This window comes from Pseudophryne corroboree, chromosome 7 (assembly GCF_028390025.1).
Source record: "Pseudophryne corroboree isolate aPseCor3 chromosome 7, aPseCor3.hap2, whole genome shotgun sequence".
Classification (NCBI taxonomy): domain Eukaryota; kingdom Metazoa; phylum Chordata; class Amphibia; order Anura; family Myobatrachidae; genus Pseudophryne; species Pseudophryne corroboree.
Genome location: NC_086450.1, coordinates 416408020 through 416480108, shown reverse-complemented (window position 1 = coordinate 416480108; position 72089 = coordinate 416408020). Strand labels below are relative to the sequence as shown.

The 72089-nt window shown below is 49.2% G+C and overlaps 1 protein-coding gene across 1 annotated transcript; it reads right to left on the bottom strand.

Moving 5' to 3' along the window:
• Window positions 1-16408: 16408 nt before the first annotated feature.
• Window positions 16409-58000, bottom strand: PLK1 (polo like kinase 1). Its single transcript, XM_063934757.1, has 10 exons — window positions 57447-58000; window positions 56244-56412; window positions 32579-32723; window positions 32356-32449; window positions 31889-32108; window positions 31642-31806; window positions 24035-24112; window positions 23796-23950; window positions 23281-23463; window positions 16409-16975 (listed from the first exon to the last, which is right to left on the bottom strand). The coding sequence occupies exons 1-10, from the start codon at window positions 57813-57815 to the stop codon at window positions 16769-16771; spliced, it is 1785 nt and encodes a 594-aa protein (XP_063790827.1). The 5' UTR covers window positions 57816-58000; the 3' UTR covers window positions 16409-16768.
• Between the last annotated feature and the right edge of the window lie 14089 nt (window positions 58001-72089).

The following is a 72089-nucleotide window of genomic DNA, read 5'->3' as shown; positions in this document are numbered from 1 at the left end:
ATTATACCAAAGCTCCCAAACAGGCGGGAGAGTGCGGATGACTCTGCAGCACCGAATGAGAGAACTCCAGGTCCTCTTTAGCCAGAGTATCAAATTTGTAAAATTTTACAAACGTGTTCTCCCCTGACCACGTAGCTGCTCGGCAAAGTTGTAATGCCGAGACTCCTCGGGCAGCCGCCCAGGATGAGCCCACTTTCCTTGTGGAATGGGCCTTTACAGATTTAGGCTGTGGCAGGCCTGCCACAGAATGTGCAAGTTGGATTGTACTACATATCCAACGTGCAATCGTCTGTTTAGACGCAGGAGCACCCAACTTGTTGGGTGCATACAATGTAAACAACGAGTCAGATTTTCTGACTCCAGCTGTCCTTGAAATATATATTTTTAATGCTCTGACAACGTCCAGTAACTTGGAGTCCTCCAAGTCGCTAGTAGCCGCAGGCACCACAATAGGCTGGTTCAAGTGAAATGCCGAAACCACCTTAGGGAGAAATTGAGGACGTGTCCTCAATTCTGCCCTGTCCGAATGGAATATCAGATATGGGCTTTTGTATGACAAAGCTGCCAACTCCGAAACTCTCCTGGCTGAAGCCAGGGCCAACAGCATGGTTACCTTCCATGTAAGGTATTTTAAATCTACCGATTTTAAAGGCTCAAACCAATGAGATTTGAGAAAATTTAGAACCACGTTCAAATCCCACGGTGCCACTGGAGGCACTATTGGGGGTTGTATATGTAGTACACCTTTGACAAAAGTTTGTACTTCAGGCACTGACGCCAATTCCTTCTGGAAGAAAATTGATAAGGCCGAAATTTGAACTTTAATGGACCCCAATTTGAGGCCCATAGACAATCCTGCTTGCAGGAAATGTAAGAATCGACCCAATTGAAATTCTTCCGTTGGAGCCTTCTTGGCCTCACACCACGCAACATATTTTCTCCAAATGCGGTGATAATGTTGTGCGGTCACTTCTTTCCTGGCTTTAATTAAAGTAGGAATAACTTCCTCAGGAATGCCCTTCTCTTTTAGAATCCGGCGTTCAACCGCCATGCCGTCAAACGCAGCCGCGGTAAGTCTTGGAACATACAAGGTCCCTGCTGAAGCAGATCCCTTCTTAGAGGTAGAGGCCACGGATCCTCCGTGAGCATCTCTTGAAGTTCCGGATACCAAGTTCTTCTTGGCCAGTCCGGAGCTACCAGTATTGTTCTTACTCCTCTTTTCCGTATAATTCTCAGTACCTTTGGTATGAGAGGCAGAGGAGGGAACACATACACTGACTGGTACACCCACGGTGTTACCAGAGCGTCCACAGCTATTGCCTGAGGGTCTCTTGACCTGGCGCAATACCTGTCCAATTTTTTGTTGAGGCGAGACGCCATCATGTCCACCTTTGGTTTTTCCCAACGGTTCACAATCATGTGGAAAACTTCTGGATGAAGTCCCCACTCTCCCGGGTGAAGGTCGTGTCTGCTGAGGAAATCTGCTTCCCAGTTGTCCACTCCCGGGATGAACACTGCTGACAGTGCTACGACATGATTCTCCGCCCAGCGCAGAATCCTTGCAGCTTCTGCCATTGCACTCCTGCTTCTCGTGCCGCCTTGTCGGTTTACGTGGGCGACTGCCGTGATGTTGTCGGACTGGATCAACACCGGCTGACCCTGAAGCAGCGATTTTGCCAGGCTTAGAGCATTGTAGATCGCTCTTAGCTCCAGTATATTTATGTGAAGAGACGTCTCCAGGTTTGACCACACGCCCTGGAAGTTTCTTCCCTTTGTGACTGCTCCCCAACCTCGTAGGCTGGCATCCGTAGTCACCAGGACCCAGTCCTGTATGCCGAATCTGCGGCCCACTAACAGATGGGCAGTCTGCAACCACCACAGGAGAGACAACCTTGTTCTCGGTGACAGTGTTATCCGCTGATGCATGTGCAGATGCGATCCGGACCATTTGTCCAGCAGATCCCACTGAAATGTTCGTGCATGGAATCTGCCGAATGGAATCGCTTCGTACGAAGCCACCATCTTTCCCAGGACTCTTGTGCATTGATGTACTGACACAGTTCCTGGTTTTAGGAGGTTCTTGACAAGTTCGGATAACTCCCTTGCTTTCTCTTCCGGGAGAAATACCTTTTTCTGAACCGTGTCCAGAATCATGCCCAGGAACAGCAGATGTGTTGTCGGGGTCAATTGAGATTTTGGAAGATTTAGAATCCACCCGTGTTGCTGAAGCACTACTTGTGTTAGCGCTACACCGACTTCCAGCTGTTCTCTGGACTTTGCCCTTATCAGGAGATCGTCCAAGTAAGGGATAATTAATACGCCTTTTCTTCGTAGAAGAACCATCATTTCGGTCATTACCTTGGTAAAGACCCGAGGGGCCGTGGACAACCCAAACGGCAGCGTTTGAAACTGATAATGACAGTCTTGTATCACGAACCTGAGATACCCTTGGTGTGAGGGGTAAATCGGGACATGTAGATAAGCATCTTTTATGTCCAAGGACACCATGAAGTCTCCTTCTTCCAGATTCGCTATCACTGCTCTGAGTGACTCCATCTTGAACTTGAATTTCTTTATGTACAGGTTCAAGGATTTCAGATTTAGAATAGGCCTTACCGAACCGTCCGGTTTCGGTACCACAAATAGTGTGGAATAATACCCCTTTCCCTGTTGTAGGAGGGGTACCTTGACTATCACCTGCTGAGAATACAGCTTGTGAATGGCTTCCAAAACCGACGTCCTTTCTGAGGGAGACGTTGGTAAAGCAGACTTTAGGAACCGGCGAGGGGGAGACCTTTCGAACTCCAGCATGTAACCCTGAGATACTATCTGCAGGACCCACGGGTCCACTTGTGAGTGAACCCATTGATTGCTGAAAATCTTGAGTCGACCCCCCACCGTTCCTGAGTCCGCTTGTAAAGCCCCAGCGTCATGCTGATGGCTTTGTAGAAGCCGGGGCGGGCTTCTGTTCCTGGGCAGGGGCTGCTTGCTGCCCTTTCTTACCCTTTCCTCTGCCTCGCAGCAGATAAGACTGTCCTTTTGGTCGCTTTTTATAGGAGCGAAAGGACTGCGGCTGAAAAGACGGTGTCTTTTTCTGTTGGGAGGGGGTCTGAGGTAAAAAAGTGGATTTGGCGGCAGTTGCCGTGGCCACCAGGTCCGAAAGACCGACCCCAAACAATTCCTCTCCTTTATATGGCAATACTTCCATATGCCTCTTGGAATCCGCATCACCTGACCACTGTCGCGTCCATAAACTTCTTCTGGCAGATATGGACATCGCGCTTACTCTTGATGCTAGAGTACAAACATCCCTCTGAGCATCTCGCATATAAAGGAAAGCATCCTTTAATTGCTCTAGAGTCAATAAAATACTGTCCCTATCCAGGGTATCAATATTTTCAGTCAGAGAATCCAACCACACTACCCCAGCACTGCACATCCAGGCTGAGGCTATTGCCGGTCGCAGTATAACACCAGTATGTGTGTATATACTCTTCAGTGTAGTTTCCAGCCTCCTATCTGCTGGATCCTTGAGGGCGGCCGTATCAGGAGACGGCAACGCCACTTGCTTTGATAAACGTGTGAGCGCCTTATCCACCCTAGGGGTTGTTTCCCAGCGCGCCCTAACCTCTGGTGGGAAAGGGTATAATGCCAATAACTTCTTGGAAATTAGCAGTTTTCTATCGGGGTTAACCCACGCTTCATCACACACGTCATTCAATTCCTCTGATTCTGGAAAAAATACAGGTAGTTTTTTCACCCCCCACATAATACCCCTTTTTGAGGTACCAGCAGTATCAGAGATCTGCAAAGCCTCCTTCATTGCCGTGATCATATAACGTGTGGCCCTATTGGAAAATACGTTTGTTTCTTCACCGTCGACACTAGATTCATCTGTGTCGGTACCCGTGTCGACTGACTGAGGTAAAGGACGTTTTACAGCCCCTGACGGTGTCTGAGACGCCTGAACCGGTACTAACTGGTTTGCCGGGCGTCTTATTTCGTCAACTGACTTTTGTAATGTGCTGACATTATCACGTAATTCCATAACTAAAGCCATCCATTCCGGTGTCGACTCCCTAGGGGGTGACATTACCATCATCGGCAATTGCTCTGCCTCCACACCAACATCGTCCTCATACATGTCGACACACACGTACCGACACACAGCAGCCACACAGGGAATGCTCTAATCGAAGACAGGACCCCCTAGCCCTTTGGGGAGACAGAGGGAGAGTTTGCCAGCACACACCAAAAACGCTATAAATGTATATAAACAACCCTAGAAGGTGTTGTTTACTATATATGCGCTCTTAATATATAAATATCGCCAATTTATGCCCCCCTTCTCTTTGTTACCCTGTTTCTGTAGTGCAGTGCAGGGGAGAGACCTGGGAGCCTTCCTCACCAGCGGAGCTGAGCAGGAAAATGGCGCTGAGTGCTGAGGAGAATAAGCTCCGCCCCTTTTTCGGCGGGCTTTTCCCCGGTTTTTAAGAAACTGGCCTGGGTTAAAATACATACATATAGCCTTAATGGCTATATGTGATGTATTTATTTTGCCACTAAAGGTAATTATATTGCTGCCCAGGGCGCCCCCAGCAGCGCCCTGCACCCTCCGTGACTGAGTCAGTGAGCCGTGTGACAACAATGGCGCACAGCTGCCGTGCTGTGCGCTACCTTCAAGAAGACTGAGGAGTCTTCTGCCGCCTGCTTTCCGGACCTCCGTTCTGCCGTCTCTTCAGCGTCTGTAAGGGGGATCGGCGGCGCGGCTCCGGGACGAACCCCAGGCTGACCTGTGTTCCGACTCCCTCTGGAGCTAAGTGTCCAGTAGCCTAAGACTCCAATCCATCCTGCACGCAGGTGAGTTGGAAATCTCTCCCCTAAGTCCCTCGATGCAGTGATCCTGTTGCCAGCAGGAATCACTGAGATTGAAACCTAAAAAAAACTTTTCTAAACAGCTCTTTAGGAGAGCCACCTAGATTGCACCCTCTCGGACGGGCACAAAAACCTAACTGAGGCTTGGAGGAGGGTCATAGGGGGAGGAGCCAGTACGCACCATGTGACCTAAAAGCTTTTTTAGATGTGCCCTGTCTCCTGCGGAGCCCGCTATTCCCCATGGTCCTGACGGAGTCCCAGCATCCACTAGGACGTTAGAGAAATAAGAATTTACTTACCGATAATTCTATTTCTCGTAGTCCGTAGTGGATGCTGGGAACTCCGTAAGGACCATGGGGAATAGCGGCTCCGCAGGAGTCTGGGCACATCTAAAGAAAGCTTTAGGATCACCTGGTGTGCACTGGCTCCTCCCCCCATGACCCTCCTCCAAGCCTCAGTTAGGATACTGTGCCCGGACGAGCGTACACAATAAGGAAGGATTTTGAATCCCGGGTAAGACTCATACCAGCCACACCAATCACACCGTACAACTTGTGATCTTAACCCAGTTAACAGCATGATAATAGAGGAGCCTCTAGAAAAGATGGCTCACTACAGCAATAACCCGAATTTTTTGGTAACAATAATTATGTACCAGTATTGCAGACAATCCGCACTTGGGATGGGCGCCCAGCATCCACTACAGACTACGAGAAATAGAATTATCGGTAAGTAAATTCTTATTTTCTCTGACGTCCTAGTGGATGCTGGGAACTCCGTAAGGACCATGGGGATTATACCAAAGCTCCCAAAACGGGCGGGAGAGTGCGGATGACTCTGCAGCACCCAATGAGAGAACTCCCGGTCCTCCTCAGCCAGGGTATCAAATTTGTAGAATTTTACAAACGTATTTGCTCCTGACCAAGTAACTGCTCGGCAAAGTTGTAAAGCCGAGACCCCTTGGCAGCTGCCCAAGATGAGCCCACCTTCCTTGTGGAGTGGGCATTTACAGATTTTTGGCTGTGGCAGGCATGCCACAGAATGTGCAAGCTGAATTGTACTACAAATCCAACGAGCAATAGTCTGCTTAGAAGCAGGAGCACCCAGTTAGTTGGGTGCATACAGGATAAACAGCAAGTCAGATTTCCCGACTCCAGCCGTCCTGGAAACATATTTTCCGGGTCCTGACAACGTCTAGCAACTTGGAGTCCCCCAAGTCCCTAGTAGCCGCAGGCACCACAATAGGTTTGGTTCAGGTGAACGCTGAAACCACCTTAGGGAGAAACTGAGGACGAGTCCTCAATTCCGCCCTGTCCGAATGGAAACTCAGATAAGGGCTTTTACAGGATAAAGCCACCAATTGTGACACGCGCCTGGCCCAGGCCATAGCCAACAGCATGACCACTTTTTCTGTGAGATATTTTAACTCCACAGATTTAAGTGGGTCAAACCAATGTGACTTTTGGAACCCAAAAAACCACCTTGAGATCCCAAAGTGCCACTGAAGGCACAAAAGGAGTCTGTATATGCAGTACCCCTTTAACAAACGTCTGAACTTCAGGGACTGAAGCTAGTTCTTTTTTGGAAGAAAATCGACAGAGCCGAAATTTGAACCTTAATGGACCCCAATTTCAGGCCCATAGATACTCCTGTTTGCAGGAAATGTAGGAATCGACCCAGTTGAATTTCCTCCGTCAAGCCTTACTGGCCTCGCACCACGCAACATATTTTCGCCAAATGCGGTGATAATGTTTTTCGGTTACATCCTTCCCGGCCTTGATCAGGATAGGGATGACTTCATCCGGAATGCCTTTTTTCTTCAGGATCCGGCGTTCAACCGCCATGCCGTCAACGCAGCCGCGGCAAGTCTTGGAACAGACAAGGTCCCCGCTGAAGCAGGTCCCTTCTTAGAGGTAGAGGCCACGGATCCTCCGTGAGCATCTCTTGAAGTTCCGGTTACCAAGTCCTTCTTGGCCAATCCGGAGCCACTAATATAGTGCTTACTCCTCTCCATCTTATCAATCTCAGTACCTTGGGTATGAGAGGCAGAGGAGGGAACCCATACACTGATTAGTACACCCACGGTGTTACCAGAGCATCTACAGCTATTGCCTGAGGGTCCCTTGACCGGGCGCAATACCTGTCAAGTTTTTCCCAATGGTTTATAATCATGTGGAAGACTTCTGGGTGAAGTCCCTACTCTCCCAGGTGGAGGTCGTGCTGAGGAAATCTGCTTCCCAGTTGTCCACTCCCGGAATGAAAACTGCTGACAGTGCTATCACATGGTTTTTCGCCCAGCGAAGAATCCTTGCAGCTTCTGCCATTGCTCTCCTGCTTCTTGTGGCACCCTGTCTGTTTACGTGGGTGACTGCCGTAATGTTGTCCGACTGGAACAACACCGGCTGACCTTGAAGCAGAGGTCTTGCTAAGCTTAGAGCATTGTAAATGGCCCTTAGCTTCAGGATATTTATGTGAAGTGATGTCTCCAGGCTTGACCATAAGCCCTGGATATTCCTTCCCTGTGTGACTGCTCCCCAGCCTCACAGGCTGGCATCCGTGGTCACCAGGATCCAGTCCTGAATGCTGAATCTGCGGCCCTCTAGAAGATGAGCACTCTGCAACCACCACAGGAGGTATACCCTTGTCCCTGGTGACAGGGTTATCCGCTGATGCATCTGAAGATGCGACCCGGACCATTTGTCCAGTAGGTTCCACTGGAAAGTCTTGCGTGGAATCTGCCTAATGGGATTGCTTCGTAGGAAGCCACCATTTTTACCCAGAACCCTTGTGCATTGATGCACTGAGACTTGGTTTGGTTTTAGGAGGTTCCTGACTAGCTCGGATAACTCCCTGGCTTTTTCCTCCGGGAGAAACACCTTCTTTCTGGACTGTGTCCAGGATCATCCCTAGGAACAGAAGACAAGTCGTCGGAACCAGCTGCGAATCTGGAATATTGAGAATCCAATCGTGCTGCCGCAACACTACCTGAGATAGTGCTACACCGATCTCCAACTGTTCCCTGGATCTTACCCTTATCAGGGAATCGTCCAAGTAAAGGATAACTAAAAATTCCCTTCCTTTGAAGGAATATCATTTCTGTCATTACTTCAGTAAAGACCCGGGGTGCCGTGGACCCTCCCTACGGCAGCGTCTGAACTGATAGTGACAGTTCTGTACCATAACCTGAGATACCCTTGGTGAGAAGGGTAAATTTTGACATGAAGGTAAGCATCCCTGATGTCCCGAGACATCATGTAGTCCCCTTCTTCCAGGTTTGCAATCACTGCTCTGAGTGACTCAATTTTGAATTTGAACCTCTGTATGTAAGTGTTCAAAGATTTTAGATTTTAAAAATCGGTCTCACCGAGCCGTCTGGCTTCGGTACCACAATAGTGTGGAATAATACCCCGTTCCCTGTTGCAGGAGGGGTACCCTAATTATCACCTGCTGGGAATACAGCTTGTGAATGGCTTCCAAAACTGCCTCCCTGTCAGCGGGAGACGTCGGTAAAACAGACTTTTTGGAAACGGCGAGGGGAATACGTCTCGAATTCCAATTTTGTACCCCTGAGATAACACCTGAAGGATCCCGGGGTCTACTTGCGAGTGAGCCCACTGCGCACTGAAATTCACTGAGAACGGGCCCCCACCGTGCCTGAACTTGTAAAGCCCTAGCATCATACTGGAGGGCTTGGCAGAGGCGGAAAAGAGTTTCTGTTCCTGGGAACTGGCTGATCTCTGCAGCCATTTTCCTCTCCCTCTGTCACGAGCAGAAAAGAGGAACCCTTTTGTCCGCTTGCCAACCAGGACTGCGCCTGATAATACGGCGTCTTATTTTGAGAGGCGACCTAGGGTACATCCCCTTTTTTTAAGGCAATACTTCCAAATGCCGTTTGGAATCCCTGACCACTTTACTGGTAGAATACAACGCACTTATACTTGATGCCAGTCGGCAAATATTCCGCTGTGCATCATGCATATATAGAAATGCATCTTTTAATTGCTCTATAGGCAATAATATACTGTCCTTATCTAGGATATCAATATTTCCAGTCAGGGAATCCGACCACGCCAACCCAGCACTGCACATCCAGGCTGAGGCGATTGCTGGTCGCAGTATAACACTAGTATGTGTGTAAATACATTTTAGGATACCCTCCTGCTTTTTATCAGCAGGATCCTTAAGGGCGGCCATCTCAAGAGAGGGTAGAGCCCTTGTTCTTACAAGCGTGTGAGCGCCTTATCCCCTGTAGGGGGTATTTCCCAACGCACCCTAACCTCTGGCGGGAAAAGGTATACTGCCAATAACTTTTTAGAATTATCAATTGTTATCGGGGGGAAACCCACGCATCATCACACACCTCATTTTATTTTTCAGATTTAGGAAAACTACAGGAAGTTTTTCCTCACCAAACATAATACCCCTTTTTTTTGGTGGTATTCATATTATCAGAAAAGTGTAAACATTTTCCATTGCATCAATCATGCAATGAGTGGCCCTATTGGAAATCACGGTTGTCTCTTCACCGTCGACACAGGAGTCAGTATCCGTGTCGGCGTCTGTATCTGAGGTAACGGGCGCTTTAGAGCCCCTGTATGAGACGTCTGGACATGCACAAGCTGAGTAGCCGGCTGTCTCATGTCAACCACTGTCTTTTATACAAAGCTGACACTGTCACGCAATTTCAACAGTACATCCACTCAGGTGTCGACCCCCTAGGGGGTGACAACACTATTACAGACACACTACTCCGTCTCCACATCATTTTTCTCCTCATACATGTCGACACAAACGTACCGACACAACACACACAGGGAATGCTCTGATAGAGGACAGGACCCACTAGCCCTTTGGGGAGACAGAGGGAGAGTTTGTCAGCACACACCAGAGCGCTAGCTAGAATATATATATATATATATATATATATATATATATATATAGATATCCTTATATAAGTGTTTTTCCCTTTATAGCTGCTGTATTGTTTATACTGCGCCTAATTTGTGCCCCCCTCTTTTTTAACCCCTTTCTGTAGTGTAGTGACTGCAGGGGAGAGCCAGGGAGCTTCCCTCCAACTGAGCTGTGAGGGAAAATGGCGCCAGTGTGCTGAGGAGATAAGGACGCCGAGAAAGGGGCGGAGCCTATCATCCGTTTTTCTGTATGTTTTGGCAGGGGTTAAATGCATCCATATAGCCCAGGAGTTATATGTGATGCATTTATTTTAGCCATATAAGGTTTTTATCGATTTATTGCGTCTCAGGGCGCTGCCCCCCCAGCGCCCTGCACCCTCAGTGACCGGAGTGTGAAGTGTGCTGAGAGCAATGGCGCACAGCTGCGGTGCTGTGCGCTACCTTATCTGAAGACAGGATCGTCTTCTGCCGCCGATTTCACCGGACCTCTTCGCTCTTCTGACTCTGTAAGGGGGCCGGCGGCGCGGCTCCGGGACCCATCCAGGCTGAACCTGTGATCGTCCCTCTGGAGCTAATGTCCAGTAGCCTAAGAAACCCGATCCACTCTGCACGCAGGTGAGTCCGTTTCTTCTCCCCTTAGTCCCACGATGCAGTGAGCCTGTTGCCAGCAGGTCTCACTGAAAATAATAAACCTAAACTAAAACTTTCACAAAGAGCTCAGGAGAGCCCCTAGTGTGCACCCTTCTCGTCGGGCACAGAAATCTAACTGAGGCTTGGAGGAGGGTCATAGGGGGAGGAGCCAGTGCACACCAGGTGATCCTAAAGCTTTCTTTAGATGTGCCCAGACTCCTGCGGAGCTGCTATTCCCCATGGTCCTCACGGAGTTCCCAGCATCCACTAGGACGTCAGAGAAAAAGGTGATTTTTGTTACTTACCGTAAAATCTCTTTCTCTGATTCCATCTGGGGGACGCTGCGCCATTACTTGTGGGTTAGAGGTGTGTGGTTGTGGAGTTTGGCACAGAACTATTAAAACCTGACTCCTCCCCCCTCTAACCCCTCCCATCTCCTTCCTGCCTAGCCAGTACCTCAGTTAACGTTTAGCCAAGCCAAAGGAGATAGATCAAAGAAAATTAACTGGTTAAACCAGACAAACATCTGGGAGGGATCGCAGCGTCCCCCAGATGGAATCAGAGAAAGAGATTTTACGGTAAGTAACAAAAATCACCTTTTCTCTTTCATCCATCTGGGGGACGCTGCGCCATTACTTGTGGGATTTCCCAAAGCAAGCTAATAAGAGGAGGGAGACGGGGACGGCATAGCCGTCTTTAATATACGACGCCCAACAGCGGCAGTCTCCAAACCAAAAGTATGAAAACGGTGAAAGTATGTGTGAAAGTATGAATTGACGACCAGGTTGCCGCCCTGCACAGTTGCTCAACAGATGCACCACCGCGAACAGCCCCAAGAGGCTCCAACAGCTCTAGTAGAATGAGCCCTAATTGAGTCAGGAACCGAAACATTAGCAGACACGTAAGCCTGTCTTACGGCCGAAGTTATCCAACGGGCCACAGTATTTTTGGAGGCCGGCCAACCTCGTTTCGGAGCATCAATCAAAACCAGCAAGTTATCCGTACGCCGGAATGACTCGGTGCGAGACAAATAGACACGTAAAGCTCGAACCACATCCAGGAGAGCTAAATGAGAGTCCTCCCCAGGAGAAGATGTCGGAGTAAAGGCCGGAAGGACAATGTCCTGATTTAAATGGAATTTTGAAACAACCTTTGGAAGGAAAGAAGGCTTAGTCCGTAGAACCACCCGGTTCTCATGAAACAATAACAAGGGGGGTCTGCAAGAAAGAGCCGCCAACTCAGATACTCGTCTAGCTGAGGCAATAGCCAACAGAAAAACAACTTTGTGTCAGATAACGGAGTTCAACCGATTCTAAGGGTTCAAATGGAGAGGTCTGAAGAGTCGTAAGGACCAAGTTTAAATCCCAGGGAGGAACCGGAGGGACAAAAGGTGGTTGAATCCGAAGTACTCCCTGCAGGAATGTTTGAACCTCTGGAATATTTGCTAGTTTCTTCTGAAAAAGAACCGATAAAGCTGAAACCTGACCTTTTAGTGAAGAAAGCTTTAGGCCCTTGTCGAGACCCTCCTGAAGGAAAGAGAGTAGGCGAGGTAGCCTAAACAAATGCGGAGTTAGTCTCCGTTTTTCGCACCCTGCAATGTAAATACGCCATATCCTATGGTAAATGCCAGAGGTCACCGGTTTCCTTGCTCGAATCATCATCTGAACAACCGATCGAGAAAGACCTTTTGCCTTCAAAATCTTGGATTCAAGAGCCAAGCCGTCAAAGCCATCCTATGTAAATCTGGGTGGCGACAAGGTCCTTGAATAAGAAGATCTGGTCGCAGAGGTAGGCGAAAGGAGTCTGACGACCATACTTGCGCAGTAGAGTGTACCACTGTCGACGCGGCCAATCTGGAGCCACTAGAATCACTGCGAGACCCTGTCACCGAATGCGTTGAAGTAGACGCGGGATCAGTGGAATTGGCGGAAACACATATCCCAGTTGAAACTGCCATGGAGCAGTTAGAGCATCGATCAGGAATGCCTGTGGATCCTGAGTCCTTGCGCCGTAGTGAGGAAGTTCTGCGTTGAGGCGGGACGCCATCAGGTCTATGTCTGGCATTCCCCATCGGTCCACTAGAGAGAGGAACACCTCCTGATGAAGTTCCCATTCTCCCAGATGAATCGTGTGATGACTCAAAAAGTCTGCTTCCCTCCTGGAATGTGGATCGCGGAGATCACCGGAACCCAACGTTCCGCCCACGCGAGGATCTGAGCGACTTCTCTCATTGCGGACCAGCTGCGAGTTCCTCCCTGTTTGTTGATGTAAGCCACTGCGGTGGCATTGTCGGACTGCACACGAACTGGTTGACCCTGTACCATGGTTTGAATGTGAAGGAGTGCATACCGAATCGCCCTTAGTTCCAGAATGTTGATTTGCAATTTTGACTCCTGATTGCTCCAGCGTCCCTGGAAGTGAGGAGTCTGGAACACTGCCCCCCAACCACTGAGGTTTGCATCCATGGTGACCATGATCCAAGACCAGATAGTGAAAGGTGTACCCTTTTTCAAATTCCGACTGTGAAGCCACCATTGAAGAGACTGACGAGTCTTTACCGACAAGCGGATCAACTGTAATTCGAGACGCGGTTCCGTCCGAGTCCAACAGTTGAGAATCTGAGTCTGGAGAGGTCGGGCATGAAATCTGGCATATGGAACTGCCTCGAAAGAGGATACCATCTTGCCCAACACCTGCATACATCTGAGGACCGACACTACTGGTAAGTGTAACAGGGTTCGGATTCTGGACTGTAGTCCCTGAATCTTGTCCGCCGGAAGAAACACCTTCTGGCTGTTGGTGTCGAATAGAAGTCCTAGAAAAATCATTGTCTGAGAAGGAAGTAGAGATGACTTTGGAAAGTTGATTATCCACCCGAACGATTGTAGCGTCTCCATCGTGAGATGCAGGTTCTGAGTGAGAATCTCCGCTGATGGTGCCTTGACCAACAGGTCGTCCAAATATGGAGTGATGTTGACCCCTTGACAACGGAGAACTGCGACTACATGACCTATGACCTTTGTAAAAAACCCAGGGAGCCGTAGAGACCAAAGGGAAGAGCCTGAAACTGAAAGTGCTCCGGGCCCACTGCAAATCTCAGTAGAGATTGATGTCCTACCCAAATCGGGACATGTAAGTAAGCGTCTTTTATGTTCTTGAATTTTTGGGTTGAGGGATACGGGTTGAGAGCCTTCAGATTCAGAATGGTTCGAAACGAACCATCCGGCTTGTCTACGAGAAAAAGACCTGAGTAAAAACCCCGACCCCTCTGATGAGAGGGAACCGGAATGATTACTCCATTTTGTAAGAGGGTTGTTATTGCCTGAAGGAGAGCTTGACGTCTGGAGGGATCGTCTGGGAGAGGTGTTATAAATAGTCGGGTTGGGACTGTTTCTTCGAAATCCAACATATATCCTCTGGATATGACTCCCATTATCCACCGATCCGGTTTCGATAGGAGCCACACATCCTTGAACTGAAGTAACCGGGCCCCAACCTTCTTTGATCCCTCCAGGAGACCTGAGGCGTCATGGCTCAGGTTTGTCGGCAGGCTTACTGGCCGGCCTGCGAATAGCCTGGGATCCTCTTCCTCTGAAAGACCCCCGTCTTGGAAATCTGTAGGAAGCACGAAAGGATTGGAAACTACCTCTGCCCTGTGTACGAAAGGACCGAAACCTTGTAGGTTTTGGTTTGTGAGGTGTAGATGGAAGGAAAGGGCTCTTTCCTCCAGTAGTGTCTGAAATAATCTTCTTTAACTCTGATCCAAAAAGAAACTCACCTTCAAAAGGCACTGCCGTCAAGGTTTGCTTTGAGTCAGAATCAGCATTCCAAACTCTAAGCCACAAGGAGCGTCTTGCGGATACTGTCAAGGCTGAAACCCGAGACTGTAGCGCAACTGAATCCAACCAGGCCTCACCCACATAAGTGAGGGCCTCCGAAATCTGCTCTGCTAATTGGATGGCTTCTGACGGATCGTCCGACTGCATTCCCGATACCACCTGTGCAAGCCATTCATCCACGGCCTTAAGTACCCAGGCACTCGCCAGTACTGGACGGAGGGAAACACCTGATAAAGAAAACATAGATTTTAGTAATGCTTCTATCTTCCTATCGGTAGTGTCTTTTAAGGTCACAGACTGTACCGACGGAATCACCGTAGCTTTTGCCAGATGTGAAATAGGAGCGTCTACCTTTGGGTCCGTCTCCCAAAATTTTGTATCTTCCTCCGTAAAGGGATATAGAAACTTTAACTTTTTTGGGCGCCTGAAAACGAGAATCCGGCTTAAGCCAGGGTTCTTTTAAAATATCTGCAAAGTGAGAATAAGAAGGGAAGGCAGTAACCTGTCTCTTCTGTCGTTTGAAGAAGGGGGAAGGAGTCTCCTCCACCGCCGCGTTCTGAATATTAAGAGTCTGACGAATGGCTTCTATTAGCAATCTAACTTCCCAAGCCGAAACTTCATCCCATTCAGGATCTACCTCCCCCTCCTCCAAAGGAGATGACAGAGTGTCCGCCTCCTTACCTGGAAACGCTATAGCTGGTAACGGCTGCGATCGCTTAGTAGCAGTCGAACTGCTGGCCGCATTTACAAACTTATTTAAAGGACTGAGTTAAATCAGTGATACTCCTGCCCATATTCTGGGCCCTCAAGGGCTCCACCTGAGTCCGAGCAGATTCAGTCTCTCTAGACTGACGCAAATCTGAAATTGCACCAGAACATGCTGTACATAGGGTACCCGCGTCAGTACTACATTTTGCTAGCTTTGAGCCACACTGAGAGCAGGAAAATTAAACCACTGAGGCCGTTTTTCCCTTTGAAGGTTTGTCCGGTTTACTAGTCATTTTCTCTATTCTGAATGTACTAAAGAAAGTAGCATACAATTGTGACTAGTGACCTTTCAATAAGGAATTTATAGCTTGAAGAGATCTCTGGGACTGTAACCCATGATTGTAATCTCCCCCTATGAATAGCCCCTCTATACTTGCGGTTTTGTAATTAAAGTCTCCCCCTGAGAGGCTCTCCTGTACTGCACAGCGTCCCCTCCGGAAGATGGCGTCAGGCAAAGTGACGCGCGCGCGGGCAGAGCAGGGCGGGAAGCCGTCCCTGCACTCCTGTTACTACGCGATCAACCGGAAGTTCGGGCTGCCGCGCGTTGCTAAGTATAGCGACTTACGCGGCGGCTTCTCCGGGATCCCCGTCCGTCCCCACAGCCCCTCAGACACTACTGCGGGTGTAGGGATACAGGTCTCCGGCATAGCTCCCGCTGGCGGGCTTGCGCCGGGGGAGAGGGGGTCGGGGGGGGTGAAATATTAATAATCAATAAAATAAATCAAATAAATAAATATTAAATAAAATAATAATAATAATAATAAAATAATAATAAAAGCAGTTAGGGACAGCCCAATACTGTCAGTGACAGATTGTGGCTGTCCAGTACCTTTTTGATCTGTCGTTTTAGTGAATAAAAAGGCCCCAGTGACCAAGGTATGGTGGCCCTTTCTGACAGCATCCTTGTTCCATTTATACCTGTCACCTGTAGACAGGGACTAGGTATAGAAAAAGAAAGGAAAAAGAAAAAAAAAAAAAATCTAAGGAGAAAGAAAAACTGTGTCTGTACTCCACAGGCACAAAACTAAAACTGAGGTACTGGCTAGGCAGGAAGGAGATGGGAGGGGTTAGAGGGGGGAGGAGTCAGGTTTTAATAGTTCTGTGCCAAACTCCACAACCACACACCTCTAACCCACAAGTAATGGCGCAGCGTCCCCCAGATGGATGAAAGAGAAATACAATTTACCCTCCCTGCTTCTGAGTGGCTGTGCAGTTACTAGTGCATGCAAGGACTGTTCAGCCCTTACATACTGTGACAAGCTTTGAATCAGTTTGCTCAGGTTGCCAACAGAAACCCAAGTCCTTCAGATGGCTATAATGCAGAAGTTAGGTCTTTCCCCTGTAACAATCTCTCCCCATCAAGAATACAGACGTCTGGAATAGTCATACATATACAAAGAACTTTAATCTGATATTAATATACAAAAGTTATAAAGTTTCATATTTTACATTAAAACCTGACAACATGGATAAGTGACAAAAGGACAGGACGCTCAGGATGTCTCATGAGGATACCACCCAACAGCCAGTTACTTAGAAGGCATCTACAGCAGTAATCACTGCTAGATAAAAGTGGAAGAACTGTACAGTCTTGAACATTAGACAACGTTTAGATTTCAATTCTCAGCTCCGGAATAAAAACAGTGTGCCGCGGCCATGATCGTACACCCTCCCACTTGGATACAAGAGTTCTGTACCATGGGAGCCAGAAACAGGGGAGACCGCATCCAAGTTTTGGTAGTCTAGCTACACAGCAGCCTTTACATGTATGGCACCAGACTTAGAGTTCTGCAGTTTCTCCACCATTGTGCGGGCATATCGCAGGCGGCTCGCCAACTCCTTGCAGCAGCCAAATTCCTCTATCAGACTCAGCTTGTAAGTGTGGAATTCCCGTTTCTCATCGATATAGGACACAGCAGCCATAAGAGGACACAGAATGATCTTTGTGTGATCCTGGAAAATAGAGGCACAGGTTAAGTGTAGCCAATGGACAGGTCTAATGCCTACTGCAAGGAGTCATTAAGTTTACCATGTTGGATGGCGTTCTCAGCACCTCACTTGTATCATAACAGTCCAGGTTTTAGGGATATCCATGCTCAGATGCTACTAAGTCATTTGTGCTTTACCACTGCATTAATCTGTATAACAGTGGTTTTCTAGCCTCTGCACTCAAGGCACAACAGTCCAGGTTTTGGCAACTTTATGCTTGATCACAGAAGATTAAATCAATGCGTTAAGTCACCTGTGCACAAGTATAGCTATTCTTGAAATCTGGACTGTTAGTGTGCTAGGAGGACTGAGGTTGGAAACCACTGCTTCAGAGTCTGAACACTTTGCCTATTTAAATAAGTCATCTATGTCTGGGAGCCTCACAGCCACTTCATGCTGAAGGTCTGGGCATCAGACACTAGCCTTCAGCACCAGACTTTCATAGTCCTGTAACTGCCCATTACGTTTTATTAAGGGAGGTGGGGGCCTGCTTTTTCGTAAGTCACAGGAAGGAAAAATAAGATTTTACTTACCGGTAAATCTATTTCTTGTAGTCTGTAGAGGATGCTGGGGACTCCGTAAGGACCATGGGGAAGAGACGGGCTCCGCAGGCAACATGGGCACCTCAAGAAAGAATTTAGTTCCTGGTGTGCACTGGCTCCTCCCTCTGCCCCTCCTCCAGACCTCAGTTAGAGAACTGTGCCCAGAGGAGATGGACAGTACGAGGAAAGGATTTTTGTTAATCCAAGGGCAAGATTCATACCAGCCACACCGTATAACTTGTGATAACAATCCAGTAAACAGTATGACAACATAGCATCAGTTCACGCCCGATGCAACAATAACGTAACACTTATTGAAGCAATAACTAAATACAAGTATTGCAGAAGAAGTCCGCACTTGGGACGGGCGCCCAGCATCCTCTACGGACTACGAGAAATAGATTTACCGGTAAGTAAAATCTTATTTTCTCTAACGTCCTAGAGGATGCTGGGGACTCCGTAAGGACCATGGGGATTATACCAAAGCTCCCAAACGGGACTCTGCAGCACCGATTGAGCAAACATGAGGTCCTCCTCAGCCAGGGTATCAAACGTATAGAATTTTGCAAAGGTGTTTGTAACAGACCAAGTAGCAGCTCGACAGCTGTAGTGCCGAGACCCCTCGGGCAGCCGCCCAAGAAGAGCCCACTTTCCTAGTGGAATGGGCCTTGATAGATTTAGGCAACAGCAATCCTGCCGTAGAATGCACCTGCTGAATCGTGATACAGATCCAGCGAGCAAGAGTCTGCTTTGAAGCAGGGCCGCCAAGCTTGTTGGCTGCATACAGAACAAACCGTGCTTCTGTTTTTTGGACTCTAGCCATCCTGGCTACATAAATTTTCAAAGCCCTGACCACATCAAGGGACTCGGAATCCTTTAAGTCCCGTGTAGCCAGGCACCACAATAGGTTGGTTCATATGAAAGGATGAAACCACTTTTGGCAGGAATTGAGGGTGTCCTCAATTCCGCTCTATCCATATGGAAAACCAGATAGGGGCTTTTATGTGATAAAGCTGCTAATTCCGACACTCGCCTAGCCGAAGCCAGGGCTAACATAACCACCTGCCAAGTGAGATATTTCAACTCCACCGTTTTCAGTGGTTCAAACTAGTGTGACTTTAGGAAGTCCAAGACCACATTAAGGTCAAGGCGCCACCGGAGGCACAAACGGAGGCTGAATATGCAGCACTCCCTTAACAAAAGTCTGAACTTCTGGGAGAGAAGCCAATTTTTTGAAAGAAAATGGATAGGGCTGAAATCTGGACCTTAATGGAGCCTAATTTAAGGCCCAAATCCACTCCAGTTTGTAGGAAGTGAAGGAAACAGCCCAGATGGAATTCTTCCATAGGAGCATTCCTGGGCTCACACCAAGAAACATATCTTCGCCATATACGGTGATAATGTTTTGCAGTTACTTCCTTCCTAGCCTTTATCAGCGTAGGGATAACCTCAACCGGAATACCTTTTCCCGCTAGGATCTGGCGTTCAACTGCCATGCTGTCAAACGCAGCAGCGGTAAGTCTTGGAACAGACAGGGTCCCTGTTGCAACAGGTCCTGCCTTAGAGGAAGAGGCCACGGATCTTCCGTGAGCATTTCCTGTAGATCTGAATACCAGGTCAGTCGTGGCCAATCTGGAACAACGAAGATTGTTCACTCCTTTTCTTACTATTCTCAACACCTTGGGTATGAGAGGAAGAGGAGGAAATACATAGACTGACCAGAACACCCACGGTGTCACAAGTGCGTCTACCGCTACTGCCTGAGGGTCCCTGGACCTGGCGCAATACCTCTGTAGCTTTTTGTTGAGGCGGGACACCATCATGTCTATCTGTGGCAGTTCCCACCGACTCACAATCTGTGTGAAGACTTCTGGATGAAGTCCCCACTCTCCCGGGTGTAGGTCGTGTCTGCTGAGGAAGTCTGCTTCCCAGTTGTCCACTCCCGGAATGAACACTGCTGACAGTGCGCTTACATGATTCTCCGCCCAGCAAAGAATCCTGGTAGCTTCCACCATTGCCGCTCTGCTCCTTGTGCCACCTTGGCAGTTTACATGAGCCACTGCGGTGATGTTGTCCGACTGGATCAGAACTGGTTGGTTGCGAAGTAAGGCCTCCGCTTGACATAGGGCGTAGTATATGGCCCTTAGTTCCAAGATGTTGATGTGCAGACAAGTCTCCTGACTTGACCAAAGACCCTGGAAATTTCTTCCCTGTGTGACTGCTCCCCAACCTCGGAGGCTTGCGTCCGTGGTCACCAGGATCCAATCCTGAATACCGAATCTGCGGCCCTTGAGAAGGTGAGCACTCTGCAGTCACCACAGGAGCGACACCCTGGAGGACAGGGTGATCAACCGATGCATCTGTAGATGTGATCCGGACCACTTGTCCAACAGATCTCATTGGAAAGTCCTCGCATGGAACCTGCCAAAGGGAATGACCTCGTATGAGGCCACCATCTTTCCCAGGACTCGAGTGCAATGATGCACGGACACATGTCTTGATTTTAAAAGGTTCCTGACCAGAGTCATAAGTTCCTGGGCTTTTTCTATCGGAAGATAAACCCTTTTCTGGTTCGTGTCCAGAATCATGCCCAAGAAAGGCAGACGAGTCGTAGGAAACTGCGACTTTGGGATATTGAGAATCCAGCCGTGTTGTTGTAACACTTTCAGTGAAAGATACGCTGTTCAGCAACTGCTCTTGATCTCGCTTTTATGAGGAGATCGTCCAAGTATGGGATAATTGTGACACCCTGCTTGCGCAGGAGCACCATCATTTCCGCCATTACCTTGGTGAAAATCCTCGGAGCCGTTGAGAGACTAAACGGCAACGTCTGAAATTGGTAATGACAGTCCTGTACCGCAAATCTTAGGTACACCTGATGAGGTGGATAAATGGGGACATGAAGGTATGCATCCTTTATGTCCAGTGACACCATAAAATTCCCCCTTCCAGGCTGGCGATGACCGCTCTTAGCGATTCCATCTTGAACCTCTTCAAGTATAGGTTCAGAGATTTTAAATTCAATATGGGTCTGACCGAACCATCCGGTTTAGGAACCACAAACATGGTCGAATAATAACCCCTTCCCTGTTGGAGGGGAACCTCGACCACCACCTGCTGAAGATACAATTTTTGTATTGCATTTAACACTATTTCCCTCTAGGGGGGAGACGGTAGGGCAGATTTGAAATACCGGCGAGGAGGCACCTCTTCGAATTCCAGCTTGTAACCCTGAGACACAATTTCTATTGCCCAGGGATCCACCTGGGAGTGAACCCACATGTGGCTGAAATTCCGAAGACGTGCCCCCACTGGCACCGACTCCGCCAGTGGAGCCCCAGTGTCATGCGGTGGATTTTGCAGAGACCGGGGAGGACTTCTGTTCCTGGGAACTAGCTGTATTGTGCAGCTTCTTTCCTCTGCCCCTCCCTCTGGCAAGAAAGGATGCACCTCGGACTTTGTTTCTTTGTGAACGAAAGGACTGCATTTGATAATGCGGTGCTCTTAGGCTGTGAGGGAACATAAGGCAAAAAATTCGACTTTCCAGCCATAACTGGAGGAGACCAGGTCCGAGAGACCTTCACCGAACAATTCCTCACCCCTGTAAGGTAAAACCTCCATATGTTGTTTTGAGTCGGCATCACTTGTCCATTGCCGAGTCCACAGGACCCTTCTGGCAGAAATTGACATAGTGTTTATTCTAGAACCCAGTAGACTAATGTCTGAGCATGTCTCATATAAAGGACAGCGTCTTTAATATGCTCCAGGGTCAATAAAACCGTATCCCTATCTAGGGTATCAAACTCCTCAGATAAGGTATCCGTCCATGCCGCTACAGCACTACACACCCAGGCCGATGCAATTGCCGGTCTGAGCAAGGTACCTGAATGTGTATAAATGGACTTCAGGGTACCCTCCTGTTTGTGATCAGCAGCATCCTTGAGGGTAGCCGTATCCTGGGACGGAGGGCTACCTTTTTGGACAAGCGTGTTAAAGCTGTGTCCACCCTAGGGGAGGATTCCCATCGTAACCTGTCCGTTGGCAGGAAAGGATACGCCATAAGAATCAGTTTGGAAATCTGCAGTTTTTTTTATCTGGAGATTCCCAAGCTTTTCCACATAACTCGCTCAGTTCGTGTGAGCGGGGAGGGGGGGGGGGGGGGGGGGGGAGAAGAGTCACCTCAGGTTTCTTTCCCTTATACATATAAACCCTTGTGTCAGGGACAGGGGTTTCCTCTGATGTGCAAAACCTCCTTAACTGCTATAATCATATCGGAGGGATTTACCCAACTTTGGCTGTAACTTTGCATCATCGTAATAGACACTGGAGTCAGAATCCATGTCGGTATCTGTGTCAACAATTTGGGATAGTGGGCGCTTATGAGACCCCGATGGTCCCTGCGACATAGGATCAGGCACGGGTCGAGACCCTGCCTGTCCCAATGCATCAGCCTTGTCTAATCTTTTATGCAAGGAATTTACATCATTTAAAACCTTCCACATATCCATCCAATCAGGTGTCGGCGACGTTAGCGGAGACACCACATTCATTTGCTCCCGCTCTCCCACATAAGACATGTTGACACAAGCGTACCGACACATCACACACAGGGAATGTCCTTTCTGAAGACAGTTCCCCACGACGCCCTTTGGAGAGAGTATGCCAGCACACCCCCCAGCGCTATATAAACCAGGAATAACACAGTAACTTAATGTTAACCCAGTAGCTGCCATTTATATACTTTTTTGCGCCTAATTATGTGCTCCCCCTCTTTTCAACCCTCTTCTACCGTGTATCAGCAGGGGAGAGCCTGGGGAGCTTCCTCTCAGCGTGCTGTGGAGAAAAAAATGGCGCTGAGTGCTGAGGGAGAAGCCCCGCCCCCTCGGCGGCAGGCTTCTGTCCCGCTTAATTTTATTTCTTTGGCGGGGGCTCCTACATATATACAGTGCCCAGCTGTAAATATGTGTTCATTTGCCAGAATGAGGTCCCAAATGCTGCCCAGGGCGCCCCTCCCTGCACCCTAACAGTGACCGGAGTATGTGTAGGTGTGTGGTGCAATGGCACACAGCTGCAGTGCTGTGCGTTACCTCCAGTGAAGATCATGAAGTCTTCTTGCTTCTCATACTCACCCGGCTTCAGTCTTCCGGCTCTGCGAGGGGGACGGCGGCGTGGCTCTGGGACGGACAGTGCGGCTGAGATCCTGCGTACCGATCCCTCTGGAGCTAATGGTGTCCAGTAGCCTAAGAAGCAGGACCTAGCTTCAGAGAGTAGGGCTGCTTCTCTCCCCTCAGTCCCACGATGCAGGGAGTCTGTTGCCAGCAGAGCTCCCTGAAAATAAAAAAAAAAAAAACTTTCTATCAGCAAACTCAGGAGAGCTCACTGAAAAGCACCCAGCTCCTCTGGGCACAGAATCAAACTGAGGTCTGGAGGAGGGGCAGAGGGGGAGGAGCCAGTGCACACCAGGAACTAAATTCTTTGAGGTGCCCATGTCTCCTGCGGAGCCAGTCTCTTCCCCATGGTCCTTACGGAGTCCCCAGCATCCTCTAGGACGTTAGAGAAATTTAGACTATAAACATCTAACTAGAACCTTTCAGATGCAAGCCTGGACATTTTTAAAACGATCAAAGCCAATTTGTCCATGTAGGATATGGTGGTTCAGCCCAAACACCCAGAAAGGTTACAAGCATATCAGGTGCATCATTTGGATATGGTCACCAGTGTCCTTACCTGGAAGAAGTTTATCTGGACTGTTCCATTACTCAAGTGTAGGATAATGGCACTCCGTGTCCGGAACCAGGTTCGAAGGAAGGGTAGACGGGCCAGCTCGTCACCTTCCCGTGGGGTGATGTTGGCGCCGGCCTTCAGTAGATGTTCACTCATGTAGTTCCTGAAGTATTTCAGTAGTGTAATCTGCAGGGGAAGAATTTGCTTAAATTATTGACTCATTTAGGGAATTTGGCAATCTATACACAAGGTGAGATTAGCTTTGTATTAATACTATTCTATTAAGATAAATGTAAAAAAAATGAAGACAGCATATGCCTTGGAGTTACGGGCAGAAGCATGTTAATGCACACACTTATGATCTACAGGAAATATTACACAAATTTACTTCTGGTGGAATTACTACAGCGTCTGATCATTACAAGAAAGCAGGTCCTCGCATGGTGATATTAGATGGGTAGTGACTGCCGTATTGTATGGGCAGTATGACTGAAGCTTAATTACATTCTTAGATTTACCTTCTTTGTTAGAGCTGGTGGGTATGAGCGCACGTTGAGATAAGACTCCGCATTATTCCTCTCTATATACTGAAGACTATCGCCATCATTGTACATTATCAAGCGAGTTGAGTCATTGAACAGTACACCAACACTGTTATCACACAGCTGGTAACCTGATAAGGAAGGAGATTCAGCTTAATGATCTAGCATACTACTGCAGATATAAACCACCATTGTTATCACTGAGCCTTACATACCTAATCCATACTTGTCAGAATAATCCACCCATTTGCTGACCCAGAATATTGGATTGCAAGCAGGATCCTCCGCTTCATCTGCAAAGTGCAAACTGTGCATTAGAGAAAATAACTTATATGATCTACACACTTCCTGCCTTGCACATTCTGTAAGAGTATCCAATGCCTCAATAATGCTTCCAAGTGGCTCAGTAATGAGAAAGCACCTGCATCCTATGGGTGCCAGGGGGAAGGATCAGGGATGGCCTACAGCAAGTTCTGTGCAGCAGAACAGTTGTCCCCAGTCTGCATAGTGCACAGGAGCCAGACTGTTCTAGGGCACAATTCCCATTCCATGCATGGCTAATTGTCGGATAAGGATACGGTCACTACACTGGCATTTGGAATGCAGATGCCAGAATCGTGACAATACTGACACTGGAATGCCAACTACTGGCATCCTGAACACAAGTATGCTGGGAAGGGTTAGGCTACTTACCCAGTAGGTGTCAGGATCTTGTGCGTCAGGGTGCTGCTGTTGGTATTCTGACCACCAGGATTCATTGATGTCAGTCTCTATAGCACAGCCCATTACAGACTGAGCACTTACAGATGAATCATATATCCAGCCTCAATACACCACAACTTGCTTGATGCAAGCAAGGCCTGGGGTGATTTTTTTTGCCAGAAGAGTGTTGCAATGTGACGAGGATGCACGATGAGACTGCGGATTAATCTGATGCATTACACTTGTATATTGTGTGACCGGACACTTTCCACTAACATCCCAGGTCTGACCCAGGATTTACAACACTACTCCAAGCCAGCTCAGACCCCATTGCCACCAGGGATCTGACCTGGATTAGTGCCAGTCACACTGCAGTCTTTTCTGCCAGCATTTGAGATGGCCTCTCCAAGCAGTGGGAAAAGAAGATTTTAAACCTACCGGTAAATCTTTCTCGTAGTCTGTAGAGGATGCTGGGGACTCCGTAAGGACCATGGGGTATAGACGGGCTCCGCAGGAGACATGGGCACTATAAAGACTTTAAATGGGTGTGCACTGGCTCCTCCCTCTACGCCCCTCCTCCAGACCTCAGTTAGAACTGTGCCCAGAGAAGACGGACAGTACGAGGAAAGGTTTTGTTAATCTAAGGACAAGATTCATACCAGCCCACACCGTACAACATGGAATAAACGAACCAGTTAACAGTATGAAACAAAATAGCATCAGCCTGAGACTAATCAAAACTAACAACCATATACAAGTCTTGCAGAATTTAGTCTGCACTGGGACAGGCGCCCAGCATCCTCTACGGACTAGGAGAAAAAAAGATTTACCAGTAGGTTTAAAATCTTTTCTCTTACATCCTAGAGGATGCTGAGGACTCCGTAAGGACCATGGGGATTATACCAAAGCTCCAGACCGGGCAGGAGAGTGCGGATGACTCTGCAGCACCGATTGAGCAAACATGAGGTCCTCCTCAGCCAAGGTATCAAACTTGTAGAATTTAGCAAAAAAGTGTTTGAACCCGACCAAGTCGCCGCTCGGCAAAGCTGGTATGCAGAGACGCCTCGGGCAGCCGCCCAAGAAGAGCCCACCTTCCTAGTGGAATGGGCCTTTACCGAATTTGGTAATGGCAATCCAGCCGTAGAAAGCCTACTGAATCGTGTTACAGATCCAGCGAGCAATAGTCTGTTTAGAAGCAGGAGCGCCAAGCTTGTTGGCTGCATACAGGACAAACAGTGCCTCTGTTTTCCCAACCTGAGCCATCCTGGCTACATAAATTTAAGGCCCATGGACTTCTCCAAGTCACCCGTAGCCACAGGCACGATAGGTTGGTTCATATGAAAAGATGAAACCACCTTAGGCAAAAATTGAGGAGTCCTTAATTCTGCTCTATCCACATGGAAAATCAGATAGGGGCTCTTGTGAGACAAAGCCGCCAATTTGGACACCCACCGTGCAGATGCCAAGGCCAACAACATGACCACCTTCCAAGTGAGAAATTTTAAATCCACTGTTTGAAGAGGCTCAAACCAGTGAGATTTTAGGAACTGTAATACCACGTTAAGATCCCATGGTGCCACTGGGGGCACAAAAGGAGGCTGGATGTGAAGCACTCCCTTTACAAAAGTCTGGTCTTCTGGGAGAGAAGCCAATTCCTTCTGAAAGAAAATTGATAGGCTCCATTAAGGTACAGATTTCGGCCCTAACTTTAGCCCATATCCACTCCTGTCTATAGAAAGTGGAGAAAATGGCCCAGATGGAAATCTTCAGTAGGAGCATTCTTGGCGTCACACCAAGATATATACTTTCTCCAGATGCAGTGATGTTTCGCTGTCACCTCCTTCCTAGCCTTTATCAGAGTAGGGATGACTTCCTCCGGAATACCTTTCCCCACTAGGATTTGGTGTTCAACCGCCATGCTGTCAAACATAACCGCGGTAAGTCTTTGAACACGCAGGGCCCCTGCTGCAATAGGTCTTCCCTGAGAGGCGGCGGCCACGGATCTTCTGTGAGCATTTCCTGAAGATCTGAATACCAGGCCCTTCTAGGCCAATCCGGAACAATGAGTATTGTCTGCACTCTTCGTCTTAGGATTCTCAGTATTTTTTTTTGGGGGTGTGTGTGTGTGTGTGTGTGTGTGTGTGACAGAGAGAGAGAGAGAAAAAAAACACAGAGCGACTGAGACACCCACGGTGTCACCAGGGCATCCATCGCTACTGCCTGAGGGTCCCTTGACCTGGCACAATACCTCCGAAGCTTCTTGTTGAGGTGTGACGCCATCATGTCTGTTTGTGGAAGTCCCCACTGACTTATCTCTGCAAAAACTTCTTGATGAAGTCCCCACTCTCCTGGATGGAGATCGTGTCTGCTGAGGAAGTCTGCTTCCCAGTTGTCCACTCCCGGAATGAACACTGCTGACAGAGCGCTTATGTGATTTTCCACCCAGCGAAGAATCCTGGTGGCTTCTGCCATTGCCACTCTGCTCCTTGTCCCGCCTTGGTGGTTTACATGAGCCACAGCTGTGATGTTGTCTGATTGAATCAGAACCGGTAGGTCGCGAAGATTATCCGCTTGTCGTAGGCTGTTGTATATGGCCCTCAATTCCAGTACGTTGATGTGTAGACAAGCCTCCTGGCTTGACCATAGTCCCTGAAAATTTCTTCGTGTCACTGCTCCCCATCCTCGGAGGCTCGCGTCCGTGGTCACCAGAACCCAGTCTTGAATGCCGAACCTGCGACCTTCAAGAAGGTGAGCACTCTGCAGCCACCACGGGAGAGACCCTGGCCCTGGGGGGACAGGCTTATTTTCTGATGTATTTGTAGATGGGACCCCGGCCACTTGTACAGAAGGTCCCACTGAAACGTCCTCACATGGAACCTGCCAAAGGGGGATGGCCTCGTAGGTCGCCACCATTTTTTTTAGTACTCGAGTGCATTGATGGACTGACACTTTAATTTTTAAACCGGTCTCTGACCGTGTTCTGGAGTTCCTGGGCTTTCCATTGGGAGAAAAACCCTCCTTTGTTCCGTGTCCAGCATCATGCCTAAGAAAGATAGCCGAGTCGTTGGAATCAACTGTGACTTTGGTAGATTTAGAATCCAGCCATGCTGCTGCAGCACTCAGGGAGATTGACACTTCTGCAATTGATCTCTCGATCTCACTTTTATCAGGAGATCGTCCAAGTACGGGATAATTGTGACTCCCTGCCTGCGCAGGAGCACCATCATTTCCACCATTACCTTGGTGAAAATCCTCGGGGCTGTGGAAAGCCCAAACGGCAACGTCTGAAACTGGTAAATGACAGTCCTGTACAGCAAATCTCAGGTATGCCTGATGAAGGGGGATATATGGGGACATGAAGGTATGCATCCTTTATGTCTAGTGACACCATAAAATCCCCCCCTTCCAGGCTGGAGATAACTGCCCGGAGTGATTCCATCTTGAATTTGAACTTTCAAGAACAGGTTTAGGGATTTTAGATTTAGATTGGGGTCCCGAAACCGGATGGCTTGGTCAGACCCAAACAGGATTGAATAGTACCTCTTCCCCTGTTGCACTAGGGGAACCTTGACAATCACTTGGCACAGTTTTTGAATTGCAGCTAAAACTCTCTCCCTTTCTGGGGGAGAAGCTGGTAAAGCAGATTTGAAAAATCAGCGAGGAGGCAAGTCTTCGAATTCCAGCTTGTAGCCTTGGGATACAATTTAAATCGCCCAAGGATCCACGTCTGACTGAACCCAGACGTGGCTGAAGAGACGAAGACGTGCCCCCACTGGCGTGGACTCCCTCAGAGGAGCTCCAGCGTCATGCAGTGGATTTAGAAGTCGGGGAGGACTTCTGCTCCTGGGAACTAGCCGTAGCAGGCATTCTTTTCCTTCTACCCTTACGTCTGACGAGGAAGGAAGAGCCCCGACCTCTTCTGGACTTATGCGACCGAAAGGACTGCATCTGATATTGTGCCGTTCTCTTTTGGGGGGGGGGGGCGACAACGTAAAAAAGTCGATTTACCCGCAGTAGCTGTGGAAACCAGGTCAGAGACCTTCCCCAAATAAAACCTCACCCTTGTAAAGGCAAAAAAACTTCCATACGTCTTTGGCATCAACCGTCCATTGGTGGGTCCACAGGGCTCGCCTAGCAGAAATCGCTATGGCATTGGCTCTCGAACCTAACAGCCCAACGTCTCTCAAAGCGTCTCTCATATATAAAAGACTGTCTTTAATGTGACCTAAGGTCAATAAAATGGTATCCCTATCTAGGGTATCAATGTCAGATGACAAGGTATCTGCCCAAGCTGCTACAGCGCTACAAACCCAAGCTGACGCTATTGCCAGTCTGAGCAAGGCACCTGTATGTGCATAAATTGATTTTAAGTTAGTTTCCTGTCTGCGATTAGCAGGATCCTTGAGGGCTGCAGTGCCTGGAGATGGTACCGCCACCTTTTTTTTTGGACAAACGCGTTAAAGCCTTGTCCACCCTGGGCAAGGATTCCCACCGTAACCTGTCCTGTGCAGGGAAAGGATACACCATAAGAATTCTCTTGGGAATCTGCAGTTTGTCTGTAGTTTCCCAAGCCTTTTCAAATAATGCGTTCAGCTCATGAGATGGGGGAAAGGTTACCTCAGGTTTCTTTTCCTTAAACATGCATACCCTCGTGTCAGGGACCGAGGGGTCATCTGTGATATGCAAAACATTTTATTGCAATAATCATAATGAACACTTTTGGCCACCCTTGGGTGTAACCTCGCATCATTGTAGTAGACACTGGAGTCAGAATCTGTCGGTATCAGTGTCTGCTACTTGGGACAGGGGACGTCTGAGACCCTGGAGGGCCCTGTGATACAGCCAAAGCCATGGATTGACTCCCTGTCTTTTCTCTGGACTCTGCTTTGTCCATTCTCTTATGTAATAAAGACACATTTGCATTTAAAACATTCCACATATCCAGCCAATCAGGTGTCGGCATCACCGATGGACACCACAATCTGCTCCACCACCTCCTTAGATGAGCCTTCTGCTTCAGACATGCCGACACATGTACCGACACCCCCACACACTCAGGGAGATTAATATATATCTATATATAGAGACAGTCCCCCAATAAGGCCCTTTGGAGAGACAGTATGCCAGCACACACCCAGCGCCACCGGAATAAAATCCGTCTCTTTATACTGGCAAGGGTTTTTGCAATATACTGCCCCCACAGTATATATCTATGCCAGTGTCCCCAGAGGGTTAATAATTGCTGCCCAGGGCACGCCCCCCCCCCTGCACCCATACAGTGCAGCCAGAGAGTGTGTGTGTGTTGGGAGCAATGGCGCGCAGTGTTACCTCATAGAAGATCAGAAGTCTTCGATCTTCTCATACTCACCCGGCTTCTATCTTCCGGCTCTGTGAGGATGGCGGCGCGGCTCCGGGACGAACAGAGAGGGTGAGACCTGCGTTCTGACCCTCTGGAGCTAATGGTGTCCAGCAGCCTAAGAAGCAGGGCCTATCATTTAAGTAGGTCTGCTTCTCTCCTCAGTCCCACGATGCAGGGAGCTCGTTGCCAGCAGTGCTCCCTGAAAATAAAAACCTAACAAAAAGTATTTTTTCAGAGAAACTCAGTAGAGCTCCCCTGCAGTGCACCCAGTCTCCTCTGGGCACAGGATCTACCCGAGGTCTGGAGGAGGGGCATAGAGGGAGGAGCCAGTGCACACCCATCTAAAGTCTTTAGAGTGCCCATGTCTCCTGCAGAGCCTGTCTATACCCCATGGTCCTTACGGAGTCCCCAGCATCCTCTAGGACATAAGAGAAATTTGGCTATCATTGAGTGGTACCCTAAGGCGTGGCCTCAACACCACTAAGCAACTCCATGTCACGCTGGAACAAGCTGTGCACTGGCAGCTGCTGGGCTGCCCCAGCATCCTCGGCACTGAAGGGCACCACGCTCACCTTCTCCACTGATAGTCTATAGCAGGACAGACAGCGTATTCTTTGTCTCCCACAACGGTCCCCTATTTACACTGCATCCTTACCAGTGTCTAACCTTGGTCGCTACCTGGGTTGTATTACCAGGTCATTGAACCTGGTTTTTTGGGACCCTTTTCCACTGAGCAAAAACCCAAGTTGATGCATGTTCATGTGCAAAAACCTGGACATCTGAAGGCAGTGGTGTATCCTGAACAGAACTTTTATTGAAGAAAGCTGCAGCATTGTACTGCTTTGCGTATAGATTCAGAGACTCAATTGCACAGATATACAGGTGTCAAATTAATCTGTCACCATGCAACCAAGACATTTTCAGACAGAAAATCCACAAAAAACCTAGAAGATTCACAAACCGGTGTGCTAAGAGGGGCTGATTGGTACAACTGCAGCAAACTTGTACACAGACAAATCACTTCATACTGATATTTGAGAGGGTGAGGGTGGGGGGGGGGTGGGGGGTGTTGGTCAGGCTATTTGGATCATACAAATCTCAGCAACAGATATTCACCTCAGACTACGGATGGCAACCATCGATTCCTAATCAATGTTTATGGCCGATGTGGAATGCTTTTGCCATCAATGGGAGAGAACCAGATGGTTTCCCTCCAGATAGCAGAGCATAAATGAATTTTTTTATTACACCCCCCTCTCCCCATCCAAGGTACTGGGACTCGAAGCATTGCTCTGCCCCCAACACCCGTAAAGCCCCTACCCCAGACATAAGGATTTTTTTTATGCAGCCAGGAGGTACTGCAAGTGTGGCCTAGCTGCATCGTGTGGTCCTTTGAAAGGAGACTCCATTTGTGAACCTGTTACTTTAGAGTAGCCAGCCTGTGCAGGAAGTGGCATCTGTACAATAAGTAGACTTATGAGGTCACTTTGAACCTATCCCGATAGATGGTGCTATTGTATGAAACCAATTACACGGAAAAAGCCACCATGAGCATGAGGGCAATTATAGTCTATTTCTGATTAGCCCTCCACAGGTTGCAAGAAGTCCACTACAGACATAACAGGCCAGAATGCTGGCAGGCAAGAGTGTAAGACCCCTCATGTTGAATAGAATCTAGTGGCATCTCACTTGTGCCCATTCATATATCAGACAGCCACCTAAATAAGCCATCTCTACATGTAACCTAGTCTGCAGACTGACCTTGATTGATCACAGCTTTCTCTGATGGCTTAGCAGCATTGACACTGGTGAGATGTTCCATCATTTCAGACAGGTAACAGTCTGCAGGTTCTGCATTCTCTGGCGGTATCATCTCTTCATCCTTACAAGGTGCCACTTGTTTCTCTACTTGTGGAGAATCCTGGTCTGTAACAAGACATAGCATGAAGGAGTGAAGGCACAATACATTTAGAAGCCTTCATAAGAATTGATGCAAACGAGGACTTACCTTTGTTTATAGCAGCAAGTGGTTTCCGGAAACTCTGCTCAACACTGCTGGGTGCAATGGAGAACCGAGGGGGCACAGTCAGGCAGGTAGTGGGGAGTCGGGAGGGAATGTAACCATTGGTGAAGAAGTCATCATTGAGGAGCTCATCTATAGTGGGCCTAGTGGTAGGGTCAGAGCGGAGCATTTTCTGGATCAGGGCTGCTGCTACAGGGTTGATGTGCTGCAAGACAAAATACAACATTTGTCAAGACTACAATTGGACCCAGAGAAAATGTAGGTCACCAGGCAAGTTTGTGTGATGGATAACAGCTGTACACCACATACACACCAGCTACCACACAGGGGTAGATGTATGAAGCAGTGAAAAGAGTGGAGAAGTGCCAGGGGAGAAGTTGCCCATGGCAACCAGTCAGCTGCTACAAAGTCATACTACAATACCAGTATACCAACCAGTTGCTACAGCTTACCTTAGGAATTGCATATTCATTTTTCTTAATCCTTATGTAGGTTTCCTTTAGACATGATGTTTCAAAGGGAGGCTTACCAACCAGTAGTGTGTACCTACAGAGAAGAGACCATACCATTATCTCTAGCTTTCCAGATGTACTACATCCAGCCTCTGGGTCTCTCGTCCACTGATTACTGTTACTTAGCAACAGTCCCCTCTTCCATGCTGCAATAGATACTCACATGATGCATCCTAAAGACCAGATGTCTACTTCAAAACTGTGTCCTTTCTTGCCCAAAACCTCAGGTGCAATGTAGTTTGGTGTCCCACAGAGGGTTTTCTTCCGCTCCCCATCAAATTCCACTTTGGTCGCTAGCCCAAAGTCACCTGAAAATAAAATCAATTGTTATTGTATTATGCCCAGTGCTCTAGAAGGGCAACTCGTGACGTGACATTAGGGGCTGTGAGTTCAAGCTGTGCACATTATTCATTAGTGATTTTCATGTGAACCACTATAGTGCATGAGGAAAAGGGACGATACTGGCCATCATGCAGAATTGACATCTGTGCCTAAACACAGGTCAGTCTAGTTTACCCCCTCATTTAGAGGCAGATCTATATAGATATTGTGCCACCCCAATATGGCTACCATATATCCATAAGAGCAGGTTTTGGGGGCTGCTCCAACTAAAACATCTGGAAGAGTGCCTGATGTGCCAAGTCTAGGGATAACCATCAGAAAATGTTAGCAACCAATGATCCCAGCTCAACAGAAGTGCATCTCCCCCACCCCATTAGATGCAGGCACTGCGATACTTGCAGACCATCACATCCCTTCATTTCAGCTGCAAACCCCCCAAACCAGAATCGGTATTTCTATCATTGACCGCAGATGACAACCATTGGTCACCTTGCAATGATAGCAACTCCTTCACTATTGGATGGCCATCCTTAGTCAAGATTAATAAGTAGGAGAAATAAAATATATATATATATATATATATATATATATATATATATATATATATATATATATATATATATATTTTTTTTTTTTTTTTTTTAAATACATTTCTGGAGGAATAAAGGAAAAAATAAAAATTTACTTACCGATAATTCTATTTCTCGTAGTCCGTAGTGGATGCTGGGAACACCGTAAGGACCATGGGGAATAGCGGCTCCGCAGGAGACTGGGCACATAAAGAAAGCTTTAGGACTACCTGGTGTGCACTGGCTCCTCCCCCCATGACCCTCCTCCAAGCCTCAGTTAGGATACTGTGCCCGGACGAGCGTACACAATAAGGAAGGATTTTGAATCCCGGGTAAGACTCATACCAGCCACACCAATCACACCGTACAACTTGTGATATGAAACCCAGTTAACAGCATGATAACAGGAGCCTCTGAAAAGATGGCTCACAACAATAATAACCCGATTTGTTAACAATAACTATGTACAAGTATTGCAGACAATCCGCACTTGGGATGGGCGCCCAGCATCCACTACGGACTATGAGAAATAGAATTATCGGTAAGTAAATTCTTATTTTCTCTGACGTCCTAGTGGATGCTGGGAACTCCGTAAGGACCATGGGGATTATACCAAAGCTCCCAAACGGGCGGGAGAGTGCGGATGACTCTGCAGCACCGAATGAGAGAACTCCAGGTCCTCCTCAGCCAGGGTATCAAATTCATAGAATTTTGCAAACGTGTTTGCCCCTGACCAAGTAGCTGCTCGGCAAAGTTGTAAAGCCGATACCCCTCGGGCAGCCGCCCAAGATGAGCCCACCTTCCTTGTGGAATGGGCTTATTGATTTAGGCTGCGGTCATCCTACCGCAGAATGCGCCAGCTGAATAGTGCTACAAATCCAGCACGCAATAGACTGCTTAGAAGCAGGAGCACCCAGCTTGTTGGGTGCCATCAGGATAAACAGCGAGTCAGTTTTCCCGACTCCAGCCGTCCTGGAAAAATAAAATTCAGGGCCCTGACTACGTCCAGCAACTTGGAATCCTCCAAGTCCCTAGTAGCCGCAGGCACCACAATAGGTTGGTTCAAGTGAAAACCTGAGACCACCTTTGGGAGAAACTGAGGACGAGTCCTCAACTCTGCCCTATCCATATAGAAAATCAGATAAGGGCTTTTACATGACAAAGCCGCCAATTCTGACACACGCCTGGCCAAGGCCAACAGCATGACCACTTTCCACGCAAGATACTTTAGCTCCATGGTTTTAAGTGGCTCAACCAATGCGACTTTAGGAAATCCAACACCACGTTGAGATCCAAAAAGTGCCACAGGAGGCACAAAAGTCTGAACTTCAGGCAGTGAAGCCAGTTCTTTCTGGAAGAAAATCGACAGAGCCGAAATCTGGACCTTGATGGACCCCAATTTGAGGCCCAAACGTCACCCCTGCTTGCAGGAAGTGCAGGAATCGACAGTTGAAATTCCTCCGTCGGGGCCTTCGTGGCCTCCCACCAAGCAATAAATTTTCGCCAAACGTGGCGATAATGTCTTGCGGTGACATCCTTCCTGGCTATGATCAGGGTAGGGATGACTTCCTTCGGAATACCCTTTAGGATCTGGTGTTCTACCGCCATGCCGTCAAACGCAGCCGCGGTAAGTCTTGGAACAGACAGGGTCCCTGCTGCAGCAGGTCTTGTCTAAGCGGCAGAGGCCAAGGGTCCTCTGCCAGCATCTCTTGAAGTTCTGGGTACCAAGCTCTTCATAGCCAATCCGGAACCCCGAGTATGGTTTTCACTCCTCGCCTTCTTATTATTCTCAGTACCTTTGGTATGAGAGGTAGAGGAGGACACAAACCTACTGGTACACCCACAGTGTCACTAGAGCGATCGCCTGAGGGTCCCTTGACCTGGCGCAATATCTTTTCAACTTCTTGTTGAGGCGGGACGCCATCATGTCCACCCGTGGTCATTCCCAACGGTTAACCCGCATTTGGAAAACTTCTGAATGAAGTCCCCATTCTCCTGGGTGTAGGTCGCCCATTGGAGAATCCTTGTGGCTTCTGCCATCGCCATCCTGCTTCTTGTGCCACCCTGTCTGTTTACATGGGCGACTGCCGTGATGTCGTCTGATTGGATCAGTACCGGCTGGTTCTGAAGCAGGGGCCTTGCTTGGCTTAGGGCATTGTAAATGGCCCTTCGCTGCAGAATATTTATGTGAAGCGAAATCTCCTTGGAAATTTCTTCCCTGTGTGACTGCACCCCAGCCCCGAAGGCTGGCATCCGTGGTCACCAGGACCCAGTCCTGTATTCCGAATCTGCGGCCCTCTAGTAGATGAGCCCTCTGCAGCCACCACAGCAGCGACACCCTGTTTCTTGCTGACAGGGTTATCCGCTGTTGTATCTGTAGATGGGACCCGGACCATTGGTCCCACTGGAACGTCCTTGCGTGGAGTCTTCCGAATGGAATTATGCTTCGTACGAAGCTACCATTTTTCCCAGGACTCGTGTGCATTGATGTACAGACACCTGTCCTGGTTTTAGGATGTCTCTGACAAGAGATGACAACTCCTCGGCTTTTTCCACTGGAAGAAAAACTCTTTTCTGGTCTGCGTTCAGAAACTTTCCCAGGAACAGAAGACGTGTCGTCGGGACCAGCTGTGACTTTGGAATATTGAGTATCCAGTCATGCTGTTGTAGCACTTCCCGAGAGAGTGCTACCCCCACTACCAACTGTTCTTTTGACCTCGCCTTTATCAGGAGATCCAAGTACGGGATAATAAAAACTTCCTTCTTGCGAAGGAGTATCATCACTTCTGCCATTACCTAGGTAAAGACCTTCGGTGCCGTGGACAACTCCACCGGCCGCGTCTGGAACTGATAGTGACAGTCCTGTACCACATATCTGAGGTACTCCTGGTGAGGAGGGTAAATGGGGACATGCAGGTACGCATCCTTGATGTCCAGGGAGACCCTGTAATCCCCCTCGTCCAGGCTCGTAATATCCGCCCTGAGCGATTCCATCTTGAACTTGAATCTTCTGATATAAAAGTTCAAGTATTTTAATTTCAAGATGGGTCTCACCGAAACGTTTCGGTACCACAACCACTGTGGAATAGTAACCCCTTCCTTGCTGAAGGAGGGGCACCTTGACAATCACTTGTTGTGATTATAGTGTTGAATATCCACCAACACCGTCTCCCTGGCAGAGGGAGTTGCCGGTAAGGCAGATTTTAGGAAACGGCGGGGAAGAACGTCTCGAACTCCAGCCTGTACCCCTGAGATACTACTTGAAGGACCCAGGGATCCATGTGAGAGCCCACTGTCCGCTGAAATTTCTGAGACGGGCCCCCACCGTACCCAGGTCCACCTGAGCAGCCCCCGCACCATGCTGTGGACCTATCGGACGCAGGGAGGATTTCTGCTCTTGGGAACTAGCTGTGTGTTGCAGCTTTTTCCTCTACCTTTGCCTCTCGGCAGAAAGGATGAGCCTCTAGCCCTCTTGCTTTTCTGGGGCCGAAAGGACTGTACTTTATACGGTGCTCTCTTTTGTTGTGGGGTAGCCTGTGGCAAAAATATAGATTTCCCAACAGTAGCTGTGGAAACGAGGTCTGAAAAACCATCCCCAAACAGTTTTACCCCCTTATAGGGCAACTTCCATGTGCCGATTCGAGTCGGCATCGCCTGACCATTGCCGAGTCCATAACCCCCGTCTGGCGGCAATGGACCTAGCGCTTATTTTTGATGCCAGCCGGCAAATATCCCTCTGTGCATCACGTATGTATAAGACCACGTCTTTTATATGCTCTATTTTCAGCAAAATATTGTCCCTATCCATAGTTATTTTCCGACAGGGAATCTGACCACGCAGCGGGAGCACTGCACATCCATGCCGAAGCAACGGCTGGTCGCAATATAATGCCCTAGTGTGTGACTATATCTTATAGGGTAACCTCCTGCTTTCTATCAGCAGGTCCCTTCAGGGCGGCCGTATCCGGAGACGGTAGTGCCACCTTTTCTGATAAGCGTGTAAGCGCTGTATCTACCCTATGGGGTGTTTCCCCGCGTGACCTATCCTCTGGCGGGAAAGGGTACGCTGCCAATAACCGTTTTAGAAATGATCAATTTCTTACCGGGGGAAGACCACTCTTCCTCACACACCTCATTTAATTTCTCAGATGCAGGAAAAACTACTAATAGTTTTCTCTCACCAAACACAATACCCTTTTATGTGGTACCTGGGGTATAATCATAAATGTGTAATACATTTTTCATTGCCTCAATCCTGTAACGGGTGGACCTATTTGGAGGGTACACCAGTCTCATCGACGTCGACACTGGAGTCAGTATCCGTGTCGACATCTGTGTCTGTTATCTGAGGTAGCGGGCGATTTTAGAGCCCCCCATGACATTTGAGACGCTGGAACAGGCACAAGCTGAATAGCCAGCTGTTCTGTAGTCGACCTTTTATGTAAGGAGTTGACACTTTCATGTAATCTTTCCATAAGTTCAACCACACCGGTGTCGACCCCGCAGGGGGTGACAACATATTTACAGGCATTCGCTCCGCCTCCACCTCATTATCCTCCACATACCTGTCGACACACAGCACACACAGGGAATGCTCTGATAGAGGACAGGACCCCACAAAGCCCTTTGGGGAGACAGAGGGAGAGTATGCCAGCACACACCAGGGCGCTATATATCACAGGGATAGCACCTATAAAAAGTGTTTTCCCTTATAGCTGTATACTGCGCCTAAATTGTGCCCCCCCCCCCCTTTTTAACCCTTTCTGTAGTGTATTAACTGCAGGGGAGAGCCAGGGAGCTTCCCTCCAACGGAGCTGTAAGGGAAAATGGAGCCAGTGTGCTGAAGGAGATAGCTCCGCCCCTTTTTTGCAGACTTTTCTCCCGCATTTTTATGGATTCTGGCAGGGGCCCTGGGGGTTATATGTGATGTATTTTTGCCAGCCAAGGTGTTAATATTGCTGCTCAGGGCGCCCCCCCCCCCCAGCGCCCTGCACCCATCAGTGACCGCAGTGTGAGGTGTGCATGAGGAGCGATGGCGCACAGCTGCAGTGCTGTGCGCTACCTTGATGAAGACTGATGTCTTCTGCCGCCGATTTTCCAGACCTCTTCTTGCTTCTGGCTCTGTAAGGGGGCCGGCGGCGCGGCTCTGGGACCGGACTCCAAGGCTGGGCCTGTGTTCGATCCCTCTGGAGCTAATGGTGTCCAGTAGCCTAAGAAGCCCAAGCTGGCTGCAAGCAGGCAGGTTCGCTTCTTCTCCCCTTAGTCCCTCGATGCAGTGAGCCTGTTGCCAGCAGGTCTCACTGAAAATAAAAAACCTAAAACTTACTTTTATCTAAGAAGCTCAGGAGAGCCCCCTAGATTGCACCCTGCTCGGTCGGGCACAAAAAATCTAACTGAGGCTTGGAGGAGGGTCATGGGGAGAGGAGCCAGTGCACACCAGGTAGTCCTAAAGCTTTCTTTGTGCCCAGTCTCCTGCGGAGCCGCTATTCCCCATGGTCCTTACGGAGTTCCCAGCATCCACTAGGACGTCAGAGAAACCTCTATTAGGCCAAAAAGGCTACTGCACCCACAACTTGTGGCCTGTATGCTGCACTACTAATTCTAGTGTATGATCACAGCTAGGGAGTCTAATCCTGGGATTCAGGCCAAACAGCCAGGTTTGAATCCCAGGATTAGAAACTCCCATCCCAGGGACTGTGGGATTTACCTGCCCCATGATTTTTTCATTAATGCCAGGCAGCATTGAGTGTCCTCAGGAGGTTCAGACTCTACCTGGCTCCCTCCTCCCCCTGCCATGCATGCAGTGTGACACCAGCCGCCCAGACAACACCTCACCACAAGCAAAATCTCCAACCCATGGAGAGTCTGATGCCAGCCGTCCACAAGCCCAGCTCCCACCCACAATGGTGAGTATTTGTGTAGGCTGGGTAGGTCTTCAAACCAATCCCAGGATTAACCTTTTTTTCAATCGATACCTGGGATTGAGAAAATAAGAATTTACTCACCGGTAATTCTAGTTCTCGTAGTCCGTAGTGGATGCTGGGAACTCCGTAAGGACCATGGGGAATAGCGGGCTCTGAAGGAGGCTGGGCACTCTAGAAAGATTTAGGACTACCTGGTGTGCACTGGCTCCTCCCACTATGACCCTCCTCCAAGCCTCAGTTAGGACACCGTGCCCGGATGAGCAGACATAATAAGGAAGGATTTAGAATCCTGGGTAAGACTTACCAGCCACACCGTACAACTCGTGATACTATATCCAGTTTGACAGTATGAAAACTACTGAGCCTCTCAGATGGCTCAACAATAACCCTTTAGTTAACAATAACTATTTACAAGTATTGCAGACAATCCGCACTTGGGATGGGCGCCCAGCATCCACTACGGACTACGAGAAATAGAATTACCGGTGAGTAAATTCTTATTTTCTCTGACGTCCTAGTGGATGCTGGGAACTCCGTAAGGACCATGGGGATTATACCAAAGCTCCCAAACGGGCGGGAGAGTGCGGATGACTGTAGCACCGAATGAGAGAACTCCAGGTCCTCCTCCGCCAGGGTATCAAATTTGTAGAATTTTGCAAACGTGTTTGCCCCTGACCAAGTAGCTGCTCGGCAAAGTTGTAAAGCCGAGACGCCTCGGGCAGCCGCCCAAGATGAGCCCACCTTCCTTGTGGAATGGGCATTTACAGATTTTGGCTGTGGCATGCCTGCCACAGAATGTGCAAGCTGAATTGTACTACAAATCCAGCGAGCAATAGACTGCTTAGAAGCAGGAGCACCCAGCTTGTTGGGTGCATACAGGATAAACAGCGAGTCAGATTTTCTGACTCCAGCCGTCCTGGAAACATATTTTCAGGGCCCTGACAACGTCTAGCAACTTGGAGTCCTCCAAATCCTTAGTAGCCGCAGGCACCACAATAGGCTGGTTCAGGTGAAACGCCGACACCACCTTAGGGAGAAACTGGGGACGAGTCCTCAATTCTGCCCTATCCATATGGAAAATCAGATAAGGGCTTTTACATGATAAAGCCGCCAATTCTGACACTCGCCTGGCTGAAGCCAAGGCCAATAACATGACCACTTTCCACATGAGATATTTCAGATCCACAGTTTAGTGGCTCAAACCAATGTGATTTTAAGAAACTCAACACCACGTTGAGATCCCAAGGTGCCACGGGAGGCACAAATGGGGGCTGAATATGCAGCACTCCTTTCACAAATGTCTGAACTTCAGGTACTGAAGCTAGTTCTTTTTGAAAGAAAATCGACAGAGCTGAGATCTGTACTTTAATGGAGCCTAGTTTTAGGCCCATATTCACTCCTGCTTGCAGGAAATGCAGAAATCGACCTAGTTGAAATTCCTCTGTTGGGGCCTTTTTGGCCTCGCACCATGCAACATATTTCCGCCATATGCGGTGATAATGCTTTGCCGTAACATCTTTCCTGGCCTTAATAAGCGTAGGAATGACTTCTTCCGGAATACCCTTTTCCTTTAGGATCCGGTGTTCAACCGCCATGCCGTCAAACGCAGCCGTGGTAAGTCTTGGAACAGACAGGGCCCCTGTTGTAGCAGGTCCTGTCTGAGCGGTAGAGGCCACGGGTCCTCTGAGAGCATCTCTTGAAGTTCCGGGTACCACGCTCGTCTTGGCCAATCCGGAACCACGAGAATGGTGTTTACTCCTCGCTTTCTTATTATTCTCAATACCTTTGGTATGAGAGGCAGAGGAGGGAACACATAAACCGACTGGTACACCCACGGTGTCACTAGAGCGTCCACAGCTATCGCCTGAGGGTCCCTTGACCTGGCGCAATATCTTTTTAACTTTGTTGAGGCGGGACGCCATCATGTCCACCTGTGGTTTTTCCCAACGGTTTACCAGCATCTGGAAGACTTCTGGATGAAGTCCCCACTCTCCCGGGTGGAGGTCGTGTCTGCTGAGGAAGTCTGCTTCCCAGTTGTCCACTCCCGGAATGAACACTGCTGACAGTGCTAGTACAGGATTCTCCGCCCATCGGAGAATTCTTGTGGCTTCCGCCATCGCCATCCTGCTTCTTGTGCCACCCTGTCGATTTACATGGGCGACTGCCGTGATGTTGTCTGACTGGATCAGCACCGGCTGGTGTAGGAGCAGGGATTTTGCTCGACTTAGGGCATTGTATATGGCCCTTAGTTCCAGAATATTTATGTGAAGGGAAGTCTCCTGACTCGACCATAGTCCTTGGAAGTTTCTTCCCTGTGCGACTGCCCCCCAGCCTCGAAGGCTGGCATCCGTGGTCACCAGGACCCAGTCCTGTATGCCGAACCTGCAGCCCTCTAGAAGATGGGCACTCTGCAGCCACCACAGTAGCGACACCCTGGTTCTTGGAGACAGGGTTATCAAGCGATGCATCTGAAGATGCGATCCGGACCACTGGTCCAACAGGTCCCACTGAAAGATTCTGGCATGGAACCTGCCGAAGGGAATTGCTTCGTAAGAAGCCACCATCTTTCCCAGGACCCGCGTGCAATGATGCACTGATACCTGTTTTGGTTTCAGGAGGTCTCTGACTAGAGATGACAACTCCCTGGCTTTCTCCTCCGGGAGAAACTTTCTTCTGGACTGTATCCAGAATCATACCCAGGAACAGTAGCCGTGTCGTCGGAACCAGCTGTGACTTTGGGATATTCAGAATCCAGCCGTGCTGGTGCAGCACCTCCTGAGATAGTGCTACTCCCACCAACAACTGTTCCTTGGACCTCGCTTTTATTAGGAGATCGTCCAAGTACGGGATAATTAAAACTCCCTTTTTTCGAAGGAGTATCATCATTTCCGCCATAACCTTGGTAAATACCCTCGGTGCCGTGGACAGTCCAAACGGCAGAGTCTGTAATTGGTAATGGCAATCCTGTACCACAAATCTGAGGTACTCCTGGTGAGGATGGTAAATGGGGACATGCAAGAAAGCATCCTTGATGTCCAGGGATACCATGTAATCCCCCTCGTCCAGGCTCGCAATAACCGCCCTGAGCGATTCCATCTTGAACTTGAATTTTTTTATGTATGTGTTCAAGGATTTCAAATTTAAAATGGGTCTCACCGAACCGTCCGGTTTCGGTACCACAAATAGTGTGGAATAGTAACCCCGGCCTTGTTGAAGTAGGGGTACCTTGATCACCTGCTGGGAATACAGCTTGTGAATTGCCGCTAGCACCGCCTCCCTGTCTGAGGGAGCAATCGGCAAGGCAGATTTTAGGAACCGGTGGGGTGGAGACGCCTCGAATTCCAGTTTGTACCCCTGAGATACTATTTGAAGGATCCAGGGATCCACCTGTGAGCGAGCCCACTGATCGCTGAAATTTTTGAGGCGGCCCCCCACCGTACCTGGCTCCGCCTGTGGAGCCCCACCATCATGCGGCGGACTTGGAAGAAGCGGGGGAGGACTTTTGCTCCTGGGAACCTGCTGTTTGTTGCAGTCTTTTTCCCCTACCTCTGCCTCTGGACAGAAAAGACCCGCCTTTTCCACGTCTGTTTTTCTGGGTCCGAAAGGACTGAACCTGATAAAACGGCGCCTTCTTAGGCTGTGAGGGGACATGGGGCAAAAATGCTGACTTCCCAGACGTTGCTGTGGAAACTAGGTCCGAGAGACCATACCCAAATAATTCCTCACTCTTATATGGTAACACTTCCATGTGCTTTTTTGAATCTGCATCTCCTGTCCACTGGCGAGTCCATAAGCCTCTCCTAGCAGAAATGGACAATGCACTTACTTTAGATGCCAATCGGCAGATTTCCCTTTGTGCATCTCTCATATATAAGACTGAGTCTTTTATATGGTCTATGGTTAACAGGATCGTGTCTCTGTCTAATGTGTCAATATTTTCTGACAGTTTATCTGACCACGCAGCGGCAGCACTGCACATCCAAGCTGACGCAATAGCTGGCCTAAGTATAATGCCTGTGTGTGTGTATACAGACTTCAGGATCGCCTCCTGCTTTCTATCAGCAGGTTCCTTGAGGGCGGCCGTATCCGGAGACGGTAGTGCCACCTTTTTAGACAAACGTGTGAGCGCTTTATCCACTCTAGGGGTTGTTTCCCAACGTGACCTATCCTCTGGCGGGAAAAGTAACGCCATTAGTACCTTCTTAGGAATTACCAATTTTTTATCAGGGAAAGCCCACGCTTCTTCACACACTTCATTTAATTAATCTGATGGGGGAAAAAATAAGAATTTACTTACCGATAATTCTATTTCTCGTAGTCCGTAGTGGATGCTGGGGACTCCGTCAGGACCATGGGGAATAGCGGGCTCCGCAGGAGACAGGGCACATCTAAAAAAGCTTTTTAGGTCACATGGTGTGTACTGGCTCCTCCCCCTATGACCCTCCAAGCCTCAGTTAGGTACTGTGCCCGGACGAGCGTACACAATAAGGAAGGATCTTGAATCCCGGGTAAGACTCATACCAGCCACACCAATCACACCGTACAACTTGTGATCTGAACCCAGTTAACAGTATGATAACAAAACGAAGTAGCCTCCGAAAAGATGGCTCACAACAATAGTAATAACCCGATTTTTGTAACAATAACTATGTACAAGCATTGCAGACAATCCGCACTTGGGATGGGCGCCCAGCATCCACTACGGACTACGAGAAATAGAATTATCGGTAAGTAAATTCTTATTTTCTCTAACGTCCTAGTGGATGCTGGGGACTCCGTCAGGACCATGGGGATTATACCAAAGCTCCCAAACGGGCGGGAGAGTGCGGATGACTCTGCAGCACCGAATGAGAGAACTCCAGGTCCTCCTTAGCCAGAGTATCAAAATTTGTAAAATTTTACAAACGTGTTCTCCCCTGACCACGTAGCTGCTCGGCAAAGTTGTAATGCCGAGACTCCTCGGGCAGCCGCCCAGGATGAGCCCACCTTCCTTGTGGAATGGGCATCTACATATTTCGTCTGTGGCAGGCCTGCCACAGAATGTGCAAGCTGAATTGTACTACAAATCCAGCGTGCAATAGACTGCTTAGAAGCATGAGCACCCAGCTTGTTGGGTGTATACAGTATAAACAGCAAGTCAGACTTTCTGACTCCAGCCGTCCTAACTATATATATATATATATATATATATATATATATATATATATATATATATATATATATATATATATATATATATATATATATATATATATATATATATATATATTTTTAGGGCCCTGACCACGTCTAGTAACTTGGAGTCCTCCAAGTCCCTAGTAGCCGCAGGCACCACAAGAGGTTGTTTCAGGTGAAAACGCTGACACCCCTTTATGAAGAAACTGGAGACGAGTCCCAGTTCTGTCCTGTTCAAATGGAAAATTTTAATATGGGCTTTTGTAAGACAAAGCCGCCCATTCTGACAATCGCCTGGCCGAGGCCAGGGCTAACATGGTCACTTCCCATGTGAGATATTTGTCAACAGCATGGTCACTTTCCATGTGAGATATTTCAAATCCACAGATTTGAGCGGTTCAAACCAATATGATTTTAAGAAATCCCAACACTATGTTGAGATCTCACGGTGCCCCTAGGGGCACAAAAAAGCTGTATATGCAATACATCCTTTACAATCTGGACTTCAGGAACTGAAGTCAATTCTTTCTGGAAGAAAATCTACAGGGCCGAAATTTAAATGTTAATGAACCCCAATTTGAGGTCCAAAACACTCCTGTTTTCAGGAAGTGTAGAAATCGACCTAGTTGAATTTCCGTCGTGGAGCCTTCCTGGCCTCACCCACGCAACATATTTTCACCACATGTGGTGATGACGTTGTGCGGTCACCTCCTTCCTGGCTTTGACCAGGGTAGGTATGACCTCTTATGGAATGCCTTTTCCCCTCAGGATCCGGCATTCAACCGCCATGCCGTCAAACGCAGCCGCGGTAAGTCTTGGAATAGACATGGTACTTGCTGAATCAAGTCCCTTCTTAGCTCCCCAGGCCCTTAGTCCTCTGTGAGCATTTCTTGAAGTTCCGGGTACCAAGTCCCTCTTGGCCAATCCGGAGCCACTAGTATAGTTCATACTCCTCTATGTCTTATAATTCTCAATACCCTGGTTATGAGAAACAGAGGAGGGAACACATACACAGACTGGTACACCCACGGTGTTACCAGAACATCCACAGCTATCGCCTGAAGGTCTCATGACCTGGCGGAATACCTGTCCCGTTTTTTGTTCGGGCGGGACGCCATCATGTCCACCTTTGGTCTTTGCCAACGGTCCACAATCATGTTGAAAAACTTCCCTATGAAGTTTCCACTCTCCCGGGTGGAGGTCATGCCTGCTGAGGAAGTCTGCTTCCCAGTCGTCCACTCCCGGAAAGAACACTGCTGACAGTGCTATCACATGATTTTCCGCCTAGCGAAAAATCCTTGCAGTTTTCACTGCCCTCCTGCTTCTTGTGCCGCCCTTCTGTTTACGTGGGCGACTGCCGTGATGTTATCCCACTGGATCAATACCGGCTGACCTTGAAGCAGAGGTCTAGCTAAGTTTAGAGCATTATAAATTTGCTCTAAGCTTATTTATGCGGAGAGAATTCTCCAGACTTAATCACACTTCCCTGGAAATTTTTTCCTTGTGTGACTGTTCCCCAGCCTCTCAGGCTGGCCTCCGTGGTCACCGGCATCCAATCCTGAATGCCGAATCTGCGGCCCTCTAGAAGATGAGCACTCTGTAATCACCACAGGAGAGACACCCTTTTCCTTGGATATAGGGTTATCCGCTGATGCATCTGAGGATGCGATCCGGACCATTTGTCCAGCAGATCCCACTGAAGAGTTCTTGCGGGAAATCTGCCGAATGGAATTGCTTCGTAATAAGCCACCATTTTTACCAGGACTCTTGTGCAATGATGCACTGACACTTTTCCTGGTTTTAGGAGGATCCCGATTAGCTCGGATAACTCCCTGGTTTTCTCCACTGGGAGAAACACGTTTTTCTGGACTGTGTCCAGAATCTTCCCTAGGAACAGTAGACGTGTCGTCGGAAAAAGCTGCGATTTTGGAATATTTAGAATCCACTCGTGCTGTCGTAGAACTACTTAAGATAGTGCTACTCCGACCTCCAACTGTTCTCTGGACCTTGCCCTTATCAGGAAAGCGTCCATGTTTCTTTTAAGAAAAATCATTCCGGCCATTACCTTGGTAAAGACCCGGGGCGCCGTGGACAATCCAAACGGCAGCGTCTGAACTGATAGTGACAGTTCTGTACCAGGAACCTGAAGTACCCTTGGTGAGAAGGGCAAATTTGGACCTGTAGGTAAACGTCCCTGATATCCAGTGACATCATATCGTCCCCTTCTTCCTGGTTCGCTATCACTGCTCCGAGTGACTCCATCTTGATTTGAACGCTTGTATGTAAGTGTTCAAATATTTCAGATCTCACCGAGCCGGTTGGCTTCAGTACCACAATATAGTGTGGAATACTACCCCCTTCCTTGTTGTAAGAAGGGTACTTTGATTATCACCTGCTGGGAATACAGCCTGTGAATTGTGTGAGGGGGAGACGTCTCGAATTTCCAATGTACACCTGGGATATTACATGTAGGATCCCGGAGTTCCCTTGCGAGTGTTGCTGAAACTCTTGAGATGACCCCCTACCGCACCTGAGTCCGCTTGTACGGCCCCAGCGTTATGCTGCGGACTTGGCAGAAGCCGTGAGGAGCTTCTGTTCCTGGGAATGAGCTGCTTGCTGCAGTCTTCTTCCCTTTCCTCTCCCCCTGGGCAGATATGACTGGCCTTCGCCCGCCTGCCCGTATGGGGACGAAAGGACTGAGACTGAAAAGACTGTGTCCTTTTCTGCCAATATGTGACTCGGGGTAACAAAAGGTGGATTTTTCAGCTGTTGCCATGGCCACCAGGTCCAATGGACCGCCCCTTTATACGGCAATACTTCCATATGCCGTCTGGAATCTGCCTCACCTGACCACTGTCGTGTCTTCGTCTGGCAGATATGTACATCACATTTACTCTTGATGCCAGAATGCAAATATGCCTCTGCGCATCACATATATAGAAATGCATCCTTAAAATGCTCTATAGACAATAAAATCCTGTCCCTGTCAAGGGTATCAAAATTTTCAGTCAGGAAATCCGACCAAGCCCCCTCAGCGCTGCACATCCAGGCTGAGGCGATTGCTGGTCGTAGTATAACACCAGTATGTGTGTATATACTGTTATGATATTTTCCAGCTTCCTATCAGCTGGCTCCTTGAGGGCGGCCGTATCTGGAAACGGTAACGCCATGTTTTTTATAAGCGTGTGAGCGCCTTGTCCACCCTAAGGTGTGTTTTCCAACTCGCCCTTACTACTGGCGGGAAAAAGGGTATACCGCCCATAACTTTCTGTCGGAGGAACCCCACGTATCATCACACACTTCATTTAATTTATCTGATTCAGGCAAAACTACAAGTAGTTTATTCCCACCCTACAAAATACCCTTATTTGTGGTACTTGTGGTATCAGAAATACGTAACACCTCCTTCATTGCCCTTAACATGTAACTTGTGGCCCTAAAGGAAAACTACGTTTGTTTCTTCACCGTCGACACTGGGGTCAGTGTCCGTGTCAGTGTCTGTCGACCGACTGAGGTAAATGGGCGTTTTTACAAGCCCCTGACGGTGTCTGAGACGCCTGGACCGATACTAATTTGTCCGCCGGCTGTCTCATGTCGTCAACCGGCTTGCAGCGTGTTGACATTATCACGTAATTCCATAAGTAAGCCATCCATTCTGGTGTCGACTCCCTAGAGAGTGACATCACCATTACAGGCAATTTTCTCCGTCTCCTCACCAACATTTTCCTCATACATGTCGACACACGTACCGACCTACAGCACACACATACAGGGAATGCTCTGATAGAGGACAGGACCCACTAGCCCTTTGGGGAGACAGAGGGAGAGTTTGCCAGCACACACCAAAAGCGCCATAATGTATATAACAACCCTAGAAGGTGTTGTTTCTATATATGGGCTCTTAATATATAATTATATCGCCAATTTATGCCCCCCTTCTCTTTAACCCTGTTTCTGTAGTGCAGGGGAGAGTGGGAGCCTTCCTCACCAGCGGAGCTGGTCAGGAAAATGGCGCTGAGTGCTGAGGAGAATAAGCTCCGCCCCTTTCACGGCGGGCTTTTCTCCCGGTTATTAGGAAAACTGGCCTGGGTTAAATACATATATAGCCTTAATGGCTATATGTGATGTATTTATTTGCCTCTAAGGTAATCTATATTGCTGCCCAGGGCGCCCCCAGCAGCGCCCTGCACCCTCCGTGACCGAGATCAGTGAGCCGTGTAGCAACAATGGCGCACAGCTGCAGTGCTGTGCGCTACCTTCATGAAGACTGAGGAGTCTTCTGCCGCCTGTTTCCGGACCTCCGTTCTGCCGTTCTTCAGCGTCTGTAAGGGGGATCGGCGGCGCGGCTCCGGGACGAACCCCAGGCTGACCTGTGTTCCGACTCCCTCTGGAGCTCAGTGTCCAGTAGCCTAAAACTTCAATCCTCCTGCACGCAGGTGAGTTGCAAGTCTCTCCCCTAAGTCCCTCGTTGCAGTGATCCTGTCGCCAGCAGGAATCACTGATTAGAAACCTAAAAAAAAAAACTTTTCTAAACAGCTCTTTAAGAGAGCCACCTAGATTGCACCCTCTCGGACGGGCACAAAAACCTAACTGAGGCTTGGAGGAGGGTCATAGGGGGAGGAGCCAGTACACACCATGTGACCTAAAAAGCTTTTTTAGATGTGCCCTGTCTCCTGCGGAGCCCGCTATTCCCCATGGTCCTGACGGAGTCCCCAGCATCCACTAGGACGTTAGAGAAACTACGGGTAGTTTCTCTCCAAACATAATACCCTTTTTAGTGGTACCAGTAGTTATATCAGAAATGTTTAACACCTCTTTCATTGCCTCAATCATACAGTGAATGGCCTTAGTGGGCATCAGGTTTGACTCGTCGTCGACACTGGCGTCAGTATCAGTGTCGACATCTGGGTCTGCTTGAGGTAGCGGGCGTTTTAGAGCCCCTGACGACCCATGCGACGCCTGGGCAGGCACGAGCTGAGAAGTCGGCTGTCCCACATTTGGCATGTCGTCGATTTTCTTATATAAGGAGTCTATACGTGCACTCATTACTTTCCATAAGCCCATCCACTCAGGTGTCTGCCCCGCAGGGGGTGACATCCCTTCTAAAGGCATCTGCTCCGCATCCACATCATTATCCTCATCAAACATGTCGACACAGCCGTACCGACACCGCGCACACACAAGGAATGCTCCGAATGAGGACAGGACCCACAAAAGCCCTTTGGGGGGACAGAGTGAGAGTATGCCAGCACACACCAGAGCGCTATATAATGCAGGGACTAACTGAGTTATGTCCCTTATAATAAGAATTTACTTACCGATAATTCTATTTCTCGGAGTCCGTAGTGGATGCTGGGGTTCCTGAAAGGACCATGGGGAATAGCGGCTCCGCAGGAGACAGGGCACAAAAAGTAAAGCTTTAGGATCAGGTGGTGTGCACTGGCTCCTCCCCCTATGACCCTCCTCCAAGCCTCAGTTAGGTACTGTGCCCGGACGAGCGTACACAATAAGGAAGGATTTATGAATCCCGGGTAAGACTCATACCAGCCACACCAATCACACTGTACAACCTGTGATCTGAACCCAGTTAACAGTATGATAACAGCGGAGCCTCTGAAAGGATGGCTCACAACAATAACCCGATTTTTGTAACTATGTACAAGTAATGCAGATAATCCGCACTTGGGATGGGCGCCCAGCATCCACTACGGACTCAGAGAAATAGAATTATCGGTAAGTAAATTCTTATTTTCTCTATCGTCCTAGTGGATGCTGGGGTTCCTGAAAGGACCATGGGGATTATACCAAAGCTCCCAAACAGGCGGGAGAGTGCGGATGACTCTGCAGCACTGAATGAGAGAACTCCAGGTCCTCCTTAGCCAGGGTATCAAATTTGTAGGATTTTACAAACGTGTTTGCCCCTGACTAAATAGCCGCTCGGCAAAGTTGTAAAGCCGAGACCCCTCGGGCAGCCGCCCAAGATGAGCCCACCTTCCTTGTGGAATGGGCATTTACATATTTTGGCTGTGGCAGGCCTGCCACAGAATGTGCAAGCTGAATTGTATTACACATCCAACTAGCAAAAGTCTGCTTAAAAGCAAGAGCACCCAGTTTGTTGGGTGCATACAGGATAACAGCAAGTCAGTTTTCCTGACTCCAGACGTCCTGGAACCTATATTTTCAGGGCCCTGACCACATCTAGCAACTTGGAGTCCTCCAAGTCCCTAGTAGGCGCAAGACACCACAATAAGCTGGTTCAGGTGAAACACTGACACCACCTTAGGGAGAGAACTGGGGACGAGTCCGCAGCTCTGCCCTGTCCGAATGGACAAACAGATATGGGCTTTTTTGAGAAAAAAACCACCAATTTGACACTCGCCTGGTCCAGGCCAGGTCCAAGAGCATGTTCACTTTTCATGTGAGATGCTTCAAATCCACAGATTTGACTGGTTTTAAACCAATGTGTTTTGAGGAATCCCAGAACTACGTTGAGATCCCACAGTGCCACTGGAGGCACAAAAGGGGGTTGTATATGCAATACTCCCTTGACAAACTTCTGGACTTCAGGAACTGAAGCCAATTCTTTCTGGAAGAAAAATCGACAGGGCCGAAATTTGAACCTTAATGGACCCCAATTTGAGGCCCATAGACACTCCTGTTTGCAGGAAATGCAGGAATCGACCGAGTTGAGATTTCTTCGTGGGGCCTTCCTGGCCTCACACCATGCAACATATTTTCGCCACATGTGGTGATAATGTTGTGCGGTCACCTCCTTTCTGGCTTTGACCAGGGTAGGAATGACCTCTTCCTGAATGCCTTTTCCCTTAGGATCCGGCGTTCCACCGCCATGCCGTCAAACGCAGCTGCGGTAAGTCTTGGAACAGACATGGTACTTGCTGAAACAAGTCCCTTCTTAGCGGCAGAGGCCATAAGTCATCTGTGAGCATCTCTTGAAGTTCCGGGTACCAAGTCCTTCTTGGCCAATCCGGAGCCATGAGTATAGTTCTTACTCCTCTACGTCTAATAATTCTCAGTACCTTAGGTATGAAAAACAGAGGATGGAACACATACACCGACTGGTACACCCACGGTGTTACCAGAAACGTCCACAGCTATTGCCTGAGGGTCTCTTAACCTGGCGCAATACCTGTCCCGTTTTTTGTTCAGACGGGACGCCATCATGTCCACCTTTGGTAATTCCCAACGGTTTACAATTATGTGGAAAACTTCCCCATGAAGTTCCCACTCTGCCGGGTGGAGGTCGTGCCTACTGAGGAAGTCTGCTTCCCAGTTTCCATTCCCGGAATGAAACACTGCTGACAGTGCTATCACATGATTTTCCGCCCAGCGAAAAGTCCTTGCAGTTTTTGCCACTGCCCTCCTGCTTCTTGTGCCGCCCTGTCTATTTACGTGGGCGACTGCCGTGATGTTTTATCCCACTGGATCAATACCGGCTGACCTTGAAGCAGAGGTCTTGCTAAGCTTAGAGCATTATAAATTTACCCTTAGCTATATTTATGTGGAGAAAAATCTCCAGACTTGATCACACTCCCTGGAAATTTTTTCCTTGTGTGACTGCTCCCCAGCCTCTCGGGCTGGCCTCCGTGGTCACCAACATCCAAAACTGAATGCCGAATCTGCGGCCCTCTAGAAGATGAGCACTCTGTAACCACCACAGGAGAGACACCCTTGTCCTTGGATATAGGGTTATCCGCTGATGCATCTGAAGATGCAATCCGGACCATTTGTCCAGCAGATCCCACTGAAAAGTTCTTGCATGAAATCTGCCGACTGGAATTGCTTCGAAGGAAGTCACCATTTTTTTTACCATGGCCCTTGTGCAATGATGCACTGATTTTAGGAGGTTCCTGACTAGCTCGGATAACTCCCTGGCTTTCTCTTCCGGGAGAAACACCTTTTTCTGGACTGTGTCCAGAATCATCCCTAAGCACAGGAGACTTGTTGTCGGGATCAGCTGCGATTTTGGAATCTTTAGAATCCACCCCTGCTGTTGTAACAGTATCCGAGATAGTGCTACTCCGACCTCCAACTGTTCCCTGGACTTTGCCCTTATCAGGAGATCGTCCAAGTAAGGGATAATTAAGACGCCTTTTCTTCGAAGAAGAACCATCATTTCGGCCATTACCTTGGTAAAGACCCGGGGTGCCGTAGACAATCCAAACGGCAGCGTCTGAAACTGATAGTGACAGTTTTGTACCACGAACCTGAGGTACCCTTAGTGATAAGGGCAAATTTGGGACATGGAGGTAAGCATCCCTGATGTCTCGGGACACCAGATAGTCCCCTTCTTCCCGGTTCGTTATCACTGCTCTGAGTGACTCCATCTTGATTTGAACCTTTGTAAGTGTTCAAATTTTTTTAGATTTAGAATAGGTCTCACCTAGCCTTCTGGCTTCAGTACCACAATATAGTGTGGAATAATACCCCTTTTCTTGTTGTAGGAGGGGTAATTTAATTATCACCTGCTGGGAATACAGCTCGTGAATTTTTTCCCATACTGCCTCCTTGTCGGAGAGAGACCTTGGTAAAGCAGCCTTCAGGAGCCTGCGCAGGGGAAACGTCTCGACGTTCCAAACTGTACCCCTGGGATACTACTTGTAGGATCCAGGGGTCCTGTACGGTCTCAGCGTCATGCTGAGAGCTTGTCAGAAGCGGTGGAACGCTTCTGTTCCTGGGAATGGGCTGCCTGCTGCAGTCTTCTTCCCTTTCCTCTATCCCTGGGCAGATATGACTCTTATAGGGACGAAAGGACTGAAGCTGAAAAGACGGTGTCTTTTTCTGCAGAGATGTGACTTAGGGTAAAAACGGTGGATTTTCCAGCAGTTGCCGTGGCCACCAGGTCCGATGGACCGACCCCAAATAACTCCTCTTCCTTTATATGGCAATACACCTTTGTGCCGTTTGGAATCTGCATCACCTGACCACTGTCGTGTCCATAAACATCTTCTGGCAGATATGGACATCGCACTTACTCTTGATGCCAGAGTGCAAATATCCCTCTGTGCATCTCGCATATATAGAAATACATCCTTTAAATGCTCTATAGTCAATAAAATACTGTCCCTGTCAAGGGTATCAATATTTTTAGTCAGGGAATCCGACCAAGCCACCCCAGCTCTGCACATCCAGGCTGAGGCGATCGCTGGTCGCAGTATAACACCAGTATGTGTGTATATACTTTTTATGATATTTTTCCAGCCTCCTGTCAGCTGGCTCCTTGAGGACGGCCCTATCTATAGACGGTACCGCCACTTGTTCTGATAAGCGTGTGAGCGCCTTATTCACCCTAAGGGGTGTTTCCTAACGCGCCCTAACTTCTGGCGGGAAAGGGTATACCGCCCATATTTTCTATCGGGGGGAACCCACGCATCATCACACACTTCATTTAATTTTTCTGATTCAGGAAAAACTACGGTAGTTTTTTCACATCCCACATAATACCCTCTTTTGTGGTACTTGTAGTATCAGAAATATGTAACACCTCCTTCATTGCCCTTAACGTGTGGCCCTAATAAGGAATACGTTTGTTTATTCACCGTCGACACTGGATTCAGTGTCCCTGTCTGTGTCGACCGACTAAAGTAAACGGGCGTTTTAAAACCCCTGACGGTGTTTTTGAGACGTCTGGACCGGTACTAATTGTTTGTCGGCCGTCTCATGTCGTCAACCGACCTTGGCGCGTGTTGACATTATCACGTAATTCCCTAAATAAGCCATCCATTCTGGTGTCGACTCCCTAGAGAGTGACATCACCATTACAGGCAATTGCTCCGCCTCCTCACCAACATCGTCCTCATACATGTCGACACACACGTACCGACACGCAGCACACACACAGGGAATGCTCTGATAGAGGACAGGACCCACTAGCCCTTTGGAGAGACAGAGGGAGAGTTTGCCAGCACACACCAAAAACGCTATAATTATATAGGGACAACCTTATATAAGTGTTTTCCCTTATAGCATCTTTTTTATATATTTCTAACGCCAAATTAGTGCCCCCCCTCTCTGTTTTAACCCTGTTTCTGTAGTGCAGTGCAGGGGAGAGCCTGGGAGCCTTCCCTCCAGCCTTTCTGTGAGGGAAAATGGCGCTGTGTGCTGAGGAGATAGGCCCCGCCCCTTTTTCGGCGGCCTCGTCTCCCGCTCTTAACGGATTCTGGCAGGGGTTAAATATCTCCATATAGCCCCCGGAGGCTATATGCGAGGTATTTTTAGCCAAAAAAGGTTTTCATTTGCCTCCCAGGGCGCCCCCCTCCCAGCGCCCTGCACCCTCAGTGACTGCCGTGTGAAGTGTGCTGAGAGGAAAATGGCGCACAGCTGCAGTGCTGTGCGCTACTTAAGAAGACTGAGGAGTCTTCTGCCGCCGATTCTGGACCTCTTCTCGTTTCAGCATCTGCAAGGGGGCCGGCGGCGAGGCTCCGGTGACCATCCAGGCTGTACCTGTGATCGTCCCTCTGGAGCTAATGTCCAGTAGCCAAGAAGCCAATCCATCCTGCACGCAGGTGAGTTCACTTCTCCCCTAAGTCCCTCGTTGCAGTGATCCTGTTGCCAGCAGGACTCACTGTAAAATAAAAAACCTAAGCTAAACTTTTCTAAGCAGCTCTTTAGGAGAGCCACCTAGATTGCACCCTTCTCAGCCGGGCACAAAAATCTAACTGAGGCTTGGAGGAGGGTCATAGGGGGAGGAGCCAGTGCACACCACCTGATCCTAAAGCTTTACTTTTTGTGCCCTGTCTCCTGCGGAGCCGCTATTCCCCATGGTCCTTTCAGGAACCCCAGCATCCACTAGGACGATAGAGAAAGCTGCTTTTTATATTATATATGTATTGCGCCCAAATTTAGTGCCCCCCCCTCTCTGTTTTTACCCTGTTCTGAAGTGTAGACTGCAGGGGAGAGCCAGGGAGCTTCCTTCCAGCGGATCTGTGAAGGAGAAATGGCGCCAGTATGTCTGAGGGAGATAGCTCCGCCCCTTTTCTGCGGCCTATTCTCCCGCTTTTTTCTGGATTCTGGCAGGGGAATTTACCACATATATAGCCTCCAGGGCTATATATTGTGGTAGTTTAGCCAGCCAAGGTATTTTTACTGCAGCTCAGGGCAGCCCCGCCGCCCCCCCCCCCCCCCCCACCCAAGCGCCCTGCACCCTCAGTGACCGGAGTGTGAAGTGTGCATGAGGAGCAATGGCGCACAGTTGCAGTGCTGTGCGCTACCTTGGTGAAGACTGATGTCTTCTGCCGACGTTTTTCCGGACCTCTTCTTGCTTCTGGCTCTGTAAGGGGGACGGCGGCGCGGCTCCGGTACCGAACACCAAGGACTGGGCCTGCGGTCGATCCCTCTGGAGCTAATGGTGTCCAGTAGCCTAAGAAGCCCAATCCGGCTGCAAGCAGGCGAGTTCGCTTCTTCTCCCCTTAGTCCCTCGCTGCAGTGAGCCTGTTGCCAGCAGGTCTCACTGAAAATAAAAAAACTATACTTTCTTTCTAAGGGCTCAGGAGAGCCCCTAGTGTGCATCCAACCTCGGCCAGGCACGAAATCTAACAGGCTTGGAGGAGGGTCATCGTGGGAGGAGCCAGTGCACACCAGGTAGTCCTAAATCTTTCTAGAGTGCCCAGCCTCCTTCGGAGCCCGCTATTCCCCATGGTCCTTACGGAGTTCCCAGCATCCACTAGGACGTTAGAGAAATAAAGAAATAATGCTCGGGATTGGCCTACCTAGTCACAGCTAAAGTGAACCAGCTGACACATGGCCACAGTGACAGACAAGTGTGTGTAGAACGCATATGAGTCAGATAAATAAAAGTTACCTATTTTGACCTCCATCTCATCATTGAGAAACAGATTCCCAAGTTTAAGATCTCTATGGATGACCTTGCTGCTGTGAAGATACTGACAGCCCATGATAGTTTGGCGCAGGTAATAGCGAGCTTCCGGCTCAGTCACTGCTTTCCTCCTCTTGTGCAGCTCCAACAAAGACTGTTGAGAGGGTAATAGGATATAGATTAAATGCAGTGTCACAATGCAGAAGTAACTAGTCTTACAATACAGATATCAAGAACAGGTTGTGTGCATTTCATACTAGCTGCAGTAAACTACACAGAGACAAGGTTATTTTAAGAGACAAATGCAGATCAGCCGACAGTAATGCCAATTTATAGGACCAGCATAAGAACAGGAGCTGATAGGGTTACAGGAGGAATATCCTGCAAAGAAAGTGCAACTGAAATGGTGCATGGCAGAGGGTGGCCAGCAGGGGGCAGAGTGCAGGGACAACTGGCTGCAGTTATGGGAACTGTTCTTGAGCTTCAGGCCACAGTCTGTAACGGACACATTCCAGCACCCTGGTGTAGCTGCTCATGGAGAGGGCAGAGTTCTAGGACTGACTTTAGCATTATATATTCCCAATCCACAGCATCACCCCAACGCTATCCTTACCCCACAGCATACACTCAGGGTTGCAGGGGAGCATGCAATGCAACAACCGAGCACCCACCCTACATTATCCCCAGGAATTACTGTACACACAAAGCCCATTACATTCCACACCGCCTCCACCAGATACATCACTGCATTACACCCCAATGGGGCCTGCATTACTGCCAGTCTGCTTTCAAGATACTGGGGAACTGCTGCTGCAGCACCTCTCCGGCCAAGCTGAGCCTTAAAGCTCTTGGGTCCAGCCTCAGATATACGTGGCATAGCTTCCCCAGCAAGTTATCTGCGGCCCCTGACCTGCTATGTATGGACCCAAGAGCTAACACTCTCGCCAGCATACAAGATATCGTCCCCAGTGAGCGACCTGCGGACCCCTAGCTGCTGTGTATGGACCAAAGAGCTAACACTCCATCCCCAGTATTTAAGACACCATCCCCAGTAAGCGACCTGTGGACCATGGGCTGCTGTGGAACCACTGCTGCCAGCAGGGTTGGCCTGGAGGGGCAGGCACGCTGGTACTTGTAGTCCAACGGCTGAGGCTGTCCCAGTTTAGCGACCCGCAGCGCCTCACGTACCCTCCGCCGGCAGAGCTCCAGCACCACGTAGACGAAGTCGTTGTCCTCGAAGAAGCCGTGGAAGCCGACCACATGCCGGTGCCCCAGGCTGCGCTGGATGGCGATCTCCATGGTCATCTTGTCCTTCTGGTGTGGCTTTAGCAGCATGGTCTTCGGCACGATTTTGCCGGCGTACACCACCCGGCTGCCCAGGTCCGTGATCTCGTAGCACTTAGCGAAGCCGCCCTTGCCAAGGAAGCGGCCGCGGAGGTAGCGGCGCCTGGTGCGGGTGTCCACCAGAATCTCCGGGATTTCCTTCACCGCGGCAGGTCCGGCCACCCCGGGAGGCTTGGCGGGCTGGGCGACCGCCCTGGCGTCTACCTGGGCCATTGCTGCGGCGGGGGTGATGGGCTGAGAGGTTACGGGTACAGTGCAGGACGGATCGGGGGCTGCGGCTGGTATCCCGGAGGCTAGGTGCGGCGGACTGTGCGGGAGCTGCTGCTGCTGCCCCGGCGCCTGCTGCTCTCACTGACTCAGCTGCTGCTCTCCCGGCCCCGCAGCCGCCGTTGGTTTTGAAGCAGAATGCGCGCTCCTGATTGGTCGCTATGATTTAAATTCCATAGCTGCCGGCCGCGGGGCACCATGGGAGATGGGAGATTTAAAGGACTGGGGAGGATCAACAAGCTTTATTAGCAGCGGTTGTGAACAAAAAACGTACAAAGGAAACCTAGCTGGCGAGCGAAGTCTGTGTTGATAATGGGATTCCTTAATCACACTTAAACAGAAGAGGCTTTATATATGTATGTGTGTGCGTGTTTATATATCTATTATACATATGTGTGTGTGTGTGCGTATATATATATATATATATATATATATATATATATATATATATATATATATATTTCTCTGACGTCCTAGTGGATGCTGGGAACTCCGTAAGGACCATGGGGAATAGCGGGCTCCGAAGGAGGCTGGGCACTCTAGAAAGATCTTAGACTGCCTGGTGTGCACTGGCTCCTCCCACTATGACCCTCCTCCAAGCCCCAGTTAGATTTCGTGCCCGGCCGAGGTTGGATGCACACTAGGGGCTCTCCTGAGCTCTTAGAAAGTTATAGTCTTAGAATTTGTTATTTTCAGTGAGACCTGCTGGCAACAGGCTCACTGCAGCGAGGGACTAAGGGGAGAAGAAGCGAACTCGCCTGCTTGCAGCCGGATTGGGCTTCTTAGGCTACTGGACACCATTAGCTCCAGAGGGATCGACCGCAGGCCCAGCCTTGATGTTCGGTCCCGGAGCCGCGCCGCCGTCCCCCTTACAGAGCCAGAAGCAAGAAGATGGTCCGGAAAATCGGCGGCATGAAGACATCCTGTCTTCACCAAGGTAGCGCACAGCACTGCAGCTGTGCGCCATTGCTCCTCATACACACTTCACACTCCGGTCACTGAGGGTGCAGGGCGCTGGGGGGGGGACGCACTGAGGCAGCAATAAAAACACATTGGCTGGCTAAAATACCTCAATATATAGCCCCTGGGGCTATATATGAGGTAAATACCCCTGCCAGAATCCCATAAAAAGCGGGAGAATAGGCCGCGAAAAAGGGGCGGAGCCTATCTCCTCAGCACACTGGCGCCATTTTTCCCTCACAGCTCGGCTGGAAGGAAGCTCCCTGGCTCTTCCCTGCAATTCTACAGTACAGTAAGAGGGAAAAGAGAGGGGGGGCATTAAAATTGGCACTGTATACAGTATATTATATAAAAAGCAGCTATTAGGGACATAACTCAGTTAGTCCCTGTATATATAGCGCTCTGGTGTGTGCTGGCATACTCTTACTCTGTCCCCCCAAAGGGCTTTTGTGGGTCCTGTCCTCTATTTGAGCATTCCCTGTGTGTGTGGAGTGTGTCGGTACGGCTGTGTCGACATGTTTGAGGAAGATAATGATGTGGAGGGGGAGCAGATGCCTTTAGCAGGGATGTCACCCCCTGGGGGTCAGACACCTGAGTGGATGGTATTATGGCAGGAAATGAGTGCACGTATAGACTCCTTACATAAAAAATTTGACGACATGCCGACTGTGGGACAGCCGAGTCTTCAGCTCGTGCCTGTCCAGGTGTCTCAAAATTCATCAGGGGCTCTGAAACGCCCGTTATCTCAGGTGGCACAAGTAGATGTCAAAACGGATACTGACACCAGTGTCGACGACGATGAGTCAAATTTAATGCCCGTTAAGGCCATTCACTGCATGATTGAGGCAATGAAAGAGGTGTTAAATATTTCTGATTTACATCCAGGTACCACAAAAAAGGGTATTATGTTTGGGGAGAAAAAACTACCTGTAGTTTTTCCCCCGTCAGATGAATTAAATGAAGTGTGTGAAGAAGCGTGGGCTTCCCCTGATAAGAAATTGGTAATTCCTAAGAAGCTACTAATGGCGTTCCCTTTCCCGCCAGAGGATAGGTTACGTTGGGAAACACCCCCGAGGGTGGATAAAGCGCTCACACGTTTGTCTAAAAAGGTGGCACTACCGTCCCAGGATACGGCCGCCCTTAAGGAACCTGCTGATAGAAAGCAGGAGGCGATCCTGAAGTCTGTATATACACACTCAGGCATTATACTCAGACCAGCTATTGCGTCAGCATGGATGTGCAGTGCTGCCGCTGCATGGTCAGATAAACTGTCAGAAAATATTGACACGTTAGACAGAGACACGATCCTGCTAACAATTGACCATATAAAAGACTCAGTCTTATACATGAGAGATGCCCAGAGGGAAATCTGCCGGCTGGCATCTAAAATAAGTGCATTATCTATCTCTGCTAGGAGATGCTTATGGACTCGCCAGTGGACTGGAGATGCAGATTCCAAAAGGCACATGGAAGTTTTGCCTTATAAGGGGGAGGAATTATTTGGGGATGGTCTCTCCGACCTAGTTTCCACAGCAACGTCTGGGAAGTCAGCATTTTTACCCCATGTCCCCTCACAGCCTAAGAAGGCGCCATTTTATCAGGTTCAGTCCTTTCGGTCCCAGAAAAACAAGCGGGGAAAAGGAGGGTCTTTTCTGTCAAGAGGCAGAGACAGGGGGAAAAGGCTGCAGCAAACAGCAGGTTCCCAGGAACAAAAGTCCTCCCCCGCTTCCTCTTCCAAGTCCGCCGCATGACGGTGGGGCTTCACAAGCGGAGCCAGGTACGGTGGGGGCCCGCCTCAGGAATTTCAGCGATCAGTGGGCTTGCTCACAGGTGGATCCCTGGATCCTTCAAATAGTATCTCAGGGATACAGGCTGGAATTCGAGGCGACTCCACCCCGCCGTTTCCTAAAATCCGCCTTGCCCATTGCTCCCTCAGACAGGGAGGCGGTGCTAGCAGCGATTCACAAGCTGTATTCCCAGCAGGTGATAATCAAGGTACCCCTACTTCAACAAGGCCGGGGTTACTATTCCACACTATTTGTGGTGCCGAAACCGGACGGTTCGGTGAGACCCATTTTAAATTTGAAATCCTTGAACACATACATAAAAAAATTCAAGTTCAAGATGGAATCGCTCAGGGCGGTTATTGCAAGCCTGGACGAGGGGGATTACATGGTATCCCTGGACATCAAGGATGCTTACCTGCATGTCCCCATTTACAATTCTCACCAGGAGTACCTCAGATTTGTGGTACAGGATTGCCATTACCAATTCCAGACGCTGCCGTTTGGACTCTCCACGGCACCGAGGGTATTTACCAAGGTTATGGCGGAAATGATGATACTCCTTCGAAAAAAGGGAGTTTTAATTATCCCATACTTGGACGATCTCCTAATAAAGGCACGATCCAAGGAACAGTTGTTAGTGGGAGTAGCACTATCTCAGGAAGTGCTGAGCCAGCATGGCTGGATTCTGAATATCCCAAAGTCACAGCTGGTCCCCACGACACGTCTAATGTTCCTGGGAATGATTCTGGACACGGCCCAGAAAAAAGTGTTTCTCCCGGAGGAGAAAGCCAGGGAGTTGTCTTCTCTAGTCAGAGACCTCCTAAAACCAAAACAGGTATCGGTGCATCACTGCACGCGGGTCCTGGGAAAGATGGTAGCTTCTTACGAAGCAATTCCATTCGGCAGGTTCCATGCCAGAATTTTTCAGTGGGACCTGTTGGACAAGTGGTCCGGATCGCATCTTCAGATGCATCGCTTGATAACCCTGTCCCCAAGAACCAGGGTGTCTCTTCTGTGGTGGCTGCAGAGTGCTCATCTTCTGGAGGGCCGCAGATTCGGCATACAGGACTGGGTCCTGGTGACCACGGATGCCAGCCTACGAGGCTGGGGGGCAGTCACAAAGGGAAGAAATTTCCAAGGACTATGGTCAAGTCAGGAGGCTGCCCTTCACATAAATATTCTGGAACTAAGGGCCATTTACAATGCCCTAAGTCAAGCAAAATCCCTGCTCCTACACCAGCCGGTGCTGATCCAGTCAGACAACATCACGGCAGTCGCCCATGTGAATCGACAGGGCGGCACAAGAAGCAGGACGGCGATGGCAGAAGCCACAAAAATTCTCCGATGGGCGGAGAATCATGTACTAGCACTGTCAGCAGTGTTCATCCCGGGAGTGGACAACTGGGAAGCAGACTTTCTCAGCAGGCACGACCTCCACCCGGGAGAGTGGGGACTTCATCCAGAAGTCTTCCAAATGATTGTAAATCAATGGGGTCGTCCACAGGTGGACATGATAGCGTCCCGCCTAAACAAAAAACTAGAGAAGTATTGCGCCAGGTCAAGAGACCCTCAGGCGATAGCTGTGGACGCTCTAGTGACACCGTGGGTGTACCGGTCAGTTTATGTGTTCCCTCCTCTACCTCTCATACCAAAGGTATTGAGAATAATAAGAAAGCGAGGAGTAAACACAATTCTCGTGGTTCCGGATTGGCCGAGAAGAGCGTGGTACCCGGAACTTCAAGAGATGATCTCAGGGGACCCGTGGCCTCTACCGCTCAGACAGGACCTGCTGCAGCAGGGCCCCTGTCTGTTCCAAGACTTACCGCGGCTGCGTTTGACGGCATGGCGGTTAAACGCCGGATCCTGAAGGAAAAGGGCATTCCGGAGGAAGTCATTCCTACGCTTATTAAAGCCAGGAAAGATGTTACGGCAAAGCATTATCACCGCATATGGCGGAAATATGTTGCATGGTGCGAGGCCAAAAAGGCCCCAACAGAGGAATTTCAACTAGGTCGATTTCTGCATTTCCTGCAAGCAGGAGTGAATATGGGCCTAAAACTGGGCTCAATTAAGGTACAGATCTCGGCTCTGTCGATTTTCTTTCAAAAAGAACTAGCTTCAGTACCTGAAGTTCAGACATTTGTGAAAGGAGTGCTGCATATTCAGCCCCCATTTGTGCCTCCTGTGGCACCTTGGGATCTCAACATGATGTTGAGTTTCTTAAAATCACATTGGTTTGAGCCACTAAAAACCGTGGATCTGAAATATCTCACGTGGAAAGTGGTCATGTTATTGGCCTTGGCTTCAGCCAGGCGAGTGTCAGAGTTGGCGGCTTTATCATGTAAAAGCCCTTATCTGATTTTCCATATGGATAGGGCAGAATTGAGGACTCGTCCCCAGTTTCTCCCTAAGGTGGTGTCAGCGTTTCACCTGAACCAGCCTATTGTGGTGCCTGCGGCTACTAAGGATTTGGAGGACTCCAAGTTGCTAGACGTTGTCAGGGCCCTGAAAATATATGTTTCCAGGACGGCTGGAGTCAGAAAATCTGACTCGCTGTTTATCCTGTATGCACCCAACAAGCTGGGTGCTCCTGCTTCTAAGCAGACTATTGCTCGTTGGATTTGTAGTACAATTCAGCTTGCACATACTGTGGCAGGCCTGCCACAGCCAAAATCTGTCAATGCCCATTCCACAAGGAAGGTGGGCTTATCTTGGGCGGCTGCCCGAGGGGTCTCGGCTTTACAACTTTGCCGAGCAGCTACTTGGTCAGGGGCAAATACGTTTGCAAAATTCTACAAATTTGATACCCTGGCTGAGGAGGACCTGGAGTTCTCTCATTCGGTGCTGCAGAGTCATCCGCACTCTCCCGCCCGTTTGGGAGCTTTGGTATAATCCCCATGGTCCTTACGGAGTTCCCAGCATCCACTAGGACGTCAGAGAAAATAAGAATTTACTCACCGGTAATTCTATTTCTCGTAGTCCGTAGTGGATGCTGGGCGCCCATCCCAAGTGCGGTTTATCTGCAATACTTGTACATAGTTATTGTTAACTAAATCGGGTTATTGTTGAGCCATCTGTTGAGAGGCTCTATTGTTTCATACTGTTAACTGTGTTTCATATCACGAGTTGTACGGTGTGATTGGTGTGGCTGGTATGAGTCTTACCCGGGATTCAAAATCCTTCCTTATTGTGTACGCTTGTCCGGGCACAGTACCTAACTGAGGCTTGGAGGAGGGTCATAGTGGGAGGAGCCAGTGCACACCAGGTAGTCTAAGATCTTTCTAGAGTGCCCAGCCTCCTTCGGAGCCCGCTATTCCCCATGGTCCTTACGGAGTTCCCAGCATCCACTACGGACTACGAGAAATAGAATTACCGGTGAGTAAATTCTTATTTTCTATCTATGGGGGTCATTCCGAGTTGTTCGCACGTTGCCAATTTCCGCTATGCTGCAATTTGTTGCTAATTGCGCATGTGCAAGGCACGCAGGGCGCATGCGCTTAGTTATTTAACTAAAAACTTAGTAGATTTGCTGTGGATCCTGCGGCGCTTTTCAGTCGCACTGCTGATCGGTGAGTGATTGACAGGAAAGGGGTGTTTCTGGGAGGTAACTGAGCGTTTTCTGGGCGTGTGCTAAAAAACGCAGGCGTGTCAGGGAAAAATGCGTGAGTGTCTGGAGAAACGGGGGAGTGGCTGGCCGAACGCAGGGCGTGTTTGTGACTTCAAACCAGGAACTAAACGGACTGAGGTGATCGCAATCTGTGAGTAGGTCTGGAGCTACTCAGAAACTGCAAGGAATTATTTAGTAGCAGTTCTGCTAACCTTTCGTTCGCAATTCTGCTAAGCTAAGATACACTCCCAGAGGGCGGCGGCCTAGCGTGTGCAATGCTGCTAAAAGCAGCTAGCGAGCGAACAACTCGGAATGAGGACCCATGTCATGTCATGTCTGTCTGTCTACTGCTGAGCATACACAGGACAGGATGCACATTTTGCTTGCGATCCATTTCACCACTCTTTACGTGCATATGGGCCAGTACTAACACCGTATGCATGCAGAAAACACAAAGGACAGCTCTTGTGGTAAGAGCTGGCTTTGGCAATGATAAGACTTTTGAGTATATCTGCGCATGAGTCGCATGTCACAGGGGGGTGCTGGGAGGGATCTGGTTTGATCCCTTCAGAAGGGGCAGTGCGATAGAAGCTCATATGCTTCTATTGGGCAACGCCACCACCGCACCCAAGCCCCGGAATCGATCGCATTACGGTCTTGGTGCATATGTGGTGTGTGGCCAAACCTACGGAAACTGCATTTTCGGAGGTTTGGCAGCACATTTAAGCTTCCTGCATCTCGCCTACTGTCAGATAAAATGGCTGCCAGACATTGTGACAGCCTGTTACCCCGCAGATATCCTGGCTATACACCGCAAGATATCTTGCAGTGGGCGGGATGTACTAAGCATTGCCTCAGTGATGCGGTACAACCCGCCACTCGCTGCATCTATACTAATCGCATATGTTCTAACATCCCAATAAGAGCTACACTTTGCTGTGTGGGGCCGTACAGGTTTTGGTACGTGGGGGGTGGGGGGGGGGGGGGGATACTGTGGGGGATCTGATTGGGCAAAATCCAGAAAGAAGAACTTAGGTTTCTCTGACGTCCTAGTGGATGCTGGGAACTCCGTAAGGACAATGGGGAATAGACGGGCTCCGCAGGAGACTGGGCACTCTAAAAGAAAGATTAGGTACTATCTGGTGTGCACTGGCTCCTCCCTCTATGCCCCTCCTCCAGACCTCAGTTAGATTTCTGTGCCCGGCCGAGCTGGATGCACACTAGGGGCTCTCCTGAGCTCCTAGAAAGAAAGTTTATTTTAGGTTTTTTATTTTACAGTGAGACCTGCTGGCAACAGGCTCACTGCATCAAGGGACTAAGGGGAGAAGAAGCGAACCTACCTGCTTGCAGCTAGCTTGGGCTTCTTAGGCTACTGGACACCATTAGCTCCAGAGGGATCGACCGCATGGAACTGGCCTTGGTGTTCGTTCCCGGAGCAGCGCCGCCGTCCCCCTTACAGAGCCAGAAGCAAGAAGAGGTCCGGAAAATCGGCGGCAGAAGACATCAGTCTTCACCAAGGTAGCGCACAGCACTGCAGCTGTGCGCCATTGCTCCTCATGCACACCTCACACTCCGGTCACTGAGGGTGCAGGGCGCTGGGGGGGGGGGGCGCCCTGAGCAGCAATAAAAACACCTTGGCTGGCAAATATATCACAATATATAGCCCCAGAGGCTATATATGTGATAAATACCCCTGCCAGAATCCATAAAAAAGCAGGAGAAAAGTCAGCTAAAAAGGGGCGGAGCTATCTCCCTCAGCACACTGGCGCCATTTTCTCTGCACAGTGCAGCTGGAAGACAGCTCCCCAGGCTCTCCCCTGTAGTTTGCAGGCTCAAAGGGTTAAAAAGAGAGGGGGGGCACTAAATTTAGGCGCAATATTGTATATACAAGCAGCTATTGGGAAAAATTCACTCAATATAGTGTTAATCCCTAAATTATATAGCGCTCTGGTGTGTGCTGGCATACTCTCTCTCTGTCTCCCCAAAGGGCTGTGTGGGGTCCTGTCCTCAGTCAGAGCATTCCCTGTGTGTGTGCGGTGTGTCGGTACGGCTGTGTCGACACGTTTGATGAGGAGGCTTATGTGGTGGCAGAGCAGATGCCGATAAATGTGATGTCGCCCCCTGTGGGGCCGACACCAGAGTGGATGGATAGGTGGAAGGTATAAACCGACAGTGTCAACTCCTTACATAAAAGGCTGGATGACGTAACAGCTGTGGGACAGCCGGCTTCTCAGCCCGCGCCTGCCCAGGCGTCTCAAAGGCCATCAGGGGCTCAAAAACGCCCGCTCCCTCAGATGGCAGACACAGATGTCGACACGGAGTCTGACTCCAGTGTCGACGAGGTTGAGACATATACACAATTCACTAGGAACATCCGTTACATGATCCCGGCAATAAAAAATGTGTTACACATTTCTGACATTAACCCAAGTACCACTAAAAAAGGGTTTTATGTTTGGGGAGAAAAAGCAGGCAGTGTTTTGTTCCCCCATCAAATGAGTGAATGAAGTGTGAAAAAGCGTGGGTTCCCCCAATAAGAAACTGGTAATTTCTAAAAAGTAACTGATGGCGTACCCTTTCCCGCCAGAGGATAAGTTACGCTGGGAGATATCCCCTAGGGTGGATAAGGCGCTCACACGTTTGTCAAAAAAGGTGGCACTGCCGTCTTAGGATACGGCCACTTTGAAGGTACCTGCTGATAAAAAGCAGGAGGCTATCCTGAAGTCTGTATTTACACACTCAGGTACTAGACTGAGACCTGCAGATAGTGCTGCTGCAGCGTGGTCTGTGACCCTGTCAAACAGGGATACTATTTTGCGAACATAAGAGCATATTAAAGACGTCGTCTTATATATGAGGGATGCACAGAGGGATATTTTGCCGGCTGGCATCCAGAATTAATGCAATGTCCATTCTGTCAGGAGGGTATTAGAGACCCGACACTGGACAAGTGATGCTGACTTTAAAAGGCACATAGAGCCTTATAAGGGTGAGGAATTTTTTGGGGATGGTCTCTGGGACCTCGTATCCACAGCAACAGCTGGGGAAAAAAAATTTTTTTACCTCAGGTTTCCTCACAGCCTAAGAAAGCACTGTATTATCAGGTGCAGTCCTTTCGGCTTCAGAAAAGCAAGCGGGTCAAAGGCGCTTCCTTTCTGCACAGAGACGAGGGAAGAGGGAAAAAGCTGCACCAGTCAGCCAGTTCCCAGAATCAAAATTCTTCCCCCGCTTCCTCTGAGTCCACCGCATGACGCGGGGGCTCCACAGGCGTAGCCAGTTACGGTGGGGGGCCGCCTCAAAAATTTCAGCGATCAGTGGGCTCGCTCACAGGTGGATCCCTGGATCCTTCAAGTAGTATCTCAGGGGTACAAGCTGGAATTCGAGGCGTCTCCCCCCCGCCGTTTCCTCAAATCTGCCTTGCCGAGAACTCCCTCAGGCAGGGAGGCTGTGCTAGAGGCAATTCACAAGCTGTATTCCCAGCAGGTGATAGTCAAGGTGCCCCTACTTCAACAAGGACGGGGTTACTATTCCACACTGTTTGTGGTACCGAAACCGGACGGTTCGGTGAGACCCATTTTAAATTTTAAATCCTTGAACATATACATAAAAAAATTCAAGTTCAAGATGGAATCGCTCAGGGCGGTTATTGCAAGCCTGGAGGAGGGGGATTACATGGTATCCCTGGACATCAAGGATGCTTACCTACATGTCCCCATTTACCATCCTCACCAGGAGTACCTCAGATTTGTGGTACAGGATTGCCATTACCAATTCCAAACACTGCCTTTTGGACTGTCCACGGCACCGAGGGTCTTTACCAAGGTAATGGCAGAAATGATGATACTCCTTCGAAAAAAAGGGAGTTTTAATTATCCCGTACTTGGACGATCTCCTTATAAAGGCGAGGTCCAAGGAGCAGTTGTTGGTCGGAGTAGCACTATCTCGGAAGTGCTACAACAGCACGGATGGATTCTATACATTCCAAAGTCACAGCTGGTTCCTACCACACGCCTACTGTTCCTGGGGATGGTTCTGGACACAGAACAGAAAAAAGTGTTTCTCCCGCAGGAGAAAGCCAAGGAGCTGTCATCTCTAGTCAGAGACCTCCTGAAATCAAAACAGGTATCGGTGCATCACTGCACACGAGTCCTGGGAAAAATGGTAGCTTCTTACGAAGCAGAATTCCATTCGGCAGGTTCCATGCAAGAACCTTTCAGTGGGACCTCTTGGACAAGTGGTCGGGATCGCATCTTCAGATGCATCGGCTGATAACCCTGTCTCCAAGGACCAGGGTATCTCTACTGTGGTGGCTGCAGAGTGCTCATCTTCAAGAGGGCCGCAGATTCGGCATACAGGACTGGGTCCTGGTAACCACGGATGCCAGCCTTCGAGGCTGGGGGGCAGTCACACAGGGAAGAAATTTCCAAGGACTTTGGTCAAGTCAGGAGTCGTCCCTACACATAAATGTTCTGGAACTGAGGGCCATTTACAATGCCCTAAGTCTGGCAAGGCCTCTGCTTCAAAACCAGCCGGTACTGATCCAATCAGACAACATCACGGCAGTCGCCCATGTAAACCGACAGGGCGGCACAAGAAGCAGGATGGCGATGGCAGAAGCCACAAGGATTCTCCGATGGGCGGAAAATCACGTCTTAGCACTGTCAGCAGTGTTCATTCCGGGAGTGGACAACTGGGAAGCAGACTTCCTCAGCAGACACGACCTACATCCGGGAGAGTGGGGACTTCATCCAGAAGTCTTCCAACTGTTGGTAAACCGTTGGGAAAGGCCACAGGTGGACATGATGGCGTCCCGCCTAAACAAAAAACTAGATATTGCGCCAGGTCAAGGGACCCTCAGGCAATAGCTGTGGACGCTCTAGTGACACCGTGGGTGTACCGGTCGGTTTATGTATTCCCTCCTCTGCCTCTCATACCAAAGGTACTGAGAATAATAAGAAAACGAGGAGTAAGAACGATACTCGTGGTTCCGGATGGGCCAAGAAGAGCTTGGTACCCAGAACTTCAAGAAATGATATCAGAGGACCCATGGCCTCTACCGCTCAGACAGGATCTGCTACAGCAGGGGCCCTGTCTGTTCCAAGACTTACCGCGGCTGCGTTTGACGGCATGGCGGTTGAATTCCGGATCCTAAAGGAAAAGGGCATTCCGGAGGAAGTCATTCCTACGCTGATAAAAGTCAGGAAAGAAGTAACCGCAAACCATTATCACCGTATTTGGCGAAAATATGTTGCGTGGTGTGAGGCCAGGAAGGCCCCAACAGAGGAATTTCAGCTGGGTCGTTTTCTGCACTTCCTACAGTCAGGAGTGACTATGGGCCTTAACTTGGGTTCCATTAAGGTCCAGATTTCGGCTCTGTCGATTTTCTTCCAGAAAGAACTGGCTTCACTGCCTGGAGTTCAGACATTTGTAAAGGGAGTGCTACATATTCAGCCCCCTTTTGTGCCTCCTGTGGCACCTTGGGATCTCAACGTGGTGTTGAGTTTCCTAAAATCACATTGGTTTGAGCCACTTAAAACTGTGGATTTGAAATATCTCACGTGGAAAGTGGTCATGTTATTGGCCTTGGCTTCGGCCAGGCGTGTGTCAGAATTGGCGGCTTTGTCATGTAAAAGCCCTTATCTGATTTTCCATATGGATAGGGCAGAATTGAGGACTCGTCCCCAGTTTCTCCCTAAGGTGGTATCAGCTTTTCACTTGAACCAACCTATTGTAGTGCCTGCGGCTACTAGGGACTTGGAAGATTCCAAGTTACTGGACGTAGTTAGGGCCTTAAAAATTTATATTTCCAGGACGGCTGGAGTCAGGAAAACTGTCTCGCTTTTTATCCTGTAGGCACCCAACAAAATAGGTGCTCCTGCTTCTAAGCAGACTATTGCTCGCTGAATTTGTAGCACAATTCAGCTGGAGCATTCTGCGGCTGGATTGCCGCATCCTAAATCAGTAAAAGCCCATTCCACGAGGAAAGTGGGCTCATCTTGGGCGGCTGCCCGAGGGGTCTCGGCTTTACAACTTTGCCGAGCTGCAACTTGGTCAGGGGCAAACACGTTTGCTAAATTCTACAAATTTGATACCCTGGCTGAGGAGGACCTGGAGTTCTCTCATTCGGTGCTGCAGAGTCATCCACACTCTCCCGCCCGTTTGGGAGCTTTGGTATAATCCCCATGGTCCTTACGGAGTTCCCAGCATCAACTACGACGTCAGAGAAAATAAGATTTTACTCACCGGTAAATCTATTTCTCGTAGTCCGTAGTGGATGCTGGGCGCCCATCCCAAGTGCGGATTGTCTGCAATACTTGTATGTAGTTATTGCCTAACTAAGGGTTATTGTTGAGCCATCTGTTGAGAGGCTCAGTTATATTTCATACTGTTAACTGGGTATAGTATCACGAGTTATACGGTGTGATTGGTGTGGCTGGTATGAGTCTTACCCGGGATTCAAAATCCTTCCTTATTGTGTCAGCTCTTCCGGGCACAGTATCCTAACTGAGGTCTGGAGGAGGGTCATAGTGGGAGGAGCCAGTGCACACCAGATAGTACCTAATCTTTCTTTTAGAGTGCCCAGTCTCCAGCGGAGCCCATCTATTCCCCATGGTCCTTACGGAGTTCCCAGCATCCACTACGGACTACGAGAAATAGATTTACCGGTGAGTAAAATCTTATTTTCTATAGGGTGACGTCAGCAGAAGCTGGCGTTACCACAGCATCGAAGCCCCGGATTAAGAGGCTTAGTACATATGGAAAATGTGGCCAAAGTCCGAAAACGGTAGTTTGGCTGCATTTTCTCTTTTGTAAATCTCGCTCAGTGTATATGGCCATGAAAGCTGGGTTACTTCACAAGAGAGGAGACATGGGGGATCATTCCGACCTGATCGTAGCTGTGCTCAATTTAGCACAGCTACGATCACTGACACAGACATGCAGGGGACGCCCAGCACAGGGCTAGTCCGCCCCGCATGTCTGGCCCGGCCCCACCCCGCACAAGTACCAAAGCATCGCCCAGCGGTGATGCTCTTGTACCTGTAGAGTAACTCCCAGCCAGCGCAGCTCCTGCGGCTGGATGGTAGTTACTCGTCGCTGCCCTGGGTCGCAGCGGCTGCGCGTGACGTCACGCAGCTGCTGCGGCCCGCCCCCCCGTACAGTCTGGCCATGCCTGCTAAAATGGCGGCCAAACGCCGCTGTGCCACCCCCTCCGGCCCATCGACCGCCTCTGCCTGTCAATCAGGCAGAGGCGATCGCTAGGCAACGACGGCCTTAGGCCGTCTGGCATGTGCCAGCGCACTGTGGCGCCGGCGCATGCACAGTTCTGACCCGATCGCAGCGTGCGATCGGGTCGGAATGACCTCCATTGCCGTTCCTCCCATGTGAAAGAGCAGGGGAATTGTCCGTAGGTTAGCTGCTGCAATGCATCCACTGCCCAATGTGGCCGACTTGCAACTCCAAAAATATTGCATCAGACGGTCAAACTGGATGATTCAGCATTCCCGACTGATCGATATTTTGAGATTGGTCGCATAAATACACAGTACTATTATCTGGGCGATCTGACAATGGTGGTCATTCCGAGTTGATCGCTCGTTGCCGATTTTCGCAGCGCAGCGATCAAGTGAAAAAACGGCAATTCTGCGCATGCGCTAAGTACTTTCACACAAAAGTTTGTAGTTTTACCCAAGCTCGAGCGATGTTTTTCAGTCGCTCAAGTGATCGTAGTATGATTGACAGGAAGTTGGTGTTTCTGGGCGGCAACTCAGTGTTTTCAGGGAGTGTGCTAAAAAACGCAGGCTTGCCAGGTAAAAACGCAGGAGTGGCTGGAGAAACGGGGGAGTGGCTGGCCGAACGCAGAGCGTG

Coding starts and splice junctions, on each gene's coding strand:
- PLK1 (XM_063934757.1), bottom strand. CDS start 57,815: ATGGCCCAGGTAGACGCCAGGGCGGTCGCCCAGCCCGCCAAGCCTCCC. Junction 32,109..32,355: donor ATGAATATGCAATTCCTAAG/GTAAGCTGTAGC, acceptor TTTGTCTTGCAG/CACATCAACCCTGTAGCAGC. Junction 31,807..31,888: donor ACTTGCTGCTATAAACAAAG/GTAAGTCCTCGT, acceptor GTCTTGTTACAG/ACCAGGATTCTCCACAAGTA.